Raw genomic sequence first — 72089 nt, 5'->3', positions numbered from 1 at the left:
CGCAATCTGACTTACTTCACGTTGTGTGATTATCTCTAGGCTCATCCGTGGTGCTGCATATGCCATTCTTTTATTTTTTTTCGTGGCTAATATTCCATTCTGTACATATACCACTTCTTCTTTGTCCATTCATCTGTTTATGGAGCTTTTTTTTGCTTCCATGTCTTGGCTCTTTCAATATTGCTGCAGTGCACATTTGCCTGCCTCTGTCTTTCCGATTCTGGTGGTCTTAGGTTATAGGCCCAGAAGGTGCCCTGCCGCATCATACGGTAGCTCAATTTTTACCTTTTAAAGCAGCTGCATTCAGTTTTCATTAGTGCTGTTAGCACTTTACACCCCATCAGCAGCTAGAAGGTACACAGTTCCCTAAAACCTCTTCAGCATTTATAGTTTGTAGACTTTTTGCTGATGGTCATTTGACTGGTGTGAGCTGAAACCTTTGTGGACGTTGGATTTGCATGCAGCTAATAATTCCTTATACTGAGCTTTAGGCATGTCTTTTTTTTTTCTTTTCCTTTTTTTTTTAAAGAGTGAGTACAACTTCCCTCTCATATTGACTTCTTGAAAACTTTGTCATGTGTTGAAATTTCTTGCCTATTCCCTACCCCAGGACATTTTTTGAGGGCAGGTATCATTTACAGCCCCGCAGTCCTCGTGACTATTAAGCGACCATTAGCACTGTGTTTAAAGCTGCTGTTGTGGGAAACAGCCACAAGGCGGCAGCATTATTACGTTCTCAACTCTTGTTACTAGGGCAACAGAGTCTTCCTGGACGTCGTGTTCCTCGGTTGTAAATTAGAGTGGAATGTGCTGGGACAAGCCCCCAGAAGTTTATGTCTCCTTACTTATGTTCGTTTTTTAAATTTAATTTATATTTCTTATCGGAGGAAATTTGATTAGAGTGTTGTGATTGTCTGGCTGTACAGAATCTGGTCAATGATTCATACATATGTCTGTTCATCTTCGGATCCTGTTACCATGTATGTTATTACAGAATGTTGAGTAGACCTCCCTTGGTATTTGGTAGGTGTTTTGTCATGATATATTTTATATGTATTGGTGATTATATAATTCATATAGTTTATATGTTATATGTTTATATACATTTAACATACGTTAGTATATGTATGCTAATTTCCTAATAATCCTAATTTATCCATCCTCCCACCTTTCATTTTGGTTAACCATTAGTTTGTTTTATCAGTCTGTGAGTGTGTTTTTCTGTGGAAATATGTTCATTGGGAGCAATCTTAGGATAACACGTATAAATGATATCATAGGATATTTGTCATTCCCTTTTGACTTACGTAACGTACTATGATTATTTCTAGGCTCATGTGTAGTCCTGCAAACGGCATTTTTCATTTTTTTCCCGAGGCTACTATTCCATTCGGTACGTATACCACTTCTTCTTTGTCCATTTATCTGTTGATGGACATTTTGTTTGCTTGCATGGCTTGGCTATTGTAAATATTGCTGCAGGGCATGTTTGCCTGTCTGTGCCTTTCCCATTCTGGTCTTCTTAGGGTATAGGCCCATTAGGGGATCGGCCGCATGATATGGTAGCTCAATTTTTACCTTTTAAACGCAGCTCCGTTCTGTTCTCATGATTAGCTGTTACCAGTTTATATCCAACCAACAGCATAGTGGGTATGCATTTCTCCCCCAACCCGTCAGCATGCATTGTTTGTAGACTTTTTACGGATGGCATTTTGAATATTGGGTGGTGAAATCTTTTTGTAGTTTGGATTTGCATCCAACCAATAATTCCTGATATTGAGCTTTTATCCATGTTCTTCTTTTTTTAAAACAACCGAATGAGTAACACTTACCTCTTCAAATTGTTTTCTTGAAAAATTTTCCGTGTTGTGAACTTTCTTGGCCATTACCTACCCCAGGACATGTTTTGAGGACACGTGTCATTTACGGCCCTACAATTACTGTGAATCTCAAGTGACCCTTAGCCCTGTGTTTAAAGCTGCTGTTGTGGGAAACGGCCACAAGGCGGCAGCATTTCTCCATTCCCAAGTCTGGTTACTAGGGCAGCAGAGCCTTCCTGAAAGTTGTGTTCCTAGGTTGTAAATTAGAATGGGATGTGCCAGGGAAAACCCCAATAACTTTATGTCTCATTAATTGTTGTTCGTGGTTTTAATTTTTTAAATTGGGGTAATGAGCAGAATAGTGTTTGTTCTGGGTGTGCACAATCAGGTTCAATTGAACATTATATATATCTACTCATGTACAGATCCTCTTCCCATGTAAATTACTATTATTTTTTTAAATAAATTTATTTTATTTATTTATTTATTTTTGGCTGAGTTGGATCTTCGTTGCTGCATGTGGGCTTTCTCCAGTTGCGGTGAGCGGGGGCTACTCTCCGTTGCGGTGCACCGGCTTCTCACTGCAGTGGCTTCTCTTGTTGCGGAGCACGGGCTCTAGGCGTGTGGGCTTCAGTAGTTGTGGCGCATGGGCTCAGTAGTTATGGCTCATGGGCTCCAGAGCGTAGGCTCATTAGTTGTGGTGCACGGGCTTAGTTGCTCTGCTGCATGTGGGACCTTCCCGAACCAGGGATCGAACCTGTGTCCCCTGCATTGGCAGGTGGATTCTTAACCACGGTGCCACCAGGCAAGCCCCCGTGTAAATTATTACAGAGCGTTCAGTAGACCTCCCTTGGTATATGGTCGGTCTTTTTGATACGTGTGTTTAATATGTATTTGCATACGTACGGTAACCCTAATCTTAATGTATCCATTCCTCCCACCTTTCCTTTTAGATAACCATAGTTTGTTTTCTAAGTCTGTGAGAGTCTTTCTCTGTGGAAATATGTTCATATGTGTCAGTTGTTAGGTAACAGCTAGGAGTGATATCACAGGTTATTTGTCGGCTGCTTTCCGACTTACCTCATGTTCTGTGATTATCTCTAGGCTCATCTATGGTGCTGCAAAGAGCAGTGTTTCATCCTTTTCCATGGCGAATATTGCATTGTGTACATGGACCACTTCTTCTTTGTGCATTCATCTGTGGATGGACATTTTGGTTACTTCCAAGTCTTGGCAATGCTAAATATTGATGCAGTGCAGGATTGCCAGCCTGTGTCTTTTGGATTCTGGTCTTCTCAGGGATTAGGCCCAGCAGTGGGCCTACTAGATCATATGGTAGTTCAAATTTTTCCCTTTCAACGCACCTCCATTCTGTTCTCACTACTGGCTGTTACCAGTGTACATCCCACCAGCAACTAGAGGGTACACAGTTCTCTAAAACCCCTTCAGAATTTATTGTTTGTAGACTTTTTACTGATGGCATTTTGAGTGTTGGGTGGTGATACCTTTTTGTAGGTTGGATTTGCATGCGTCTAATAATTCCCGATATTGAGCTTTCATCTACGTTTTTTTTTTTTTAAGTAAAACAGAGAAACTCACCTCTTCAAATTGTTTCCTTGAAAAATTTGCCATGTTCTGAATTCCTGTGGCCATTACCTGCACCAGGACATTTTTTGAGGGCAGGTGTCCTTTACAGCCCTGTAGTAATTGTGAATATCACATGACCATTAGTTCTGCATTTAAAGCTGCTGTTGCAGGAAACGGCCACAAGGGGGCAGCATTTCTATATTCCCAACTCTGGTTACTAGGGCAACACAGCCTTCCTGGAAGTCCTGTTTGTAGGTTGTAAAGTAGAGTGGAATGTGCCAGGACAAACCCCCAGAAACTATGTCTACTTATTTGTTGTTGATATTCTCAGTTTAATTTTCATTTTTCTCAGAGCAAATTTGATTGCAATGTTGTGTTTGTTCTAGGTGTACAGAATGTCTTTCATTGATTCATATATCTTTTCATGTTTGGATCCTGTTCCGTAGAGATTATTACAGAATGTTGTGTAGACCTCTCTTGGTATTCGGTATGTCTGATGATTATATATTTTATAAGTATTAGCATATGTCTGTTAAACCCAATATCCTCCGTTATACATTCCTCACACCTTTCCGTTTGGTTAAGCACAAGCTTGTTTTCTGAACACGTGAGTGTCCTTCTCTGTGGAAATAGGTTCATTCCTATCAATTTTTACATAAGACCTATACGTGATATCATAGGATATGTGTCTCTCGCTTTCTGACTTACTTCAAGTTGTGTGATTGTGTGTAGCCTCGTCTATGGTGCTGCAAACGGCATTGTTTCATTCTTTTCTGTGTCTAATATTGCATTGTGTACATGGACCACTTTTTCGTCCATTCATCTGATGATGGACATTTTTGTTGCTTCCATGTCTTGGCTATTGTAAATACTGCTGCAATACACGATGTTCCATCCTGTGTCTTTTTGATGCTGGCTTTCACAGGTGACAGGCCCAATAGTGGGCCTTCCGGATCATATGGGGACTCAATTTTTACCTTTCAACGCACTGCCATTCTGTTCCTATTATTGGCGGTTACCAGTTTACATCCCACTTAGACCGAGAGGTTACGCTATTCTCCACAACTTCTTCAACATCTATTGTTTGTTGACGTTTTGCTGATGGTCATTCTGACTGGTGTGAGGTGATACGTTTGTGTAGATTGGATTTGCATGCGTCTAATAATTCCTGATGTTTTGCATGTATCAATGTCCTTTTCATTTTTTTTTAAGATTCAGCTAAACTTACAACTTCAAATTTCCTTCTTGAAAAATTTGCCACGTTTGGATTTTTTTGGCCATTCCCTACCCCAGGACAGTTTTTGAGGGCATGAGTCATTTACAGCCCTGCAGTCCTTGTGAATATTAGTGACCATTAGCAGTGGATTTAAAGCTGCTGTTTGAGGAAACGGCCTTAAGGTGGCAGCATTTCTACGTTGGCAACTCTGCTTGCTAGGGAAACAGAACCTTGCTGCAAGTTGTGCTTTTAGGTTGCAGATTAGAGTGGAATGTGTCAGGACAAACCCCCATAAGTTTTAGCCTCCTTAATTCTTGTTTGTGTCTTTAAGTTTTCATTTTTATCAGAGCAAATTGGATTTTAAAATGTCTTTTGTTCTAGCTGCACAGAATCTTGTTCATGTACACATATACATATATCTATTGATCTTTGTGTCCTTTTCCATGTAGGTTATTGTAGAGTGTTGAATAGACCACTCTTGGTATTCCATAGGTCTTTGGGGATGATATATTTTATATGTATTAGTATATGTTTGTTAACCCCAATATCCTAATTTGTCCATTCCTTACACCTTTTCTTTGGCTTAACCATAAGTTTGTCTTCTCCATCTGAGATTGTCTTTCCCTATGGAAATATGTTCATTTTTATGAATTTTCAGATAACATAAGTGATATCGTAGAACATTTGTCTTTCGCAATCTGACTTACTTCACGTTGTGTGATTATCTCTAGGCTCATCCGTGGTGCTGCATATGCCATTCTTTTATTTTTTTTCGTGGCTAATATTCCATTCTGTACATATACCACTTCTTCTTTGTCCATTCATCTGTTTATGGAGCTTTTTTTTGCTTCCATGTCTTGGCTCTTTCAATATTGCTGCAGTGCACATTTGCCTGCCTCTGTCTTTCCGATTCTGGTGGTCTTAGGTTATAGGCCCAGAAGGTGCCCTGCCGCATCATACGGTAGCTCAATTTTTACCTTTTAAAGCAGCTGCATTCAGTTTTCATTAGTGCTGTTAGCACTTTACACCCCATCAGCAGCTAGAAGGTACACAGTTCCCTAAAACCTCTTCAGCATTTATAGTTTGTAGACTTTTTGCTGATGGTCATTTGACTGGTGTGAGCTGAAACCTTTGTGGACGTTGGATTTGCATGCAGCTAATAATTCCTTATACTGAGCTTTAGGCATGTCTTTTTTTTTTCTTTTCCTTTTTTTTTTAAAGAGTGAGTACAACTTCCCTCTCATATTGACTTCTTGAAAACTTTGTCATGTGTTGAAATTTCTTGCCTATTCCCTACCCCAGGACATTTTTTGAGGGCAGGTATCATTTACAGCCCCGCAGTCCTCGTGACTATTAAGCGACCATTAGCACTGTGTTTAAAGCTGCTGTTGTGGGAAACAGCCACAAGGCGGCAGCATTATTACGTTCTCAACTCTTGTTACTAGGGCAACAGAGTCTTCCTGGACGTCGTGTTCCTCGGTTGTAAATTAGAGTGGAATGTGCTGGGACAAGCCCCCAGAAGTTTATGTCTCCTTACTTATGTTCGTTTTTTAAATTTAATTTATATTTCTTATCGGAGGAAATTTGATTAGAGTGTTGTGATTGTCTGGCTGTACAGAATCTGGTCAATGATTCATACATATGTCTGTTCATCTTCGGATCCTGTTACCATGTATGTTATTACAGAATGTTGAGTAGACCTCCCTTGGTATTTGGTAGGTGTTTTGTCATGATATATTTTATATGTATTGGTGATTATATAATTCATATAGTTTATATGTTATATGTTTATATACATTTAACATACGTTAGTATATGTATGCTAATTTCCTAATAATCCTAATTTATCCATCCTCCCACCTTTCATTTTGGTTAACCATTAGTTTGTTTTATCAGTCTGTGAGTGTGTTTTTCTGTGGAAATATGTTCATTGGGAGCAATCTTAGGATAACACGTATAAATGATATCATAGGATATTTGTCATTCCCTTTTGACTTACGTAACGTACTATGATTATTTCTAGGCTCATGTGTAGTCCTGCAAACGGCATTTTTCATTTTTTTCCCGAGGCTACTATTCCATTCGGTACGTATACCACTTCTTCTTTGTCCATTTATCTGTTGATGGACATTTTGTTTGCTTGCATGGCTTGGCTATTGTAAATATTGCTGCAGGGCATGTTTGCCTGTCTGTGCCTTTCCCATTCTGGTCTTCTTAGGGTATAGGCCCATTAGGGGATCGGCCGCATGATATGGTAGCTCAATTTTTACCTTTTAAACGCAGCTCCGTTCTGTTCTCATGATTAGCTGTTACCAGTTTACATCCAACCAACAGCATAGTGGGTATGCATTTCTCCCCCAACCCGTCAGCATGCATTGTTTGTAGACTTTTTACGGATGGCATTTTGAATATTGGGTGGTGAAATCTTTTTGTAGTTTGGATTTGCATCCAACCAATAATTCCTGATATTGAGCTTTTATCCATGTTCTTCTTTTTTTAAAACAACCGAGTGAGTAACACTTACCTCTTCAAATTGTTTTCTTGAAAAATTTTCCGTGTTGTGAACTTTCTTGGCCATTACCTACCCCAGGACATGTTTTGAGGACACGTGTCATTTACGGCCCTACAATTACTGTGAATCTCAAGTGACCCTTAGCCCTGTGTTTAAAGCTGCTGTTGTGGGAAACGGCCACAAGGCGGCAGCATTTCTCCATTCCCAAGTCTGGTTACTAGGGCAGCAGAGCCTTCCTGAAAGTTGTGTTCCTAGGTTGTAAATTAGAATGGGATGTGCCAGGGAAAACCCCAATAACTTTATGTCTCATTAATTGTTGTTCGTGGTTTTAATTTTTTAAATTGGGGTAATGAGCAGAATAGTGTTTGTTCTGGGTGTGCACAATCAGGTTCAATTGAACATTATATATATCTACTCATGTACAGATCCTCTTCCCATGTAAATTACTATTATTTTTTTAAATAAATTTATTTTATTTATTTATTTATTTTTGGCTGAGTTGGATCTTCGTTGCTGCATGTGGGCTTTCTCCAGTTGCGGTGAGCGGGGGCTACTCTCCGTTGCGGTGCACCGGCTTCTCACTGCAGTGGCTTCTCTTGTTGCGGAGCACGGGCTCTAGGCGTGTGGGCTTCAGTAGTTGTGGCGCATGGGCTCAGTAGTTATGGCTCATGGGCTCCAGAGCGTAGGCTCATTAGTTGTGGTGCACGGGCTTAGTTGCTCTGCTGCATGTGGGACCTTCCCGAACCAGGGATCGAACCTGTGTCCCCTGCATTGGCAGGTGGATTCTTAACCACGGTGCCACCAGGCAAGCCCCCGTGTAAATTATTACAGAGCGTTCAGTAGACCTCCCTTGGTATATGGTCGGTCTTTTTGATACGTGTGTTTAATATGTATTTGCATACGTACGGTAACCCTAATCTTAATGTATCCATTCCTCCCACCTTTCCTTTTAGATAACCATAGTTTGTTTTCTAAGTCTGTGAGAGTCTTTCTCTGTGGAAATATGTTCATACGTGTCAGTTGTTAGGTAACAGCTAGGAGTGATATCACAGGTTATTTGTCGGCTGCTTTCCGACTTACCTCATGTTCTGTGATTATCTCTAGGCTCATCTATGGTGCTGCAAAGAGCAGTGTTTCATCCTTTTCCATGGCGAATATTGCATTGTGTACATGGACCACTTCTTCTTTGTGCATTCATCTGTGGATGGACATTTTGGTTACTTCCAAGTCTTGGCAATGCTAAATATTGATGCAGTGCAGGATTGCCAGCCTGTGTCTTTTGGATTCTGGTCTTCTCAGGGATTAGGCCCAGCAGTGGGCCTACTAGATCATATGGTAGTTCAAATTTTTCCCTTTCAACGCACCTCCATTCTGTTCTCACTACTGGCTGTTACCAGTGTACATCCCACCAGCAACTAGAGGGTACACAGTTCTCTAAAACCCCTTCAGAATTTATTGTTTGTAGACTTTTTACTGATGGCATTTTGAGTGTTGGGTGGTGATACCTTTTTGTAGGTTGGATTTGCATGCGTCTAATAATTCCCGATATTGAGCTTTCATCTACTTTTTTTTTTTTAAGTAAAACAGAGAAACTCACCTCTTCAAATTGTTTCCTTGAAAAATTTGCCATGTTCTGAATTCCTGTGGCCATTACCTGCACCAGGACATTTTTTGAGGGCAGGTGTCCTTTACAGCCCTGTAGTAATTGTGAATATCACATGACCATTAGTTCTGCATTTAAAGCTGCTGTTGCAGGAAACGGCCACAAGGGGGCAGCATTTCTATATTCCCAACTCTGGTTACTAGGGCAACACAGCCTTCCTGGAAGTCCTGTTTGTAGGTTGTAAAGTAGAGTGGAATGTGCCAGGACAAACCCCCAGAAACTATGTCTACTTATTTGTTGTTGATATTCTCAGTTTAATTTTCATTTTTCTCAGAGCAAATTTGATTGCAATGTTGTGTTTGTTCTAGGTGTACAGAATGTCTTTCATTGATTCATATATCTTTTCATGTTTGGATCCTGTTCCGTAGAGATTATTACAGAATGTTGTGTAGACCTCTCTTGGTATTCGGTATGTCTGATGATTATATATTTTATAAGTATTAGCATATGTCTGTTAAACCCAATATCCTCCGTTATACATTCCTCACACCTTTCCGTTTGGTTAAGCACAAGCTTGTTTTCTGAACACGTGAGTGTCCTTCTCTGTGGAAATAGGTTCATTCCTATCAATTTTTACATAAGACCTATACGTGATATCATAGGATATGTGTCTCTCGCTTTCTGACTTACTTCAAGTTGTGTGATTGTGTGTAGCCTCGTCTATGGTGCTGCAAACGGCATTGTTTCATTCTTTTCTGTGTCTAATATTGCATTGTGTACATGGACCACTTTTTCGTCCATTCATCTGATGATGGACATTTTTGTTGCTTCCATGTCTTGGCTATTGTAAATACTGCTGCAATACACGATGTTCCATCCTGTGTCTTTTTGATGCTGGCTTTCACAGGTGACAGGCCCAATAGTGGGCCTTCCGGATCATATGGGGACTCAATTTTTACCTTTCAACGCACTGCCATTCTGTTCCTATTATTGGCGGTTACCAGTTTACATCCCACTTAGACCGAGAGGTTACGCTATTCTCCACAACTTCTTCAACATCTATTGTTTGTTGACGTTTTGCTGATGGTCATTCTGACTGGTGTGAGGTGATACGTTTGTGTAGATTGGATTTGCATGCGTCTAATAATTCCTGATGTTTTGCGTGTATCAATGTCCTTTTCATTTTTTTTTAAGATTCAGCTAAACTTACAACTTCAAATTTCCTTCTTGAAAAATTTGCCACGTTTGGATTTTTTTGGCCATTCCCTACCCCAGGACAGTTTTTGAGGGCATGAGTCATTTACAGCCCTGCAGTCCTTGTGAATATTAGTGACCATTAGCAGTGGATTTAAAGCTGCTGTTTGAGGAAACGGCCTTAAGGTGGCAGCATTTCTACGTTGCCAACTCTGCTTGCTAGGGAAACAGAACCTTGCTGCAAGTTGTGCTTTTAGGTTGCAGATTAGAGTGGAATGTGTCAGGACAAACCCCCATAAGTTTTAGCCTCCTTAATTCTTGTTTGTGTCTTTAAGTTTTCATTTTTATCAGAGCAAATTGGATTTTAAAATGTCTTTTGTTCTAGCTGCACAGAATCTTGTTCATGTACACATATACATATATCTATTGATCTTTGTGTCCTTTTCCATGTAGGTTATTGTAGAGTGTTGAATAGACCACTCTTGGTATTCCATAGGTCTTTGGGGATGATATATTTTATATGTATTAGTATATGTTTGTTAACCCCAATATCCTAATTTGTCCATTCCTCACACCTTTTCTTTGGCTTAACCATAAGTTTGTCTTCTCCATCTGAGATTGTCTTTCCCTATGGAAATATGTTCATTTTTATGAATTTTCAGATAACATAAGTGATATCGTAGAACATTTGTCTTTCGCAATCTGACTTACTTCACGTTGTGTGATTATCTCTAGGCTCATCCGTGGTGCTGCATATGCCATTCTTTTATTTTTTTTCGTGGCTAATATTCCATTCTGTACATATACCACTTCTTCTTTGTCCATTCATCTGTTTATGGAGCTTTTTTTTGCTTCCATGTCTTGGCTCTTTCAATATTGCTGCAGTGCACATTTGCCTGCCTCTGTCTTTCCGATTCTGGTGGTCTTAGGTTATAGGCCCAGAAGGTGCCCTGCCGCATCATACGGTAGCTCAATTTTTACCTTTTAAAGCAGCTGCATTCAGTTTTCATTAGTGCTGTTAGCACTTTACACCCCATCAGCAGCTAGAAGGTACACAGTTCCCTAAAACCTCTTCAGCATTTATAGTTTGTAGACTTTTTGCTGATGGTCATTTGACTGGTGTGAGCTGAAACCTTTGTGGACGTTGGATTTGCATGCAGCTAATAATTCCTTATACTGAGCTTTAGGCATGTCTTTTTTTTTTCTTTTCCTTTTTTTTTTAAAGAGTGAGTACAACTTCCCTCTCATATTGACTTCTTGAAAACTTTGTCATGTGTTGAAATTTCTTGCCTATTCCCTACCCCAGGACATTTTTTGAGGGCAGGTATCATTTACAGCCCCGCAGTCCTCGTGACTATTAAGCGACCATTAGCACTGTGTTTAAAGCTGCTGTTGTGGGAAACAGCCACAAGGCGGCAGCATTATTACGTTCTCAACTCTTGTTACTAGGGCAACAGAGTCTTCCTGGACGTCGTGTTCCTCGGTTGTAAATTAGAGTGGAATGTGCTGGGACAAGCCCCCAGAAGTTTATGTCTCCTTACTTATGTTCGTTTTTTAAATTTAATTTATATTTCTTATCGGAGGAAATTTGATTAGAGTGTTGTGATTGTCTGGCTGTACAGAATCTGGTCAATGATTCATACATATGTCTGTTCATCTTCGGATCCTGTTACCATGTATGTTATTACAGAATGTTGAGTAGACCTCCCTTGGTATTTGGTAGGTGTTTTGTCATGATATATTTTATATGTATTGGTGATTATATAATTCATATAGTTTATATGTTATATGTTTATATACATTTAACATATGTTAGTATATGTATGCTAATTTCCTAATAATCCTAATTTATCCATCCTCCCACCTTTCATTTTGTTTAACCATTAGTTTGTTTTATCAGTCTGTGAGTGTGTTTTTCTGTGGAAATATGTTCATTGGGAGCAATCTTAGGATAACACGTATAAATGATATCATAGGATATTTGTCATTCCCTTTTGACTTACGTAACGTACTATGATTATTTCTAGGCTCATGTGTAGTCCTGCAAACGGCATTTTTCATTTTTTTCCCGAGGCTACTATTCCATTCGGTACGTATACCACTTCTTCTTTGTCCATTTATCTGTTGATGGACATTTTGTTTGCTTGCATGGCTTGGCTATTGTAAATATTGCTGCAGGGCATGTTTGCCTGTCTGTGCCTTTCCCATTCTGGTCTTCTTAGGGTATAGGCCCATTAGGGGATCGGCCGCATGATATGGTAGCTCAATTTTTACCTTTTAAACGCAGCTCCGTTCTGTTCTCATGATTAGCTGTTACCAGTTTACATCCAACCAACAGCATAGTGGGTATGCATTTCTCCCCCAACCCGTCAGCATGCATTGTTTGTAGACTTTTTACGGATGGCATTTTGAATATTGGGTGGTGAAATCTTTTTGTAGTTTGGATTTGCATCCAACCAATAATTCCTGATATTGAGCTTTTATCCATGTTCTTCTTTTTTTAAAACAACCGAGTGAGTAACACTTACCTCTTCAAATTGTTTTCTTGAAAAATTTTCCGTGTTGTGAACTTTCTTGGCCATTACCTACCCCAGGACATGTTTTGAGGACACGTGTCATTTACGGCCCTACAATTACTGTGAATCTCAAGTGACCCTTAGCCCTGTGTTTAAAGCTGCTGTTGTGGGAAACGGCCACAAGGCGGCAGCATTTCTCCATTCCCAAGTCTGGTTACTAGGGCAGCAGAGCCTTCCTGAAAGTTGTGTTCCTAGGTTGTAAATTAGAATGGGATGTGCCAGGGAAAACCCCAATAACTTTATGTCTCATTAATTGTTGTTCGTGGTTTTAATTTTTTAAATTGGGGTAATGAGCAGAATAGTGTTTGTTCTGGGTGTGCACAATCAGGTTCAATTGAACATTATATATATCTACTCATGTACAGATCCTCTTCCCATGTAAATTACTATTATTTTTTTAAATAAATTTATTTTATTTATTTATTTATTTTTGGCTGAGTTGGATCTTCGTTGCTGCATGTGGGCTTTCTCCAGTTGCGGTGAGCGGGGGCTACTCTCCGTTGCGGTGCACCGGCTTCTCACTGCAGTGGCTTCTCTTGTTGCGGAGCACGGGCTCTAGGCGTGTGGGCTTCAGTAGTTGTGGTGCATGGGCTCAGTAGTTATGGCTCATGGGCTCCAGAGCGTAGGCTCATTAGTTGTGGTGCACGGGCTTAGTTGCTCTGCTGCATGTGGGACCTTCCCGAACCAGGGATCGAACCTGTGTCCCCTGCATTGGCAGGTGGATTCTTAACCACGGTGCCACCAGGCAAGCCCCCGTGTAAATTATTACAGAGCGTTCAGTAGACCTCCCTTGGTATATGGTCGGTCTTTTTGATACGTGTGTTTAATATGTATTTGCATACGTACGGTAACCCTAATCTTAATGTATCCATTCCTCCCACCTTTCCTTTTAGATAACCATAGTTTGTTTTCTAAGTCTGTGAGAGTCTTTCTCTGTGGAAATATGTTCATACGTGTCAGTTGTTAGGTAACAGCTAGGAGTGATATCACAGGTTATTTGTCGGCTGCTTTCCGACTTACCTCATGTTCTGTGATTATCTCTAGGCTCATCTATGGTGCTGCAAAGAGCAGTGTTTCATCCTTTTCCATGGCGAATATTGCATTGTGTACATGGACCACTTCTTCTTTGTGCATTCATCTGTGGATGGACATTTTGGTTACTTCCAAGTCTTGGCAATGCTAAATATTGATGCAGTGCAGGATTGCCAGCCTGTGTCTTTTGGATTCTGGTCTTCTCAGGGATTAGGCCCAGCAGTGGGCCTACTAGATCATATGGTAGTTCAAATTTTTCCCTTTCAACGCACCTCCATTCTGTTCTCACTACTGGCTGTTACCAGTGTACATCCCACCAGCAACTAGAGGGTACACAGTTCTCTAAAACCCCTTCAGAATTTATTGTTTGTAGACTTTTTACTGATGGCATTTTGAGTGTTGGGTGGTGATACCTTTTTGTAGGTTGGATTTGCATGCGTCTAATAATTCCCGATATTGAGCTTTCATCTACGTTTTTTTTTTTTAAGTAAAACAGAGAAACTCACCTCTTCAAATTGTTTCCTTGAAAAATTTGCCATGTTCTGAATTCCTGTGGCCATTACCTGCACCAGGACATTTTTTGAGGGCAGGTGTCCTTTACAGCCCTGTAGTAATTGTGAATATCACATGACCATTAGTTCTGCATTTAAAGCTGCTGTTGCAGGAAACGGCCACAAGGGGGCAGCATTTCTATATTCCCAACTCTGGTTACTAGGGCAACACAGCCTTCCTGGAAGTCCTGTTTGTAGGTTGTAAAGTAGAGTGGAATGTGCCAGGACAAACCCCCAGAAACTATGTCTACTTATTTGTTGTTGATATTCTCAGTTTAATTTTCATTTTTCTCAGAGCAAATTTGATTGCAATGTTGTGTTTGTTCTAGGTGTACAGAATGTCTTTCATTGATTCATATATCTTTTCATGTTTGGATCCTGTTCCGTAGAGATTATTACAGAATGTTGTGTAGACCTCTCTTGGTATTCGGTATGTCTGATGATTATATATTTTATAAGTATTAGCATATGTCTGTTAAACCCAATATCCTCCGTTATACATTCCTCACACCTTTCCGTTTGGTTAAGCACAAGCTTGTTTTCTGAACACGTGAGTGTCCTTCTCTGTGGAAATAGGTTCATTCCTATCAATTTTTACATAAGACCTATACGTGATATCATAGGATATGTGTCTCTCGCTTTCTGACTTACTTCAAGTTGTGTGATTGTCTGTAGCCTCGTCTATGGTGCTGCAAACGGCATTGTTTCGTTCTTTTCTGTGTCTAATATTGCATTGTGTACATGGACCACTTTTTCGTCCATTCATCTGATGATGGACATTTTTGTTGCTTCCATGTCTTGGCTATTGTAAATACTGCTGCAATACACGATGTTCCATCCTGTGTCTTTTTGATGCTGGCTTTCACAGGTGACAGGCCCAATAGTGGGCCTTCCGGATCATATGGGGACTCAATTTTTACCTTTCAACGCACTGCCATTCTGTTCCTATTATTGGCGGTTACCAGTTTACATCCCACTTAGACCGAGAGGTTACGCTATTCTCCACAACTTCTTCAACATCTATTGTTTGTTGACGTTTTGCTGATGGTCATTCTGACTGGTGTGAGGTGATACGTTTGTGTAGATTGGATTTGCATGCGTCTAATAATTCCTGATGTTTTGCGTGTATCAATGTCCTTTTCATTTTTTTTTAAGATTCAGCTAAACTTACAACTTCAAATTTCCTTCTTGAAAAATTTGCCGCGTTTGGATTTTTTTGGCCATTCCCTACCCCAGGACAGTTTTTGAGGGCATGAGTCATTTACAGCCCTGCAGTCCTTGTGAATATTAGTGACCATTAGCAGTGGATTTAAAGCTGCTGTTTGAGGAAACGGCCTTAAGGTGGCAGCATTTCTACGTTGGCAACTCTGCTTGCTAGGGAAACAGAACCTTGCTGCAAGTTGTGCTTTTAGGTTGCAGATTAGAGTGGAATGTGTCAGGACAAACCCCCATAAGTTTTAGCCTCCTTAATTCTTGTTTGTGTCTTTAAGTTTTCATTTTTATCAGAGCAAATTGGATTTTAAAATGTCTTTTGTTCTAGCTGCACAGAATCTTGTTCATGTACACATATACATATATCTATTGATCTTTGTGTCCTTTTCCATGTAGGTTATTGTAGAGTGTTGAATAGACCACTCTTGGTATTCCATAGGTCTTTGGGGATGATATATTTTATATGTATTAGTATATGTTTGTTAACCCCAATATCCTAATTTGTCCATTCCTTACACCTTTTCTTTGGCTTAACCATAAGTTTGTCTTCTCCATCTGAGATTGTCTTTCCCTATGGAAATATGTTCATTTTTATGAATTTTCAGATAACATAAGTGATATCGTAGAACATTTGTCTTTCGCAATCTGACTTACTTCACGTTGTGTGATTATCTCTAGGCTCATCCGTGGTGCTGCATATGCCATTCTTTTATTTTTTTTCGTGGCTAATATTCCATTCTGTACATATACCACTTCTTCTTTGTCCATTCATCTGTTTATGGAGCTTTTTTTTGCTTCCATGTCTTGGCTCTTTCAATATTGCTGCAGTGCACATTTGCCTGCCTCTGTCTTTCCGATTCTGGTGGTCTTAGGTTATAGGCCCAGAAGGTGCCCTGCCGCATCATACGGTAGCTCAATTTTTACCTTTTAAAGCAGCTGCATTCAGTTTTCATTAGTGCTGTTAGCACTTTACACCCCATCAGCAGCTAGAAGGTACACAGTTCCCTAAAACCTCTTCAGCATTTATAGTTTGTAGACTTTTTGCTGATGGTCATTTGACTGGTGTGAGCTGAAACCTTTGTGGACGTTGGATTTGCATGCAGCTAATAATTCCTTATACTGAGCTTTAGGCATGTCTTTTTTTTTTCTTTTCCTTTTTTTTTTAAAGAGTGAGTACAACTTCCCTCTCATATTGACTTCTTGAAAACTTTGTCATGTGTTGAAATTTCTTGCCTATTCCCTACCCCAGGACATTTTTTGAGGGCAGGTATCATTTACAGCCCCGCAGTCCTCGTGACTATTAAGCGACCATTAGCTCTGTGTTTAAAGCTGCTGTTGTGGGAAACAGCCACAAGGCGGCAGCATTATTACGTTCTCAACTCTTGTTACTAGGGCAACAGAGTCTTCCTGGACGTCGTGTTCCTCGGTTGTAAATTAGAGTGGAATGTGCTGGGACAAGCCCCCAGAAGTTTATGTCTCCTTACTTATGTTCGTTTTTTAAATTTAATTTATATTTCTTATCGGAGGAAATTTGATTAGAGTGTTGTGATTGTCTGGCTGTACAGAATCTGGTCAATGATTCATACATATGTCTGTTCATCTTCGGATCCTGTTACCATGTATGTTATTACAGAATGTTGAGTAGACCTCCCTTGGTATTTGGTAGGTGTTTTGTCATGATATATTTTATATGTATTGGTGATTATATAATTCATATAGTTTATATGTTATATGTTTATATACATTTAACATACGTTAGTATATGTATGCTAATTTCCTAATAATCCTAATTTATCCATCCTCCCACCTTTCATTTTGGTTAACCATTAGTTTGTTTTATCAGTCTGTGAGTGTGTTTTTCTGTGGAAATATGTTCATTGGGAGCAATCTTAGGATAACACGTATAAATGATATCATAGGATATTTGTCATTCCCTTTTGACTTACGTAACGTACTATGATTATTTCTAGGCTCATGTGTAGTCCTGCAAACGGCATTTTTCATTTTTTTCCCGAGGCTACTATTCCATTCGGTACGTATACCACTTCTTCTTTGTCCATTTATCTGTTGATGGACATTTTGTTTGCTTGCATGGCTTGGCTATTGTAAATATTGCTGCAGGGCATGTTTGCCTGTCTGTGCCTTTCCCATTCTGGTCTTCTTAGGGTATAGGCCCATTAGGGGATCGGCCGCATGATATGGTAGCTCAATTTTTACCTTTTAAACGCAGCTCCGTTCTGTTCTCATGATTAGCTGTTACCAGTTTACATCCAACCAACAGCATAGTGGGTATGCATTTCTCCCCCAACCCGTCAGCATGCATTGTTTGTAGACTTTTTACGGATGGCATTTTGAATATTGGGTGGTGAAATCTTTTTGTAGTTTGGATTTGCATCCAACCAATAATTCCTGATATTGAGCTTTTATCCATGTTCTTCTTTTTTTAAAACAACCGAGTGAGTAACACTTACCTCTTCAAATTGTTTTCTTGAAAAATTTTCCGTGTTGTGAACTTTCTTGGCCATTACCTACCCCAGGACATGTTTTGAGGACACGTGTCATTTACGGCCCTACAATTACTGTGAATCTCAAGTGACCCTTAGCCCTGTGTTTAAAGCTGCTGTTGTGGGAAACGGCCACAAGGCGGCAGCATTTCTCCATTCCCAAGTCTGGTTACTAGGGCAGCAGAGCCTTCCTGAAAGTTGTGTTCCTAGGTTGTAAATTAGAATGGGATGTGCCAGGGAAAACCCCAATAACTTTATGTCTCATTAATTGTTGTTCGTGGTTTTAATTTTTTAAATTGGGGTAATGAGCAGAATAGTGTTTGTTCTGGGTGTGCACAATCAGGTTCAATTGAACATTATATATATCTACTCATGTACAGATCCTCTTCCCATGTAAATTACTATTATTTTTTTAAATAAATTTATTTTATTTATTTACTTATTTTTGGCTGAGTTGGATCTTCGTTGCTGCATGTGGGCTTTCTCCAGTTGCGGTGAGCGGGGGCTACTCTCCGTTGCGGTGCACCGGCTTCTCACTGCAGTGGCTTCTCTTGTTGCGGAGCACGGGCTCTAGGCGTGTGGGCTTCAGTAGTTGTGGCGCATGGGCTCAGTAGTTATGGCTCATGGGCTCCAGAGCGTAGGCTCATTAGTTGTGGTGCACGGGCTTAGTTGCTCTGCTGCATGTGGGACCTTCCCGAACCAGGGATCGAACCTGTGTCCCCTGCATTGGCAGGTGGATTCTTAACCACGGTGCCACCAGGCAAGCCCCCGTGTAAATTATTACAGAGCGTTCAGTAGACCTCCCTTGGTATATGGTCGGTCTTTTTGATACGTGTGTTTAATATGTATTTGCATACGTACGGTAACCCTAATCTTAATGTATCCATTCCTCCCACCTTTCCTTTTAGATAACCATAGTTTGTTTTCTAAGTCTGTGAGAGTCTTTCTCTGTGGAAATATGTTCATACGTGTCAGTTGTTAGGTAACAGCTAGGAGTGATATCACAGGTTATTTGTCGGCTGCTTTCCGACTTACCTCATGTTCTGTGATTATCTCTAGGCTCATCTATGGTGCTGCAAAGAGCAGTGTTTCATCCTTTTCCATGGCGAATATTGCATTGTGTACATGGACCACTTCTTCTTTGTGCATTCATCTGTGGATGGACATTTTGGTTACTTCCAAGTCTTGGCAATGCTAAATATTGATGCAGTGCAGGATTGCCAGCCTGTGTCTTTTGGATTCTGGTCTTCTCAGGGATTAGGCCCAGCAGTGGGCCTACTAGATCATATGGTAGTTCAAATTTTTCCCTTTCAACGCACCTCCATTCTGTTCTCACTACTGGCTGTTACCAGTGTACATCCCACCAGCAACTAGAGGGTACACAGTTCTCTAAAACCCCTTCAGAATTTATTGTTTGTAGACTTTTTACTGATGGCATTTTGAGTGTTGGGTGGTGATACCTTTTTGTAGGTTGGATTTGCATGCGTCTAATAATTCCCGATATTGAGCTTTCATCTACGTTTTTTTTTTTTAAGTAAAACAGAGAAACTCACCTCTTCAAATTGTTTCCTTGAAAAATTTGCCATGTTCTGAATTCCTGTGGCCATTACCTGCACCAGGACATTTTTTGAGGGCAGGTGTCCTTTACAGCCCTGTAGTAATTGTGAATATCACATGACCATTAGTTCTGCATTTAAAGCTGCTGTTGCAGGAAACGGCCACAAGGGGGCAGCATTTCTATATTCCCAACTCTGGTTACTAGGGCAACACAGCCTTCCTGGAAGTCCTGTTTGTAGGTTGTAAAGTAGAGTGGAATGTGCCAGGACAAACCCCCAGAAACTATGTCTACTTATTTGTTGTTGATATTCTCAGTTTAATTTTCATTTTTCTCAGAGCAAATTTGATTGCAATGTTGTGTTTGTTCTAGGTGTACAGAATGTCTTTCATTGATTCATATATCTTTTCATGTTTGGATCCTGTTCCGTAGAGATTATTACAGAATGTTGTGTAGACCTCTCTTGGTATTCGGTATGTCTGATTATTATATATTTTATAAGTATTAGCATATGTCTGTTAAACCCAATATCCTCCGTTATACATTCCTCACACCTTTCCGTTTGGTTAAGCACAAGCTTGTTTTCTGAACACGTGAGTGTCCTTCTCTGTGGAAATAGGTTCATTCCTATCAATTTTTACATAAGACCTATATGTGATATCATAGGATATGTGTCTCTCGCTTTCTGACTTACTTCAAGTTGTGTGATTGTCTGTAGCCTCGTCTATGGTGCTGCAAACGGCATTGTTTCGTTCTTTTCTGTGTCTAATATTGCATTGTGTACATGGACCACTTTTTCGTCCATTCATCTGATGATGGACATTTTTGTTGCTTCCATGTCTTGGCTATTGTAAATACTGCTGCAATACACGATGTTCCATCCTGTGTCTTTTTGATGCTGGCTTTCACAGGTGACAGGCCCAATAGTGGGCCTTCCGGATCATATGGGGACTCAATTTTTACCTTTCAACGCACTGCCATTCTGTTCCTATTATTGGCGGTTACCAGTTTACATCCCACTTAGACCGAGAGGTTACGCTATTCTCCACAACTTCTTCAACATCTATTGTTTGTTGACGTTTTGCTGATGGTCATTCTGACTGGTGTGAGGTGATACGTTTGTGTAGATTGGATTTGCATGCGTCTAATAATTCCTGATGTTTTGCGTGTATCAATGTCCTTTTCATTTTTTTTTAAGATTCAGCTAAACTTACAACTTCAAATTTCCTTCTTGAAAAATTTGCCGCGTTTGGATTTTTTTGGCCATTCCCTACCCCAGGACAGTTTTTGAGGGCATGAGTCATTTACAGCCCTGCAGTCCTTGTGAATATTAGTGACCATTAGCAGTGGATTTAAAGCTGCTGTTTGAGGAAACGGCCTTAAGGTGGCAGCATTTCTACGTTGCCAACTCTGCTTGCTAGGGAAACAGAACCTTGCTGCAAGTTGTGCTTTTAGGTTGCAGATTAGAGTGGAATGTGTCAGGACAAACCCCCATAAGTTTTAGCCTCCTTAATTCTTGTTTGTGTCTTTAAGTTTTCATTTTTATCAGAGCAAATTGGATTTTAAAATGTCTTTTGTTCTAGCTGCACAGAATCTTGTTCATGTACACATATACATATATCTATTGATCTTTGTGTCCTTTTCCATGTAGGTTATTGTAGAGTGTTGAATAGACCACTCTTGGTATTCCATAGGTCTTTGGGGATGATATATTTTATATGTATTAGTATATGTTTGTTAACCCCAATATCCTAATTTGTCCATTCCTCACACCTTTTCTTTGGCTTAACCATAAGTTTGTCTTCTCCATCTGAGATTGTCTTTCCCTATGGAAATATGTTCATTTTTATGAATTTTCAGATAACATAAGTGATATCGTAGAACATTTGTCTTTCGCAATCTGACTTACTTCACGTTGTGTGATTATCTCTAGGCTCATCCGTGGTGCTGCATATGCCATTCTTTTATTTTTTTTCGTGGCTAATATTCCATTCTGTACATATACCACTTCTTCTTTGTCCATTCATCTGTTTATGGAGCTTTTTTTTGCTTCCATGTCTTGGCTCTTTCAATATTGCTGCAGTGCACATTTGCCTGCCTCTGTCTTTCCGATTCTGGTGGTCTTAGGTTATAGGCCCAGAAGGTGCCCTGCCGCATCATACGGTAGCTCAATTTTTACCTTTTAAAGCAGCTGCATTCAGTTTTCATTAGTGCTGTTAGCACTTTACACCCCATCAGCAGCTAGAAGGTACACAGTTCCCTAAAACCTCTTCAGCATTTATAGTTTGTAGACTTTTTGCTGATGGTCATTTGACTGGTGTGAGCTGAAACCTTTGTGGACGTTGGATTTGCATGCAGCTAATAATTCCTTATACTGAGCTTTAGGCATGTCTTTTTTTTTTCTTTTCCTTTTTTTTTTAAAGAGTGAGTACAACTTCCCTCTCATATTGACTTCTTGAAAACTTTGTCATGTGTTGAAATTTCTTGCCTATTCCCTACCCCAGGACATTTTTTGAGGGCAGGTATCATTTACAGCCCCGCAGTCCTCGTGACTATTAAGCGACCATTAGCACTGTGTTTAAAGCTGCTGTTGTGGGAAACAGCCACAAGGCGGCAGCATTATTACGTTCTCAACTCTTGTTACTAGGGCAACAGAGTCTTCCTGGACGTCGTGTTCCTCGGTTGTAAATTAGAGTGGAATGTGCTGGGACAAGCCCCCAGAAGTTTATGTCTCCTTACTTATGTTCGTTTTTTAAATTTAATTTATATTTCTTATCGGAGGAAATTTGATTAGAGTGTTGTGATTGTCTGGCTGTACAGAATCTGGTCAATGATTCATACATATGTCTGTTCATCTTCGGATCCTGTTACCATGTATGTTATTACAGAATGTTGAGTAGACCTCCCTTGGTATTTGGTAGGTGTTTTGTCATGATATATTTTATATGTATTGGTGATTATATAATTCATATAGTTTATATGTTATATGTTTATATACATTTAACATATGTTAGTATATGTATGCTAATTTCCTAATAATCCTAATTTATCCATCCTCCCACCTTTCATTTTGGTTAACCATTAGTTTGTTTTATCAGTCTGTGAGTGTGTTTTTCTGTGGAAATATGTTCATTGGGAGCAATCTTAGGATAACACGTATAAATGATATCATAGGATATTTGTCATTCCCTTTTGACTTACGTAACGTACTATGATTATTTCTAGGCTCATGTGTAGTCCTGCAAACGGCATTTTTCATTTTTTTCCCGAGGCTACTATTCCATTCGGTACGTATACCACTTCTTCTTTGTCCATTTATCTGTTGATGGACATTTTGTTTGCTTGCATGGCTTGGCTATTGTAAATATTGCTGCAGGGCATGTTTGCCTGTCTGTGCCTTTCCCATTCTGGTCTTCTTAGGGTATAGGCCCATTAGGGGATCGGCCGCATGATATGGTAGCTCAATTTTTACCTTTTAAACGCAGCTCCGTTCTGTTCTCATGATTAGCTGTTACCAGTTTACATCCAACCAACAGCATAGTGGGTATGCATTTCTCCCCCAACCCGTCAGCATGCATTGTTTGTAGACTTTTTACGGATGGCATTTTGAATATTGGGTGGTGAAATCTTTTTGTAGTTTGGATTTGCATCCAACCAATAATTCCTGATATTGAGCTTTTATCCATGTTCTTCTTTTTTTAAAACAACCGAGTGAGTAACACTTACCTCTTCAAATTGTTTTCTTGAAAAATTTTCCGTGTTGTGAACTTTCTTGGCCATTACCTACCCCAGGACATGTTTTGAGGACACGTGTCATTTACGGCCCTACAATTACTGTGAATCTCAAGTGACCCTTAGCCCTGTGTTTAAAGCTGCTGTTGTGGGAAACGGCCACAAGGCGGCAGCATTTCTCCATTCCCAAGTCTGGTTACTAGGGCAGCAGAGCCTTCCTGAAAGTTGTGTTCCTAGGTTGTAAATTAGAATGGGATGTGCCAGGGAAAACCCCAATAACTTTATGTCTCATTAATTGTTGTTCGTGGTTTTAATTTTTTAAATTGGGGTAATGAGCAGAATAGTGTTTGTTCTGGGTGTGCACAATCAGGTTCAATTGAACATTATATATATCTACTCATGTACAGATCCTCTTCCCATGTAAATTACTATTATTTTTTTAAATAAATTTATTTTATTTATTTATTTATTTTTGGCTGAGTTGGATCTTCGTTGCTGCATGTGGGCTTTCTCCAGTTGCGGTGAGCGGGGGCTACTCTCCGTTGCGGTGCACCGGCTTCTCACTGCAGTGGCTTCTCTTGTTGCGGAGCACGGGCTCTAGGCGTGTGGGCTTCAGTAGTTGTGGCGCATGGGCTCAGTAGTTATGGCTCATGGGCTCCAGAGCGTAGGCTCATTAGTTGTGGTGCACGGGCTTAGTTGCTCTGCTGCATGTGGGACCTTCCCGAACCAGGGATCGAACCTGTGTCCCCTGCATTGGCAGGTGGATTCTTAACCACGGTGCCACCAGGCAAGCCCCCGTGTAAATTATTACAGAGCGTTCAGTAGACCTCCCTTGGTATATGGTCGGTCTTTTTGATACGTGTGTTTAATATGTATTTGCATACGTACGGTAACCCTAATCTTAATGTATCCATTCCTCCCACCTTTCCTTTTAGATAACCATAGTTTGTTTTCTAAGTCTGTGAGAGTCTTTCTCTGTGGAAATATGTTCATACGTGTCAGTTGTTAGGTAACAGCTAGGAGTGATATCACAGGTTATTTGTCGGCTGCTTTCCGACTTACCTCATGTTCTGTGATTATCTCTAGGCTCATCTATGGTGCTGCAAAGAGCAGTGTTTCATCCTTTTCCATGGCGAATATTGCATTGTGTACATGGACCACTTCTTCTTTGTGCATTCATCTGTGGATGGACATTTTGGTTACTTCCAAGTCTTGGCAATGCTAAATATTGATGCAGTGCAGGATTGCCAGCCTGTGTCTTTTGGATTCTGGTCTTCTCAGGGATTAGGCCCAGCAGTGGGCCTACTAGATCATATGGTAGTTCAAATTTTTCCCTTTCAACGCACCTCCATTCTGTTCTCACTACTGGCTGTTACCAGTGTACATCCCACCAGCAACTAGAGGGTACACAGTTCTCTAAAACCCCTTCAGAATTTATTGTTTGTAGACTTTTTACTGATGGCATTTTGAGTGTTGGGTGGTGATACCTTTTTGTAGGTTGGATTTGCATGCGTCTAATAATTCCCGATATTGAGCTTTCATCTACGTTTTTTTTTTTTAAGTAAAACAGAGAAACTCACCTCTTCAAACTGTTTCCTTGAAAAATTTGCCATGTTCTCAATTCCTGTGGCCATTACCTGCACCAGGACATTTTTTGAGGGCAGGTGTCCTTTACAGCCCTGTAGTAATTGTGAATATCACATGACCATTAGTTCTGCATTTAAAGCTGCTGTTGCAGGAAACGGCCACAAGGGGGCAGCATTTCTATATTCCCAACTCTGGTTACTAGGGCAACACAGCCTTCCTGGAAGTCCTGTTTGTAGGTTGTAAAGTAGAGTGGAATGTGCCAGGACAAACCCCCAGAAACTATGTCTACTTATTTGTTGTTGATATTCTCAGTTTAATTTTCATTTTTCTCAGAGCAAATTTGATTGCAATGTTGTGTTTGTTCTAGGTGTACAGAATGTCTTTCATTGATTCATATATCTTTTCATGTTTGGATCCTGTTCCGTAGAGATTATTACAGAATGTTGTGTAGACCTCTCTTGGTATTCGGTATGTCTGATGATTATATATTTTATAAGTATTAGCATATGTCTGTTAAACCCAATATCCTCCGTTATACATTCCTCACACCTTTCCGTTTGGTTAAGCACAAGCTTGTTTTCTGAACACGTGAGTGTCCTTCTCTGTGGAAATAGGTTCATTCCTATCAATTTTTACATAAGACCTATACGTGATATCATAGGATATGTGTCTCTCGCTTTCTGACTTACTTCAAGTTGTGTGATTGTCTGTAGCCTCGTCTATGGTGCTGCAAACGGCATTGTTTCATTCTTTTCTGTGTCTAATATTGCATTGTGTACATGGACCACTTTTTCGTCCATTCATCTGATGATGGACATTTTTGTTGCTTCCATGTCTTGGCTATTGTAAATACTGCTGCAATACACGATGTTCCATCCTGTGTCTTTTTGATGCTGGCTTTCACAGGTGACAGGCCCAATAGTGGGCCTTCCGGATCATATGGGGACTCAATTTTTACCTTTCAACGCACTGCCATTCTGTTCCTATTATTGGCGGTTACCAGTTTACATCCCACTTAGACCGAGAGGTTACGCTATTCTCCACAACTTCTTCAACATCTATTGTTTGTTGACGTTTTGCTGATGGTCATTCTGACTGGTGTGAGGTGATACGTTTGTGTAGATTGGATTTGCATGCGTCTAATAATTCCTGATGTTTTGCGTGTATCAATGTCCTTTTCATTTTTTTTTAAGATTCAGCTAAACTTACAACTTCAAATTTCCTTCTTGAAAAATTTGCCGCGTTTGGATTTTTTTGGCCATTCCCTACCCCAGGACAGTTTTTGAGGGCATGATTCATTTACAGCCCTGCAGTCCTTGTGAATATTAGTGACCATTAGCAGTGGATTTAAAGCTGCTGTTTGAGGAAACGGCCTTAAGGTGGCAGCATTTCTACGTTGGCAACTCTGCTTGCTAGGGAAACAGAACCTTGCTGCAAGTTGTGCTTTTAGGTTGCAGATTAGAGTGGAATGTGTCAGGACAAACCCCCATAAGTTTTAGCCTCCTTAATTCTTGTTTGTGTCTTTAAGTTTTCATTTTTATCAGAGCAAATTGGATTTTAAAATGTCTTTTGTTCTAGCTGCACAGAATCTTGTTCATGTACACATATACATATATCTATTGATCTTTGTGTCCTTTTCCATGTAGGTTATTGTAGAGTGTTGAATAGACCACTCTTGGTATTCCATAGGTCTTTGGGGATGATATATTTTATATGTATTAGTATATGTTTGTTAACCCCAATATCCTAATTTGTCCATTCCTCACACCTTTTCTTTGGCTTAACCATAAGTTTGTCTTCTCCATCTGAGATTGTCTTTCCCTATGGAAATATGTTCATTTTTATGAATTTTCAGATAACATAAGTGATATCGTAGAACATTTGTCTTTCGCAATCTGACTTACTTCACGTTGTGTGATTATCTCTAGGCTCATCCGTGGTGCTGCATATGCCATTCTTTTATTTTTTTTCGTGGCTAATATTCCATTCTGTACATATACCACTTCTTCTTTGTCCATTCATCTGTTTATGGAGCTTTTTTTTGCTTCCATGTCTTGGCTCTTTCAATATTGCTGCAGTGCACATTTGCCTGCCTCTGTCTTTCCGATTCTGGTGGTCTTAGGTTATAGGCCCAGAAGGTGCCCTGCCGCATCATACGGTAGCTCAATTTTTACCTTTTAAAGCAGCTGCATTCAGTTTTCATTAGTGCTGTTAGCACTTTACACCCCATCAGCAGCTAGAAGGTACACAGTTCCCTAAAACCTCTTCAGCATTTATAGTTTGTAGACTTTTTGCTGATGGTCATTTGACTGGTGTGAGCTGAAACCTTTGTGGACGTTGGATTTGCATGCAGCTAATAATTCCTTATACTGAGCTTTAGGCATGTCTTTTTTTTTTCTTTTCCTTTTTTTTTAAAGAGTGAGTACAACTTCCCTCTCATATTGACTTCTTGAAAACTTTGTCATGTGTTGAAATTTCTTGCCTATTCCCTACCCCAGGACATTTTTTGAGGGCAGGTATCATTTACAGCCCCGCAGTCCTCGTGACTATTAAGCGACCATTAGCACTGTGTTTAAAGCTGCTGTTGTGGGAAACAGCCACAAGGCGGCAGCATTATTACGTTCTCAACTCTTGTTACTAGGGCAACAGGGTCTTCCTGGACGTCGTGTTCCTCGGTTGTAAATTAGAGTGGAATGTGCTGGGACAAGCCCCCAGAAGTTTATGTCTCCTTACTTATGTTCGTTTTTTAAATTTAATTTATATTTCTTATCGGAGGAAATTTGATTAGAGTGTTGTGATTGTCTGGCTGTACAGAATCTGGTCAATGATTCATACATATGTCTGTTCATCTTCGGATCCTGTTACCATGTATGTTATTACAGAATGTTGAGTAGACCTCCCTTGGTATTTGGTAGGTGTTTTGTCATGATATATTTTATATGTATTGGTGATTATATAATTCATATAGTTTATATGTTATATGTTTATATACATTTAACATATGTTAGTATATGTATGCTACCCCCATAATCCTAATTTATCCATCCTCCCACCTTTCATTTTGGTTAACCATTAGTTTGTTTTATCAGTCTGTGAGTGTGTTTTTCTGTGGAAATATGTTCATTGGGAGCAATCTTAGGATAACACGTATAAATGATATCATAGGATATTTGTCATTCCCTTTTGACTTACGTAACGTACTATGATTATTTCTAGGCTCATGTGTAGTCCTGCAAACGGCATTTTTCATTTTTTTCCCGAGGCTACTATTCCATTCGGTACGTATACCACTTCTTCTTTGTCCATTTATCTGTTGATGGACATTTTGTTTGCTTGCATGGCTTGGCTATTGTAAATATTGCTGCAGGGCATGTTTGCCTGTCTGTGCCTTTCCCATTCTGGTCTTCTTAGGGTATAGGCCCATTAGGGGATCGGCCGCATGATATGGTAGCTCAATTTTTACCTTTTAAACGCAGCTCCGTTCTGTTCTCATGATTAGCTGTTACCAGTTTACATCCAACCAACAGCATAGTGGGTATGCATTTCTCCCCCAACCCGTCAGCATGCATTGTTTGTAGACTTTTTACGGATGGCATTTTGAATATTGGGTGGTGAAATCTTTTTGTAGTTTGGATTTGCATCCAACCAATAATTCCTGATATTGAGCTTTTATCCATGTTCTTCTTTTTTTAAAACAACCGAGTGAGTAACACTTACCTCTTCAAATTGTTTTCTTGAAAAATTTTCCGTGTTGTGAACTTTCTTGGCCATTACCTACCCCAGGACATGTTTTGAGGACACGTGTCATTTACGGCCCTACAATTACTGTGAATCTCAAGTGACCCTTAGCCCTGTGTTTAAAGCTGCTGTTGTGGGAAACGGCCACAAGGCGGCAGCATTTCTCCATTCCCAAGTCTGGTTACTAGGGCAGCAGAGCCTTCCTGAAAGTTGTGTTCCTAGGTTGTAAATTAGAATGGGATGTGCCAGGGAAAACCCCAATAACTTTATGTCTCATTAATTGTTGTTCGTGGTTTTAATTTTTTAAATTGGGGTAATGAGCAGAATAGTGTTTGTTCTGGGTGTGCACAATCAGGTTCAATTGAACATTATATATATCTACTCATGTACAGATCCTCTTCCCATGTAAATTACTATTATTTTTTTAAATAAATTTATTTTATTTATTTATTTATTTTTGGCTGAGTTGGATCTTCGTTGCTGCATGTGGGCTTTCTCCAGTTGCGGTGAGCGGGGGCTACTCTCCGTTGCGGTGCACCGGCTTCTCACTGCAGTGGCTTCTCTTGTTGCAGAGCACGGGCTCTAGGCATGTGGGCTTCAGTAGTTGTGGCGCATGGGCTCAGTAGTTATGGCTCATGGGCTCCAGAGCGTAGGCTCATTAGTTGTGGTGCACGGGCTTAGTTGCTCTGCTGCATGTGGGACCTTCCCGAACCAGGGATCGAACCTGTGTCCCCTGCATTGGCAGGTGGATTCTTAACCACGGTGCCACCAGGCAAGCCCCCGTGTAAATTATTACAGAGCGTTCAGTAGACCTCCCTTGGTATATGGTCGGTCTTTTTGATACGTGTGTTTAATATGTATTTGTATACGTTCGGTAACCCTAATCTTAATGTATCCATTCCTCCCACCTTTCCTTTTAGATAACCATAGTTTGTTTTCTAAGTCTGTGAGAGTCTTTCTCTGTGGAAATATGTTCATACGTGTCAGTTGTTAGGTAACAGCTAGGAGTGATATCACAGGTTATTTGTCGGCTGCTTTCCGACTTACCTCATGTTCTGTGATTATCTCTAGGCTCATCTATGGTGCTGCAAAGAGCAGTGTTTCATCCTTTTCCATGGCGAATATTGCATTGTGTACATGGACCACTTCTTCTTTGTGCATTCATCTGTGGATGGACATTTTGGTTACTTCCAAGTCTTGGCAATGCTAAATATTGATGCAGTGCAGGATTGCCAGCCTGTGTCTTTTGGATTCTGGTCTTCTCAGGGATTAGGCCCAGCAGTGGGCCTACTAGATCATATGGTAGTTCAAATTTTTCCCTTTCAACGCACCTCCATTCTGTTCTCACTACTGGCTGTTACCAGTGTACATCCCACCAGCAACTAGAGGGTACACAGTTCTCTAAAACCCCTTCAGAATTTATTGTTTGTAGACTTTTTACTGATGGCATTTTGAGTGTTGGGTGGTGATACCTTTTTGTAGGTTGGATTTGCATGCGTCTAATAATTCCCGATATTGAGCTTTCATCTACGTTTTTTTTTTTTTTTAAGTAAAACAGAGAAACTCACCTCTTCAAATTGTTTCCTTGAAAAATTTGCCATGTTCTGAATTCCTGTGGCCATTACCTGCACCAGGACATTTTTTGAGGGCAGGTGTCCTTTACAGCCCTGTAGTAATTGTGAATATCACATGACCATTAGTTCTGCATTTAAAGCTGCTGTTGCAGGAAACGGCCACAAGGGGGCAGCATTTCTATATTCCCAACTCTGGTTACTAGGGCAACACAGCCTTCCTGGAAGTCCTGTTTGTAGGTTGTAAAGTAGAGTGGAATGTGCCAGGACAAACCCCCAGAAACTATGTCTACTTATTTGTTGTTGATATTCTCAGTTTAATTTTCATTTTTCTCAGAGCAAATTTGATTGCAATGTTGTGTTTGTTCTAGGTGTACAGAATGTCTTTCATTGATTCATATATCTTTTCATGTTTGGATCCTGTTCCGTAGAGATTATTACAGAATGTTGTGTAGACCTCTCTTGGTATTCGGTATGTCTGATGATTATATATTTTATAAGTATTAGCATATGTCTGTTAAACCCAATATCCTCCGTTATACATTCCTCACACCTTTCCGTTTGGTTAAGCACAAGCTTGTTTTCTGAACACGTGAGTGTCCTTCTCTGTGGAAATAGGTTCATTCCTATCAATTTTTACATAAGACCTATACGTGATATCATAGGATATGTGTCTCTCGCTTTCTGACTTACTTCAAGTTGTGTGATTGTCTGTAGCCTCGTCTATGGTGCTGCAAACGGCATTGTTTCGTTCTTTTCTGTGTCTAATATTGCATTGTGTACATGGACCACTTTTTCGTCCATTCATCTGATGATGGACATTTTTGTTGCTTCCATGTCTTGGCTATTGTAAATACTGCTGCAATACACGATGTTCCATCCTGTGTCTTTTTGATGCTGGCTTTCACAGGTGACAGGCCCAATAGTGGGCCTTCCGGATCATATGGGGACTCAATTTTTACCTTTCAACGCACTGCCATTCTGTTCCTATTATTGGCGGTTACCAGTTTACATCCCACTTAGACCGAGAGGTTACGCTATTCTCCACAACTTCTTCAACATCTATTGTTTGTTGACGTTTTGCTGATGGTCATTCTGACTGGTGTGAGGTGATACGTTTGTGTAGATTGGATTTGCATGCGTCTAATAATTCCTGATGTTTTGCGTGTATCAATGTCCTTTTCATTTTTTTTTAAGATTCAGCTAAACTTACAACTTCAAATTTCCTTCTTGAAAAATTTGCCACGTTTGGATTTTTTTGGCCATTCCCTACCCCAGGACAGTTTTTGAGGGCATGAGTCATTTACAGCCCTGCAGTCCTTGTGAATATTAGTGACCATTAGCAGTGGATTTAAAGCTGCTGTTTGAGGAAACGGCCTTAAGGTGGCAGCATTTCTACGTTGCCAACTCTGCTTGCTAGGGAAACAGAACCTTGCTGCAAGTTGTGCTTTTAGGTTGCAGATTAGAGTGGAATGTGTCAGGACAAACCCCCATAAGTTTTAGCCTCCTTAATTCTTGTTTGTGTCTTTAAGTTTTCATTTTTATCAGAGCAAATTGGATTTTAAAATGTCTTTTGTTCTAGCTGCACAGAATCTTGTTCATGTACACATATACATATATCTATTGATCTTTGTGTCCTTTTCCATGTAGGTTATTGTAGAGTGTTGAATAGACCACTCTTGGTATTCCATAGGTCTTTGGGGATGATATATTTTATATGTATTAGTATATGTTTGTTAACCCCAATATCCTAATTTGTCCATTCCTCACAACTTTTCTTTGGCTTAACCATAAGTTTGTCTTCTCCATCTGAGATTGTCTTTCCCTATGGAAATATGTTCATTTTTATGAATTTTCAGATAACATAAGTGATATCGTAGAACATTTGTCTTTCGCAATCTGACTTACTTCACGTTGTGTGATTATCTCTAGGCTCATCCGTGGTGCTGCATATGCCATTCTTTTATTTTTTTTCGTGGCTAATATTCCATTCTGTACATATACCACTTCTTCTTTGTCCATTCATCTGTTTATGGAGCTTTTTTTTGCTTCCATGTCTTGGCTCTTTCAATATTGCTGCAGTGCACATTTGCCTGCCTCTGTCTTTCCGATTCTGGTGGTCTTAGGTTATAGGCCCAGAAGGTGCCCTGCCGCATCATACGGTAGCTCAATTTTTACCTTTTAAAGCAGCTGCATTCAGTTTTCATTAGTGCTGTTAGCACTTTACACCCCATCAGCAGCTAGAAGGTACACAGTTCCCTAAAACCTCTTCAGCATTTATAGTTTGTAGACTTTTTGCTGATGGTCATTTGACTGGTGTGAGCTGAAACCTTTGTGGACGTTGGATTTGCATGCAGCTAATAATTCCTTATACTGAGCTTTAGGCATGTCTTTTTTTTTTCTTTTCCTTTTTTTTTAAAGAGTGAGTACAACTTCCCTCTCATATTGACTTCTTGAAAACTTTGTCATGTGTTGAAATTTCTTGCCTATTCCCTACCCCAGGACATTTTTTGAGGGCAGGTATCATTTACAGCCCCGCAGTCCTCGTGACTATTAAGCGACCATTAGCACTGTGTTTAAAGCTGCTGTTGTGGGAAACAGCCACAAGGCGGCAGCATTATTACGTTCTCAACTCTTGTTACTAGGGCAACAGAGTCTTCCTGGACGTCGTGTTCCTCGGTTGTAAATTAGAGTGGAATGTGCTGGGACAAGCCCCCAGAAGTTTATGTCTCCTTACTTATGTTCGTTTTTTAAATTTAATTTATATTTCTTATCGGAGGAAATTTGATTAGAGTGTTGTGATTGTCTGGCTGTACAGAATCTGGTCAATGATTCATACATATGTCTGTTCATCTTCGGATCCTGTTACCATGTATGTTATTACAGAATGTTGAGTAGACCTCCCTTGGTATTTGGTAGGTGTTTTGTCATGATATATTTTATATGTATTGGTGATTATATAATTCATATAGTTTATATGTTATATGTTTATATACATTTAACATATGTTAGTATATGTATGCTAATTTCCTAATAATCCTAATTTATCCATCCTCCCACCTTTCATTTTGGTTAACCATTAGTTTGTTTTATCAGTCTGTGAGTGTGTTTTTCTGTGGAAATATGTTCATTGGGAGCAATCTTAGGATAACACGTATAAATGATATCATAGGATATTTGTCATTCCCTTTTGACTTACGTAACGTACTATGATTATTTCTAGGCTCATGTGTAGTCCTGCAAACGGCATTTTTCATTTTTTTCCCGAGGCTACTATTCCATTCGGTACGTATACCACTTCTTCTTTGTCCATTTATCTGTTGATGGACATTTTGTTTGCTTGCATGGCTTGGCTATTGTAAATATTGCTGCAGGGCATGTTTGCCTGTCTGTGCCTTTCCCATTCTGGTCTTCTTAGGGTATAGGCCCATTAGGGGATCGGCCGCATGATATGGTAGCTCAATTTTTACCTTTTAAACGCAGCTCCGTTCTGTTCTCATGATTAGCTGTTACCAGTTTACATCCAACCAACAGCATAGTGGGTATGCATTTCTCCCCCAACCCGTCAGCATGCATTGTTTGTAGACTTTTTACGGATGGCATTTTGAATATTGGGTGGTGAAATCTTTTTGTAGTTTGGATTTGCATCCAACCAATAATTCCTGATATTGAGCTTTTATCCATGTTCTTCTTTTTTTAAAACAACCGAGTGAGTAACACTTACCTCTTCAAATTGTTTTCTTGAAAAATTTTCCGTGTTGTGAACTTTCTTGGCCATTACCTACCCCAGGACATGTTTTGAGGACACGTGTCATTTACGGCCCTACAATTACTGTGAATCTCAAGTGACCCTTAGCCCTGTGTTTAAAGCTGCTGTTGTGGGAAACGGCCACAAGGCGGCAGCATTTCTCCATTCCCAAGTCTGGTTACTAGGGCAGCAGAGCCTTCCTGAAAGTTGTGTTCCTAGGTTGTAAATTAGAATGGGATGTGCCAGGGAAAACCCCAATAACTTTATGTCTCATTAATTGTTGTTCGTGGTTTTAATTTTTTAAATTGGGGTAATGAGCAGAATAGTGTTTGTTCTGGGTGTGCACAATCAGGTTCAATTGAACATTATATATATCTACTCATGTACAGATCCTCTTCCCATGTAAATTACTATTATTTTTTTAAATAAATTTATTTTATTTATTTATTTATTTTTGGCTGAGTTGGATCTTCGTTGCTGCATGTGGGCTTTCTCCAGTTGCGGTGAGCGGGGGCTACTCTCCGTTGCGGTGCACCGGCTTCTCACTGCAGTGGCTTCTCTTGTTGCGGAGCACGGGCTCTAGGCGTGTGGGCTTCAGTAGTTGTGGCGCATGGGCTCAGTAGTTATGGCTCATGGGCTCCAGAGCGTAGGCTCATTAGTTGTGGTGCACGGGCTTAGTTGCTCTGCTGCATGTGGGACCTTCCCGAACCAGGGATCGAACCTGTGTCCCCTGCATTGGCAGGTGGATTCTTAACCACGGTGCCACCAGGCAAGCCCCCGTGTAAATTATTACAGAGCGTTCAGTAGACCTCCCTTGGTATATGGTCGGTCTTTTTGATACGTGTGTTTAATATGTATTTGTATACGTACGGTAACCCTAATCTTAATGTATCCATTCCTCCCACCTTTCCTTTTAGATAACCATAGTTTGTTTTCTAAGTCTGTGAGAGTCTTTCTCTGTGGAAATATGTTCATACGTGTCAGTTGTTAGGTAACAGCTAGGAGTGATATCACAGGTTATTTGTCGGCTGCTTTCCGACTTACCTCATGTTCTGTGATTATCTCTAGGCTCATCTATGGTGCTGCAAAGAGCAGTGTTTCATCCTTTTCCATGGCGAATATTGCATTGTGTACATGGACCACTTCTTCTTTGTGCATTCATCTGTGGATGGACATTTTGGTTACTTCCAAGTCTTGGCAATGCTAAATATTGATGCAGTGCAGGATTGCCAGCCTGTGTCTTTTGGATTCTGGTCTTCTCAGGGATTAGGCCCAGCAGTGGGCCTACTAGATCATATGGTAGTTCAAATTTTTCCCTTTCAACGCACCTCCATTCTGTTCTCACTACTGGCTGTTACCAGTGTACATCCCACCAGCAACTAGAGGGTACACAGTTCTCTAAAACCCCTTCAGAATTTATTGTTTGTAGACTTTTTACTGATGGCATTTTGAGTGTTGGGTGGTGATACCTTTTTGTAGGTTGGATTTGCATGCGTCTAATAATTCCCGATATTGAGCTTTCATCTACGTTTTTTTTTTAAGTAAAACAGAGAAACTCACCTCTTCAAATTGTTTCCTTGAAAAATTTGCCATGTTCTGAATTCCTGTGGCCATTACCTGCACCAGGACATTTTTTGAGGGCAGGTGTCCTTTACAGCCCTGTAGTAATTGTGAATATCACATGACCATTAGTTCTGCATTTAAAGCTGCTGTTGCAGGAAACGGCCACAAGGGGGCAGCATTTCTATATTCCCAACTCTGGTTACTAGGGCAACACAGCCTTCCTGGAAGTCCTGTTTGTAGGTTGTAAAGTAGAGTGGAATGTGCCAGGACAAACCCCCAGAAACTATGTCTACTTATTTGTTGTTGATATTCTCAGTTTAATTTTCATTTTTCTCAGAGCAAATTTGATTGCAATGTTGTGTTTGTTCTAGGTGTACAGAATGTCTTTCATTGATTCATATATCTTTTCATGTTTGGATCCTGTTCCGTAGAGATTATTACAGAATGTTGTGTAGACCTCTCTTGGTATTCGGTATGTCTGATGATTATATATTTTATAAGTATTAGCATATGTCTGTTAAACCCAATATCCTCCGTTATACACTCCTCACACCTTTCCGTTTGGTTAAGCACAAGCTTGTTTTCTGAACACGTGAGTGTCCTTCTCTGTGGAAATAGGTTCATTCCTATCAATTTTTACATAAGACCTATACGTGATATCATAGGATATGTGTCTCTCGCTTTCTGACTTACTTCAAGTTGTGTGATTGTGTGTAGCCTCGTCTATGGTGCTGCAAACGGCATTGTTTCATTCTTTTCTGTGTCTAATATTGCATTGTGTACATGGACCACTTTTTCGTCCATTCATCTGATGATGGACATTTTTGTTGCTTCCATGTCTTGGCTATTGTAAATACTGCTGCAATACACGATGTTCCATCCTGTGTCTTTTTGATGCTGGCTTTCACAGGTGACAGGCCCAATAGTGGGCCTTCCGGATCATATGGGGACTCAATTTTTACCTTTCAACGCACTGCCATTCTGTTCCTATTATTGGCGGTTACCAGTTTACATCCCACTTAGACCGAGAGGTTACGCTATTCTCCACAACTTCTTCAACATCTATTGTTTGTTGACGTTTTGCTGATGGTCATTCTGACTGGTGTGAGGTGATACGTTTGTGTAGATTGGATTTGCATGCGTCTAATAATTCCTGATGTTTTGCGTGTATCAATGTCCTTTTCATTTTTTTTTAAGATTCAGCTAAACTTACAACTTCAAATTTCCTTCTTGAAAAATTTGCCGCGTTTGGATTTTTTTGGCCATTCCCTACCCCAGGACAGTTTTTGAGGGCATGAGTCATTTACAGCCCTGCAGTCCTTGTGAATATTAGTGACCATTAGCAGTGGATTTAAAGCTGCTGTTTGAGGAAACGGCCTTAAGGTGGCAGCATTTCTACGTTGGCAACTCTGCTTGCTAGGGAAACAGAACCTTGCTGCAAGTTGTGCTTTTAGGTTGCAGATTAGAGTGGAATGTGTCAGGACAAACCCCCATAAGTTTTAGCCTCCTTAATTCTTGTTTGTGTCTTTAAGTTTTCATTTTTATCAGAGCAAATTGGATTTTAAAATGTCTTTTGTTCTAGCTGCACAGAATCTTGTTCATGTACACATATACATATATCTATTGATCTTTGTGTCCTTTTCCATGTAGGTTATTGTAGAGTGTTGAATAGACCACTCTTGGTATTCCATAGGTCTTTGGGGATGATATATTTTATATGTATTAGTATATGTTTGTTAACCCCAATATCCTAATTTGTCCATTCCTCACACCTTTTCTTTGGCTTAACCATAAGTTTGTCTTCTCCATCTGAGATTGTCTTTCCCTATGGAAATATGTTCATTTTTATGAATTTTCAGATAACATAAGTGATATCGTAGAACATTTGTCTTTCGCAATCTGACTTACTTCACGTTGTGTGATTATCTCTAGGCTCATCCGTGGTGCTGCATATGCCATTCTTTTATTTTTTTTCGTGGCTAATATTCCATTCTGTACATATACCACTTCTTCTTTGTCCATTCATCTGTTTATGGAGCTTTTTTTTGCTTCCATGTCTTGGCTCTTTCAATATTGCTGCAGTGCACATTTGCCTGCCTCTGTCTTTCCGATTCTGGTGGTCTTAGGTTATAGGCCCAGAAGGTGCCCTGCCGCATCATACGGTAGCTCAATTTTTACCTTTTAAAGCAGCTGCATTCAGTTTTCATTAGTGCTGTTAGCACTTTACACCCCATCAGCAGCTAGAAGGTACACAGTTCCCTAAAACCTCTTCAGCATTTATAGTTTGTAGACTTTTTGCTGATGGTCATTTGACTGGTGTGAGCTGAAACCTTTGTGGACGTTGGATTTGCATGCAGCTAATAATTCCTTATACTGAGCTTTAGGCATGTCTTTTTTTTTTCTTTTCCTTTTTTTTTTAAAGAGTGAGTACAACTTCCCTCTCATATTAACTTCTTGAAAACTTTGTCATGTGTTGAAATTTCTTGCCTATTCCCTACCCCAGGACATTTTTTGAGGGCAGGTATCATTTACAGCCCCGCAGTCCTCGTGACTATTAAGCGACCATTAGCACTGTGTTTAAAGCTGCTGTTGTGGGAAACAGCCACAAGGCGGCAGCATTATTACGTTCTCAACTCTTGTTACTAGGGCAACAGAGTCTTCCTGGACGTCGTGTTCCTCGGTTGTAAATTAGAGTGGAATGTGCTGGGACAAGCCCCCAGAAGTTTATGTCTCCTTACTTATGTTCGTTTTTTAAATTTAATTTATATTTCTTATCGGAGGAAATTTGATTAGAGTGTTGTGATTGTCTGGCTGTACAGAATCTGGTCAATGATTCATACATATGTCTGTTCATCTTCGGATCCTGTTACCATGTACGTTATTACAGAATGTTGAGTAGACCTCCCTTGGTATTTGGTAGGTGTTTTGTCATGATATATTTTATATGTATTGGTGATTATATAATTCATATAGTTTATATGTTATATGTTTATATACATTTAACATACGTTAGTATATGTATGCTACCCCCATAATCCTAATTTATCCATCCTCCCACCTTTCATTTTGGTTAACCATTAGTTTGTTTTATCAGTCTGTGAGTGTGTTTTTCTGTGGAAATATGTTCATTGGGAGCAATCTTAGGATAACACGTATAAATGATATCATAGGATATTTGTCATTCCCTTTTGACTTACGTAACGTACTATGATTATTTCTAGGCTCATGTGTAGTCCTGCAAACGGCATTTTTCATTTTTTTCCCGAGGCTACTATTCCATTCGGTACGTATACCACTTCTTCTTTGTCCATTTATCTGTTGATGGACATTTTGTTTGCTTGCATGGCTTGGCTATTGTAAATATTGCTGCAGGGCATGTTTGCCTGTCTGTGCCTTTCCCATTCTGGTCTTCTTAGGGTATAGGCCCATTAGGGGATCGGCCGCATGATATGGTAGCTCAATTTTTACCTTTTAAACGCAGCTCCGTTCTGTTCTCATGATTAGCTGTTACCAGTTTACATCCAACCAACAGCATAGTGGGTATGCATTTCTCCCCCAACCCGTCAGCATGCATTGTTTGTAGACTTTTTACGGATGGCATTTTGAATATTGGGTGGTGAAATCTTTTTGTAGTTTGGATTTGCATCCAACCAATAATTCCTGATATTGAGCTTTTATCCATGTTCTTCTTTTTTTAAAACAACCGAGTGAGTAACACTTACCTCTTCAAATTGTTTTCTTGAAAAATTTTCCGTGTTGTGAACTTTCTTGGCCATTACCTACCCCAGGACATGTTTTGAGGACACGTGTCATTTACGGCCCTACAATTACTGTGAATCTCAAGTGACCCTTAGCCCTGTGTTTAAAGCTGCTGTTGTGGGAAACGGCCACAAGGCGGCAGCATTTCTCCATTCCCAAGTCTGGTTACTAGGGCAGCAGAGCCTTCCTGAAAGTTGTGTTCCTAGGTTGTAAATTAGAATGGGATGTGCCAGGGAAAACCCCAATAACTTTATGTCTCATTAATTGTTGTTCGTGGTTTTAATTTTTTAAATTGGGGTAATGAGCAGAATAGTGTTTGTTCTGGGTGTGCACAATCAGGTTCAATTGAACATTATATATATCTACTCATGTACAGATCCTCTTCCCATGTAAATTACTATTATTTTTTTAAATAAATTTATTTTATTTATTTATTTATTTTTGGCTGAGTTGGATCTTCGTTGCTGCATGTGGGCTTTCTCCAGTTGCGGTGAGCGGGGGCTACTCTCCGTTGCGGTGCACCGGCTTCTCACTGCAGTGGCTTCTCTTGTTGCGGAGCACGGGCTCTAGGCGTGTGGGCTTCAGTAGTTGTGGCGCATGGGCTCAGTAGTTATGGCTCATGGGCTCCAGAGCGTAGGCTCATTAGTTGTGGTGCACGGGCTTAGTTGCTCTGCTGCATGTGGGACCTTCCCGAACCAGGGATCGAACCTGTGTCCCCTGCATTGGCAGGTGGATTCTTAACCACGGTGCCACCAGGCAAGCCCCCGTGTAAATTATTACAGAGCGTTCAGTAGACCTCCCTTGGTATATGGTCGGTCTTTTTGATACGTGTGTTTAATATGTATTTGTATACGTACGGTAACCCTAATCTTAATGTATCCATTCCTCCCACCTTTCCTTTTAGATAACCATAGTTTGTTTTCTAAGTCTGTGAGAGTCTTTCTCTGTGGAAATATGTTCATACGTGTCAGTTGTTAGGTAACAGCTAGGAGTGATATCACAGGTTATTTGTCGGCTGCTTTCCGACTTACCTCATGTTCTGTGATTATCTCTAGGCTCATCTATGGTGCTGCAAAGAGCAGTGTTTCATCCTTTTCCATGGCGAATATTGCATTGTGTACATGGACCACTTCTTCTTTGTGCATTCATCTGTGGATGGACATTTTGGTTACTTCCAAGTCTTGGCAATGCTAAATATTGATGCAGTGCAGGATTGCCAGCCTGTGTCTTTTGGATTCTGGTCTTCTCAGGGATTAGGCCCAGCAGTGGGCCTACTAGATCATATGGTAGTTCAAATTTTTCCCTTTCAACGCACCTCCATTCTGTTCTCACTACTGGCTGTTACCAGTGTACATCCCACCAGCAACTAGAGGGTACACAGTTCTCTAAAACCCCTTCAGAATTTATTGTTTGTAGACTTTTTACTGATGGCATTTTGAGTGTTGGGTGGTGATACCTTTTTGTAGGTTGGATTTGCATGCGTCTAATAATTCCCGATATTGAGCTTTCATCTACTTTTTTTTTTTTAAGTAAAACAGAGAAACTCACCTCTTCAAATTGTTTCCTTGAAAAATTTGCCATGTTCTGAATTCCTGTGGCCATTACCTGCACCAGGACATTTTTTGAGGGCAGGTGTCCTTTACAGCCCTGTAGTAATTGTGAATATCACATGACCATTAGTTCTGCATTTAAAGCTGCTGTTGCAGGAAACGGCCACAAGGGGGCAGCATTTCTATATTCCCAACTCTGGTTACTAGGGCAACACAGCCTTCCTGGAAGTCCTGTTTGTAGGTTGTAAAGTAGAGTGGAATGTGCCAGGACAAACCCCCAGAAACTATGTCTACTTATTTGTTGTTGATATTCTCAGTTTAATTTTCATTTTTCTCAGAGCAAATTTGATTGCAATGTTGTGTTTGTTCTAGGTGTACAGAATGTCTTTCATTGATTCATATATCTTTTCATGTTTGGATCCTGTTCCGTAGAGATTATTACAGAATGTTGTGTAGACCTCTCTTGGTATTCGGTATGTCTGATGATTATATATTTTATAAGTATTAGCATATGTCTGTTAAACCCAATATCCTCCGTTATACATTCCTCACACCTTTCCGTTTGGTTAAGCACAAGCTTGTTTTCTGAACACGTGAGTGTCCTTCTCTGTGGAAATAGGTTCATTCCTATCAATTTTTACATAAGACCTATACGTGATATCATAGGATATGTGTCTCTCGCTTTCTGACTTACTTCAAGTTGTGTGATTGTCTGTAGCCTCGTCTATGGTGCTGCAAACGGCATTGTTTCGTTCTTTTCTGTGTCTAATATTGCATTGTGTACATGGACCACTTTTTCGTCCATTCATCTGATGATGGACATTTTTGTTGCTTCCATGTCTTGGCTATTGTAAATACTGCTGCAATACACGATGTTCCATCCTGTGTCTTTTTGATGCTGGCTTTCACAGGTGACAGGCCCAATAGTGGGCCTTCCGGATCATATGGGGACTCAATTTTTACCTTTCAACGCACTGCCATTCTGTTCCTATTATTGGCGGTTACCAGTTTACATCCCACTTAGACCGAGAGGTTACGCTATTCTCCACAACTTCTTCAACATCTATTGTTTGTTGACGTTTTGCTGATGGTCATTCTGACTGGTGTGAGGTGATACGTTTGTGTAGATTGGATTTGCATGCGTCTAATAATTCCTGATGTTTTGCGTGTATCAATGTCCTTTTCATTTTTTTTTAAGATTCAGCTAAACTTACAACTTCAAATTTCCTTCTTGAAAAATTTGCCGCGTTTGGATTTTTTTGGCCATTCCCTACCCCAGGACAGTTTTTGAGGGCATGAGTCATTTACAGCCCTGCAGTCCTTGTGAATATTAGTGACCATTAGCAGTGGATTTAAAGCTGCTGTTTGAGGAAACGGCCTTAAGGTGGCAGCATTTCTACGTTGCCAACTCTGCTTGCTAGGGAAACAGAACCTTGCTGCAAGTTGTGCTTTTAGGTTGCAGATTAGAGTGGAATGTGTCAGGACAAACCCCCATAAGTTTTAGCCTCCTTAATTCTTGTTTGTGTCTTTAAGTTTTCATTTTTATCAGAGCAAATTGGATTTTAAAATGTCTTTTGTTCTAGCTGCACAGAATCTTGTTCATGTACACATATACATATATCTATTGATCTTTGTGTCCTTTTCCATGTAGGTTATTGTAGAGTGTTGAATAGACCACTCTTGATATTCCATAGGTCTTTGGGGATGATATATTTTATATGTATTAGTATATTTTTGTTAACCCCAATATCCTAATTTGTCCATTCCTCACACCTTTTCTTTAGCTTAACCATAAGTTTGTCTTCTCCATCTGAGATTGTCTTTCCCTATGGAAATATGTTCATTTTTATGAATTTTCAGATAACATAAGTGATATCGTAGAACATTTGTCTTTCGCAATCTGACTTACTTCACATTGTGTGATTATCTCTAGGCTCATCCGTGGTGCTGCATATGCCATTCTTTTATTTTTTTTCGTGGCTAATATTCCATTCTGTACATATACCACTTCTTCTTTGTCCATTCATCTGTTTATGGAGCTTTTTTTTGCTTCCATGTCTTGGCTCTTTCAATATTGCTGCAGTGCACATTTGCCTGCCTCTGTCTTTCCGATTCTGGTGGTCTTAGGTTATAGGCCCAGAAGGTGCCCTGCCGCATCATACGGTAGCTCAATTTTTACCTTTTAAAGCAGCTGCTTTCAGTTTTCATTAGTGCTGTTAGCACTTTACACCCCATCAGCAGGTAGAAGGTACACAGTTCCCTAAAACCTCTTCAGCATTTATAGTTTGTAGACTTTTTGCTGATGGTCATTTGACTGGTGTGAGCTGAAACCTTTGTGGACGTTGGATTTGCATGCAGCTAATAATTCCTTATACTGAGCTTTAGGCATGTCTTTTTTTTTTCTTTTCCTTTTTTTTTTAAAGAGTGAGTACAACTTCCCTCTCATATTGACTTCTTGAAAACTTTGTCATGTGTTGAAATTTCTTGCCTATTCCCTACCCCAGGACATTTTTTGAGGGCAGGTATCATTTACAGCCCCGCAGTCCTCGTGACTATTAAGCGACCATTAGCACTGTGTTTAAAGCTGCTGTTGTGGGAAACAGCCACAAGGCGGCAGCATTATTACGTTCTCAACTCTTGTTACTAGGGCAACAGAGTCTTCCTGGACGTCGTGTTCCTCGGTTGTAAATTAGAGTGGAATGTGCTGGGACAAGCCCCCAGAAGTTTATGTCTCCTTACTTATGTTCGTTTTTTAAATTTAATTTATATTTCTTATCGGAGGAAATTTGATTAGAGTGTTGTGATTGTCTGGCTGTACAGAATCTGGTCAATGATTCATACATATGTCTGTTCATCTTCGGATCCTGTTACCATGTATGTTATTACAGAATGTTGAGTAGACCTCCCTTGGTATTTGGTAGGTGTTTTGTCATGATATATTTTATATGTATTGGTGATTATATAATTCATATAGTTTATATGTTATATGTTTATATACATTTAACATATGTTAGTATATGTATGCTAATTTCCTAATAATCCTAATTTATCCATCCTCCCACCTTTCATTTTGGTTAACCATTAGTTTGTTTTATCAGTCTGTGAGTGTGTTTTTCTGTGGAAATATGTTCATTGGGAGCAATCTTAGGATAACACGTATAAATGATATCATAGGATATTTGTCATTCCCTTTTGACTTACGTAACGTACTATGATTATTTCTAGGCTCATGTGTAGTCCTGCAAACGGCATTGTTCATTTTTTTCCCGAGGCTACTATTCCATTCGGTACGTATACCACTTCTTCTTTGTCCATTTATCTGTTGATGGACATTTTGTTTGCTTGCATGGCTTGGCTATTGTAAATATTGCTGCAGGGCATGTTTGCCTGTCTGTGCCTTTCCCATTCTGGTCTTCTTAGGGTATAGGCCCATTAGGGGATCGGCCGCATGATATGGTAGCTCAATTTTTACCTTTTAAACGCAGCTCCGTTCTGTTCTCATGATTAGCTGTTACCAGTTTACATCCAACCAACAGCATAGTGGGTATGCATTTCTCCCCCAACCCGTCAGCATGCATTGTTTGTAGACTTTTTACGGATGGCATTTTGAATATTGGGTGGTGAAATCTTTTTGTAGTTTGGATTTGCATCCAACCAATAATTCCTGATATTGAGCTTTTATCCATGTTCTTCTTTTTTTAAAACAACCGAGTGAGTAACACTTACCTCTTCAAATTGTTTTCTTGAAAAATTTTCCGTGTTGTGAACTTTCTTGGCCATTACCTACCCCAGGACATGTTTTGAGGACACGTGTCATTTACGGCCCTACAATTACTGTGAATCTCAAGTGACCCTTAGCCCTGTGTTTAAAGCTGCTGTTGTGGGAAACGGCCACAAGGCGGCAGCATTTCTCCATTCCCAAGTCTGGTTACTAGGGCAGCAGAGCCTTCCTGAAAGTTGTGTTCCTAGGTTGTAAATTAGAATGGGATGTGCCAGGGAAAACCCCAATAACTTTATGTCTCATTAATTGTTGTTCGTGGTTTTAATTTTTTAAATTGGGGTAATGAGCAGAATAGTGTTTGTTCTGGGTGTGCACAATCAGGTTCAATTGAACATTATATATATCTACTCATGTACAGATCCTCTTCCCATGTAAATTACTATTATTTTTTTAAATAAATTTATTTTATTTATTTATTTATTTTTGGCTGAGTTGGATCTTCGTTGCTGCATGTGGGCTTTCTCCAGTTGTGGTGAGCGGGGGCTACTCTCCGTTGCGGTGCACCGGCTTCTCACTGCAGTGGCTTCTCTTGTTGCGGAGCACGGGCTCTAGGCGTGTGGGCTTCAGTAGTTGTGGCGCATGGGCTCAGTAGTTATGGCTCATGGGCTCCAGAGCGTAGGCTCATTAGTTGTGGTGCACGGGCTTAGTTGCTCTGCTGCATGTGGGACCTTCCCGAACCAGGGATCGAACCTGTGTCCCCTGCATTGGCAGGTGGATTCTTAACCACGGTGCCACCAGGCAAGCCCCCGTGTAAATTATTACAGAGCGTTCAGTAGACCTCCCTTGGTATATGGTCGGTCTTTTTGATACGTGTGTTTAATATGTATTTGCATACGTACGGTAACCCTAATCTTAATGTATCCATTCCTCCCACCTTTCCTTTTAGATAACCATAGTTTGTTTTCTAAGTCTGTGAGAGTCTTTCTCTGTGGAAATATGTTCATACGTGTCAGTTGTTAGGTAACAGCTAGGAGTGATATCACAGGTTATTTGTCGGCTGCTTTCCGACTTACCTCATGTTCTGTGATTATCTCTAGGCTCATCTATGGTGCTGCAAAGAGCAGTGTTTCATCCTTTTCCATGGCGAATATTGCATTGTGTACATGGACCACTTCTTCTTTGTGCATTCATCTGTGGATGGACATTTTGGTTACTTCCAAGTCTTGGCAATGCTAAATATTGATGCAGTGCAGGATTGCCAGCCTGTGTCTTTTGGATTCTGGTCTTCTCAGGGATTAGGCCCAGCAGTGGGCCTACTAGATCATATGGTAGTTCAAATTTTTCCCTTTCAACGCACCTCCATTCTGTTCTCACTACTGGCTGTTACCAGTGTACATCCCACCAGCAACTAGAGGGTACACAGTTCTCTAAAACCCCTTCAGAATTTATTGTTTGTAGACTTTTTACTGATGGCATTTTGAGTGTTGGGTGGTGATACCTTTCTGTAGGTTGGATTTGCATGCGTCTAATAATTCCCGATATTGAGCTTTCATCTACGTTTTTTTTTTTTAAGTAAAACAGAGAAACTCACCTCTTCAAATTGTTTCCTTGAAAAATTTGCCATGTTCTGAATTCCTGTGGCCATTACCTGCACCAGGACATTTTTTGAGGGCAGGTGTCCTTTACAGCCCTGTAGTAATTGTGAATATCACATGACCATTAGTTCTGCATTTAAAGCTGCTGTTGCAGGAAACGGCCACAAGGGGGCAGCATTTCTATATTCCCAACTCTGGTTACTAGGGCAACACAGCCTTCCTGGAAGTCCTGTTTGTAGGTTGTAAAGTAGAGTGGAATGTGCCAGGACAAACCCCCAGAAACTATGTCTACTTATTTGTTGTTGATATTCTCAGTTTAATTTTCATTTTTCTCAGAGCAAATTTGATTGCAATGTTGTGTTTGTTCTAGGTGTACAGAATGTCTTTCATTGATTCATATATCTTTTCATGTTTGGATCCTGTTCCGTAGAGATTATTACAGAATGTTGTGTAGACCTCTCTTGGTATTCGGTATGTCTGATGATTATATATTTTATAAGTATTAGCATATGTCTGTTAAACCCAATATCCTCCGTTATACATTCCTCACACCTTTCCGTTTGGTTAAGCACAAGCTTGTTTTCTGAACACGTGAGTGTCCTTCTCTGTGGAAATAGGTTCATTCCTATCAATTTTTACATAAGACCTATACGTGATATCATAGGATATGTGTCTCTCGCTTTCTGACTTACTTCAAGTTGTGTGATTGTCTGTAGCCTCGTCTATGGTGCTGCAAACGGCATTGTTTCGTTCTTTTCTGTGTCTAATATTGCATTGTGTACATGGACCACTTTTTCGTCCATTCATCTGATGATGGACATTTTTGTTGCTTCCATGTCTTGGCTATTGTAAATACTGCTGCAATACACGATGTTCCATCCTGTGTCTTTTTGATGCTGGCTTTCACAGGTGACAGGCCCAATAGTGGGCCTTCCGGATCATATGGGGACTCAATTTTTACCTTTCAACGCACTGCCATTCTGTTCCTATTATTGGCGGTTACCAGTTTACATCCCACTTAGACCGAGAGGTTACGCTATTCTCCACAACTTCTTCAACATCTATTGTTTGTTGACGTTTTGCTGATGGTCATTCTGACTGGTGTGAGGTGATACGTTTGTGTAGATTGGATTTGCATGCGTCTAATAATTCCTGATGTTTTGCGTGTATCAATGTCCTTTTCATTTTTTTTTAAGATTCAGCTAAACTTACAACTTCAAATTTCCTTCTTGAAAAATTTGCCGCGTTTGGATTTTTTTGGCCATTCCCTACCCCAGGACAGTTTTTGAGGGCATGAGTCATTTACAGCCCTGCAGTCCTTGTGAATATTAGTGACCATTAGCAGTGGATTTAAAGCTGCTGTTTGAGGAAACGGCCTTAAGGTGGCAGCATTTCTACGTTGGCAACTCTGCTTGCTAGGGAAACAGAACCTTGCTGCAAGTTGTGCTTTTAGGTTGCAGATTAGAGTGGAATGTGTCAGGACAAACCCCCATAAGTTTTAGCCTCCTTAATTCTTGTTTGTGTCTTTAAGTTTTCATTTTTATCAGAGCAAATTGGATTTTAAAATGTCTTTTGTTCTAGCTGCACAGAATCTTGTTCATGTACACATATACATATATCTATTGATCTTTGTGTCCTTTTCCATGTAGGTTATTGTAGAGTGTTGAATAGACCACTCTTGGTATTCCATAGGTCTTTGGGGATGATATATTTTATATGTATTAGTATATGTTTGTTAACCCCAATATCCTAATTTGTCCATTCCTCACACCTTTTCTTTAGCTTAACCATAAGTTTGTCTTCTCCATCTGAGATTGTCTTTCCCTATGGAAATATGTTCATTTTTATGAATTTTCAGATAACATAAGTGATATCGTAGAACATTTGTCTTTCGCAATCTGACTTACTTCACGTTGTGTGATTATCTCTAGGCTCATCCGTGGTGCTGCATATGCCATTCTTTTATTTTTTTTCGTGGCTAATATTCCATTCTGTACATATACCACTTCTTCTTTGTCCATTCATCTGTTTATGGAGCTTTTTTTTGCTTCCATGTCTTGGCTCTTTCAATATTGCTGCAGTGCACATTTGCCTGCCTCTGTCTTTCCGATTCTGGTGGTCTTAGGTTATAGGCCCAGAAGGTGCCCTGCCGCATCATACGGTAGCTCAATTTTTACCTTTTAAAGCAGCTGCTTTCAGTTTTCATTAGTGCTGTTAGCACTTTACACCCCATCAGCAGCTAGAAGGTACACAGTTCCCTAAAACCTCTTCAGCATTTATAGTTTGTAGACTTTTTGCTGATGGTCATTTGACTGGTGTGAGCTGAAACCTTTGTGGACGTTGGATTTGCATGCAGCTAATAATTCCTTATACTGAGCTTTAGGCATGTCTTTTTTTTTTCTTTTCCTTTTTTTTTTAAAGAGTGAGTACAACTTCCCTCTCATATTGACTTCTTGAAAACTTTGTCATGTGTTGAAATTTCTTGCCTATTCCCTACCCCAGGACATTTTTTGAGGGCAGGTATCATTTACAGCCCCGCAGTCCTCGTGACTATTAAGCGACCATTAGCACTGTGTTTAAAGCTGCTGTTGTGGGAAACAGCCACAAGGCGGCAGCATTATTACGTTCTCAACTCTTGTTACTAGGGCAACAGAGTCTTCCTGGACGTCGGGTTCCTCGGTTGTAAATTAGAGTGGAATGTGCTGGGACAAGCCCCCAGAAGTTTATGTCTCCTTACTTATGTTCGTTTTTTAAATTTAATTTATATTTCTTATCGGAGGAAATTTGATTAGAGTGTTGTGATTGTCTGGCTGTACAGAATCTGGTCAATGATTCATACATATGTCTGTTCATCTTCGGATCCTGTTACCATGTATGTTATTACAGAATGTTGAGTAGACCTCCCTTGGTATTTGGTAGGTGTTTTGTCATGATATATTTTATATGTATTGGTGATTATATAATTCATATAGTTTATATGTTATATGTTTATATACATTTAACATATGTTAGTATATGTATGCTAATTTCCTAATAATCCTAATTTATCCATCCTCCCACCTTTCATTTTGGTTAACCATTAGTTTGTTTTATCAGTCTGTGAGTGTGTTTTTCTGTGGAAATATGTTCATTGGGAGCAATCTTAGGATAACACGTATAAATGATATCATAGGATATTTGTCATTCCCTTTTGACTTACGTAACGTACTATGATTATTTCTAGGCTCATGTGTAGTCCTGCAAACGGCATTGTTCATTTTTTTCCCGAGGCTACTATTCCATTCGGTACGTATACCACTTCTTCTTTGTCCATTTATCTGTTGATGGACATTTTGTTTGCTTGCATGGCTTGGCTATTGTAAATATTGCTGCAGGGCATGTTTGCCTGTCTGTGCCTTTCCCATTCTGGTCTTCTTAGGGTATAGGCCCATTAGGGGATCGGCCGCATGATATGGTAGCTCAATTTTTACCTTTTAAACGCAGCTCCGTTCTGTTCTCATGATTAGCTGTTACCAGTTTACATCCAACCAACAGCATAGTGGGTATGCATTTCTCCCCCAACCCGTCAGCATGCATTGTTTGTAGACTTTTTACGGATGGCATTTTGAATATTGGGTGGTGAAATCTTTTTGTAGTTTGGATTTGCATCCAACCAATAATTCCTGATATTGAGCTTTTATCCATGTTCTTCTTTTTTTAAAACAACCGAGTGAGTAACACTTACCTCTTCAAATTGTTTTCTTGAAAAATTTTCCGTGTTGTGAACTTTCTTGGCCATTACCTACCCCAGGACATGTTTTGAGGACACGTGTCATTTACGGCCCTACAATTACTGTGAATCTCAAGTGACCCTTAGCCCTGTGTTTAAAGCTGCTGTTGTGGGAAACGGCCACAAGGCGGCAGCATTTCTCCATTCCCAAGTCTGGTTACTAGGGCAGCAGAGCCTTCCTGAAAGTTGTGTTCCTAGGTTGTAAATTAGAATGGGATGTGCCAGGGAAAACCCCAATAACTTTATGTCTCATTAATTGTTGTTCGTGGTTTTAATTTTTTAAATTGGGGTAATGAGCAGAATAGTGTTTGTTCTGGGTGTGCACAATCAGGTTCAATTGAACATTATATATATCTACTCATGTACAGATCCTCTTCCCATGTAAATTACTATTATTTTTTTAAATAAATTTATTTTATTTATTTACTTATTTTTGGCTGAGTTGGATCTTCGTTGCTGCATGTGGGCTTTCTCCAGTTGCGGTGAGCGGGGGCTACTCTCCGTTGCGGTGCACCGGCTTCTCACTGCAGTGGCTTCTCTTGTTGCGGAGCACGGGCTCTAGGCGTGTGGGCTTCAGTAGTTGTGGCGCATGGGCTCAGTAGTTATGGCTCATGGGCTCCAGAGCGTAGGCTCATTAGTTGTGGTGCACGGGCTTAGTTGCTCTGCTGCATGTGGGACCTTCCCGAACCAGGGATCGAACCTGTGTCCCCTGCATTGGCAGGTGGATTCTTAACCACGGTGCCACCAGGCAAGCCCCCGTGTAAATTATTACAGAGCGTTCAGTAGACCTCCCTTGGTATATGGTCGGTCTTTTTGATACGTGTGTTTAATATGTATTTGCATACGTACGGTAACCCTAATCTTAATGTATCCATTCCTCCCACCTTTCCTTTTAGATAACCATAGTTTGTTTTCTAAGTCTGTGAGAGTCTTTCTCTGTGGAAATATGTTCATACGTGTCAGTTGTTAGGTAACAGCTAGGAGTGATATCACAGGTTATTTGTCGGCTGCTTTCCGACTTACCTCATGTTCTGTGATTATCTCTAGGCTCATCTATGGTGCTGCAAAGAGCAGTGTTTCATCCTTTTCCATGGCGAATATTGCATTGTGTACATGGACCACTTCTTCTTTGTGCATTCATCTGTGGATGGACATTTTGGTTACTTCCAAGTCTTGGCAATGCTAAATATTGATGCAGTGCAGGATTGCCAGCCTGTGTCTTTTGGATTCTGGTCTTCTCAGGGATTAGGCCCAGCAGTGGGCCTACTAGATCATATGGTAGTTCAAATTTTTCCCTTTCAACGCACCTCCATTCTGTTCTCACTACTGGCTGTTACCAGTGTACATCCCACCAGCAACTAGAGGGTACACAGTTCTCTAAAACCCCTTCAGAATTTATTGTTTGTAGACTTTTTACTGATGGCATTTTGAGTGTTGGGTGGTGATACCTTTTTGTAGGTTGGATTTGCATGCGTCTAATAATTCCCGATATTGAGCTTTCATCTACGTTTTTTTTTTTTAAGTAAAACAGAGAAACTCACCTCTTCAAATTGTTTCCTTGAAAAATTTGCCATGTTCTGAATTCCTGTGGCCATTACCTGCACCAGGACATTTTTTGAGGGCAGGTGTCCTTTACAGCCCTGTAGTAATTGTGAATATCACATGACCATTAGTTCTGCATTTAAAGCTGCTGTTGCAGGAAACGGCCACAAGGGGGCAGCATTTCTATATTCCCAACTCTGGTTACTAGGGCAACACAGCCTTCCTGGAAGTCCTGTTTGTAGGTTGTAAAGTAGAGTGGAATGTGCCAGGACAAACCCCCAGAAACTATGTCTACTTATTTGTTGTTGATATTCTCAGTTTAATTTTCATTTTTCTCAGAGCAAATTTGATTGCAATGTTGTGTTTGTTCTAGGTGTACAGAATGTCTTTCATTGATTCATATATCTTTTCATGTTTGGATCCTGTTCCGTAGAGATTATTACAGAATGTTGTGTAGACCTCTCTTGGTATTCGGTATGTCTGATGATTATATATTTTATAAGTATTAGCATATGTCTGTTAAACCCAATATCCTCCGTTATACATTCCTCACACCTTTCCGTTTGGTTAAGCACAAGCTTGTTTTCTGAACACGTGAGTGTCCTTCTCTGTGGAAATAGGTTCATTCCTATCAATTTTTACATAAGACCTATACGTGATATCATAGGATATGTGTCTCTCGCTTTCTGACTTACTTCAAGTTGTGTGATTGTGTGTAGCCTCGTCTATGGTGCTGCAAACGGCATTGTTTCATTCTTTTCTGTGTCTAATATTGCATTGTGTACATGGACCACTTTTTCGTCCATTCATCTGATGATGGACATTTTTGTTGCTTCCATGTCTTGGCTATTGTAAATACTGCTGCAATACACGATGTTCCATCCTGTGTCTTTTTGATGCTGGCTTTCACAGGTGACAGGCCCAATAGTGGGCCTTCCGGATCATATGGGGACTCAATTTTTACCTTTCAACGCACTGCCATTCTGTTCCTATTATTGGCGGTTACCAGTTTACATCCCACTTAGACCGAGAGGTTACGCTATTCTCCACAACTTCTTCAACATCTATTGTTTGTTGACGTTTTGCTGATGGTCATTCTGACTGGTGTGAGGTGATACGTTTGTGTAGATTGGATTTGCATGCGTCTAATAATTCCTGATGTTTTGCGTGTATCAATGTCCTTTTCATTTTTTTTTAAGATTCAGCTAAACTTACAACTTCAAATTTCCTTCTTGAAAAATTTGCCGCGTTTGGATTTTTTTGGCCATTCCCTACCCCAGGACAGTTTTTGAGGGCATGAGTCATTTACAGCCCTGCAGTCCTTGTGAATATTAGTGACCATTAGCAGTGGATTTAAAGCTGCTGTTTGAGGAAACGGCCTTAAGGTGGCAGCATTTCTACGTTGGCAACTCTGCTTGCTAGGGAAACAGAACCTTGCTGCAAGTTGTGCTTTTAGGTTGCAGATTAGAGTGGAATGTGTCAGGACAAACCCCCATAAGTTTTAGCCTCCTTAATTCTTGTTTGTGTCTTTAAGTTTTCATTTTTATCAGAGCAAATTGGATTTTAAAATGTCTTTTGTTCTAGCTGCACAGAATCTTGTTCATGTACACATATACATATATCTATTGATCTTTGTGTCCTTTTCCATGTAGGTTATTGTAGAGTGTTGAATAGACCACTCTTGGTATTCCATAGGTCTTTGGGGATGATATATTTTATATGTATTAGTATATGTTTGTTAACCCCAATATCCTAATTTGTCCATTCCTCACACCTTTTCTTTGGCTTAACCATAAGTTTGTCTTCTCCATCTGAGATTGTCTTTCCCTATGGAAATATGTTCATTTTTATGAATTTTCAGATAACATAAGTGATATCGTAGAACATTTGTCTTTCGCAATCTGACTTACTTCACGTTGTGTGATTATCTCTAGGCTCATCCGTGGTGCTGCATATGCCATTCTTTTATTTTTTTTCGTGGCTAATATTCCATTCTGTACATATACCACTTCTTCTTTGTCCATTCATCTGTTTATGGAGCTTTTTTTTGCTTCCATGTCTTGGCTCTTTCAATATTGCTGCAGTGCACATTTGCCTGCCTCTGTCTTTCCGATTCTGGTGGTCTTAGGTTATAGGCCCAGAAGGTGCCCTGCCGCATCATACGGTAGCTCAATTTTTACCTTTTAAAGCAGCTGCATTCAGTTTTCATTAGTGCTGTTAGCACTTTACACCCCATCAGCAGCTAGAAGGTACACAGTTCCCTAAAACCTCTTCAGCATTTATAGCTTGTAGACTTTTTGCTGATGGTCATTTGACTGGTGTGAGCTGAAACCTTTGTGGACGTTGGATTTGCATGCAGCTAATAATTCCTTATACTGAGCTTTAGGCGTGTCTTTTTTTTTTCTTTTCCTTTTTTTTTTAAAGAGTGAGTACAACTTCCCTCTCATATTGACTTCTTGAAAACTTTGTCATGTGTTGAAATTTCTTGCCTATTCCCTACCCCAGGACATTTTTTGAGGGCAGGTATCATTTACAGCCCCGCAGTCCTCGTGACTATTAAGCGACCATTAGCACTGTGTTTAAAGCTGCTGTTGTGGGAAACAGCCACAAGGCGGCAGCATTATTACGTTCTCAACTCTTGTTACTAGGGCAACAGAGTCTTCCTGGACGTCGTGTTCCTCGGTTGTAAATTAGAGTGGAATGTGCTGGGACAAGCCCCCAGAAGTTTATGTCTCCTTACTTATGTTCGTTTTTTAAATTTAATTTATATTTCTTATCGGAGGAAATTTGATTAGAGTGTTGTGATTGTCTGGCTGTACAGAATCTGGTCAATGATTCATACATATGTCTGTTCATCTTCGGATCCTGTTACCATGTATGTTATTACAGAATGTTGAGTAGACCTCCCTTGGTATTTGGTAGGTGTTTTGTCATGATATATTTTATATGTATTGGTGATTATATAATTCATATAGTTTATATGTTATATGTTTATATACATTTAACATATGTTAGTATATGTATGCTAATTTCCTAATAATCCTAATTTATCCATCCTCCCACCTTTCATTTTGGTTAACCATTAGTTTGTTTTATCAGTCTGTGAGTGTGTTTTTCTGTGGAAATATGTTCATTGGGAGCAATCTTAGGATAACACGTATAAATGATATCATAGGATATTTGTCATTCCCTTTTGACTTACGTAACGTACTATGATTATTTCTAGGCTCATGTGTAGTCCTGCAAACGGCATTGTTCATTTTTTTCCCGAGGCTACTATTCCATTCGGTACGTATACCACTTCTTCTTTGTCCATTTATCTGTTGATGGACATTTTGTTTGCTTGCATGGCTTGGCTATTGTAAATATTGCTGCAGGGCATGTTTGCCTGTCTGTGCCTTTCCCATTCTGGTCTTCTTAGGGTATAGGCCCATTAGGGGATCGGCCGCATGATATGGTAGCTCAATTTTTACCTTTTAAACGCAGCTCCGTTCTGTTCTCATGATTAGCTGTTACCAGTTTACATCCAACCAACAGCATAGTGGGTATGCATTTCTCCCCCAACCCGTCAGCATGCATTGTTTGTAGACTTTTTACGGATGGCATTTTGAATATTGGGTGGTGAAATCTTTTTGTAGTTTGGATTTGCATCCAACCAATAATTCCTGATATTGAGCTTTTATCCATGTTCTTCTTTTTTTAAAACAACCGAGTGAGTAACACTTACCTCTTCAAATTGTTTTCTTGAAAAATTTTCCGTGTTGTGAACTTTCTTGGCCATTACCTACCCCAGGACATGTTTTGAGGACACGTGTCATTTACGGCCCTACAATTACTGTGAATCTCAAGTGACCCTTAGCCCTGTGTTTAAAGCTGCTGTTGTGGGAAACGGCCACAAGGCGGCAGCATTTCTCCATTCCCAAGTCTGGTTACTAGGGCAGCAGAGCCTTCCTGAAAGTTGTGTTCCTAGGTTGTAAATTAGAATGGGATGTGCCAGGGAAAACCCCAATAACTTTATGTCTCATTAATTGTTGTTCGTGGTTTTAATTTTTTAAATTGGGGTAATGAGCAGAATAGTGTTTGTTCTGGGTGTGCACAATCAGGTTCAATTGAACATTATATATATCTACTCATGTACAGATCCTCTTCCCATGTAAATTACTATTATTTTTTTAAATAAATTTATTTTATTTATTTACTTATTTTTGGCTGAGTTGGATCTTCGTTGCTGCATGTGGGCTTTCTCCAGTTGCGGTGAGCGGGGGCTACTCTCCGTTGCGGTGCACCGGCTTCTCACTGCAGTGGCTTCTCTTGTTGCGGAGCACGGGCTCTAGGCGTGTGGGCTTCAGTAGTTGTGGCGCATGGGCTCAGTAGTTATGGCTCATGGGCTCCAGAGCGTAGGCTCATTAGTTGTGGTGCACGGGCTTAGTTGCTCTGCTGCATGTGGGACCTTCCCGAACCAGGGATCGAACCTGTGTCCCCTGCATTGGCAGGTGGATTCTTAACCACAGTGCCACCAGGCAAGCCCCCGTGTAAATTATTACAGAGCGTTCAGTAGACCTCCCTTGGTATATGGTCGGTCTTTTTGATACGTGTGTTTAATATGTATTTGCATACGTACGGTAACCCTAATCTTAATGTATCCATTCCTCCCACCTTTCCTTTTAGATAACCATAGTTTGTTTTCTAAGTCTGTGAGAGTCTTTCTCTGTGGAAATATGTTCATACGTGTCAGTTGTTAGGTAACAGCTAGGAGTGATATCACAGGTTATTTGTCGGCTGCTTTCCGACTTACCTCATGTTCTGTGATTATCTCTAGGCTCATCTATGGTGCTGCAAAGAGCAGTGTTTCATCCTTTTCCATGGCGAATATTGCATTGTGTACATGGACCACTTCTTCTTTGTGCATTCATCTGTGGATGGACATTTTGGTTACTTCCAAGTCTTGGCAATGCTAAATATTGATGCAGTGCAGGATTGCCAGCCTGTGTCTTTTGGATTCTGGTCTTCTCAGGGATTAGGCCCAGCAGTGGGCCTACTAGATCATATGGTAGTTCAAATTTTTCCCTTTCAACGCACCTCCATTCTGTTCTCACTACTGGCTGTTACCAGTGTACATCCCACCAGCAACTAGAGGGTACACAGTTCTCTAAAACCCCTTCAGAATTTATTGTTTGTAGACTTTTTACTGATGGCATTTTGAGTGTTGGGTGGTGATACCTTTTTGTAGGTTGGATTTGCATGCGTCTAATAATTCCCGATATTGAGCTTTCATCTACGTTTTTTTTTTTAAGTAAAACAGAGAAACTCACCTCTTCAAATTGTTTCCTTGAAAAATTTGCCATGTTCTGAATTCCTGTGGCCATTACCTGCACCAGGACATTTTTTGAGGGCAGGTGTCCTTTACAGCCCTGTAGTAATTGTGAATATCACATGACCATTAGTTCTGCATTTAAAGCTGCTGTTGCAGGAAACGGCCACAAGGGGGCAGCATTTCTATATTCCCAACTCTGGTTACTAGGGCAACACAGCCTTCCTGGAAGTCCTGTTTGTAGGTTGTAAAGTAGAGTGGAATGTGCCAGGACAAACCCCCAGAAACTATGTCTACTTATTTGTTGTTGATATTCTCAGTTTAATTTTCATTTTTCTCAGAGCAAATTTGATTGCAATGTTGTGTTTGTTCTAGGTGTACAGAATGTCTTTCATTGATTCATATATCTTTTCATGTTTGGATCCTGTTCCGTAGAGATTATTACAGAATGTTGTGTAGACCTCTCTTGGTATTCGGTATGTCTGATGATTATATATTTTATAAGTATTAGCATATGTCTGTTAAACCCAATATCCTCCGTTATACATTCCTCACACCTTTCCGTTTGGTTAAGCACAAGCTTGTTTTCTGAACACGTGAGTGTCCTTCTCTGTGGAAATAGGTTCATTCCTATCAATTTTTACATAAGACCTATACGTGATATCATAGGATATGTGTCTCTCGCTTTCTGACTTACTTCAAGTTGTGTGATTGTGTGTAGCCTCGTCTATGGTGCTGCAAACGGCATTGTTTCATTCTTTTCTGTGTCTAATATTGCATTGTGTACATGGACCACTTTTTCGTCCATTCATCTGATGATGGACATTTTTGTTGCTTCCATGTCTTGGCTATTGTAAATACTGCTGCAATACACGATGTTCCATCCTGTGTCTTTTTGATGCTGGCTTTCACAGGTGACAGGCCCAATAGTGGGCCTTCCGGATCATATGGGGACTCAATTTTTACCTTTCAACGCACTGCCATTCTGTTCCTATTATTGGCGGTTACCAGTTTACATCCCACTTAGACCGAGAGGTTACGCTATTCTCCACAACTTCTTCAACATCTATTGTTTGTTGACGTTTTGCTGATGGTCATTCTGACTGGTGTGAGGTGATACGTTTGTGTAGATTGGATTTGCATGCGTCTAATAATTCCTGATGTTTTGCGTGTATCAATGTCCTTTTCATTTTTTTTTAAGATTCAGCTAAACTTACAACTTCAAATTTCCTTCTTGAAAAATTTGCCGCGTTTGGATTTTTTTGGCCATTCCCTACCCCAGGACAGTTTTTGAGGGCATGAGTCATTTACAGCCCTGCAGTCCTTGTGAATATTAGTGACCATTAGCAGTGGATTTAAAGCTGCTGTTTGAGGAAACGGCCTTAAGGTGGCAGCATTTCTACGTTGGCAACTCTGCTTGCTAGGGAAACAGAACCTTGCTGCAAGTTGTGCTTTTAGGTTGCAGATTAGAGTGGAATGTGTCAGGACAAACCCCCATAAGTTTTAGCCTCCTTAATTCTTGTTTGTGTCTTTAAGTTTTCATTTTTATCAGAGCAAATTGGATTTTAAAATGTCTTTTGTTCTAGCTGCACAGAATCTTGTTCATGTACACATATACATATATCTATTGATCTTTGTGTCCTTTTCCATGTAGGTTATTGTAGAGTGTTGAATAGACCACTCTTGGTATTCCATAGGTCTTTGGGGATGATATATTTTATATGTATTAGTATATGTTTGTTAACCCCAATATCCTAATTTGTCCATTCCTCACACCTTTTCTTTGGCTTAACCATAAGTTTGTCTTCTCCATCTGAGATTGTCTTTCCCTATGGAAATATGTTCATTTTTATGAATTTTCAGATAACATAAGTGATATCGTAGAACATTTGTCTTTCGCAATCTGACTTACTTCACGTTGTGTGATTATCTCTAGGCTCATCCGTGGTGCTGCATATGCCATTCTTTTATTTTTTTTCGTGGCTAATATTCCATTCTGTACATATACCACTTCTTCTTTGTCCATTCATCTGTTTATGGAGCTTTTTTTTGCTTCCATGTCTTGGCTCTTTCAATATTGCTGCAGTGCACATTTGCCTGCCTCTGTCTTTCCGATTCTGGTGGTCTTAGGTTATAGGCCCAGAAGGTGCCCTGCCGCATCATACGGTAGCTCAATTTTTACCTTTTAAAGCAGCTGCATTCAGTTTTCATTAGTGCTGTTAGCACTTTACACCCCATCAGCAGCTAGAAGGTACACAGTTCCCTAAAACCTCTTCAGCATTTATAGCTTGTAGACTTTTTGCTGATGGTCATTTGACTGGTGTGAGCTGAAACCTTTGTGGACGTTGGATTTGCATGCAGCTAATAATTCCTTATACTGAGCTTTAGGCGTGTCTTTTTTTTTTCTTTTCCTTTTTTTTTTAAAGAGTGAGTACAACTTCCCTCTCATATTGACTTCTTGAAAACTTTGTCATGTGTTGAAATTTCTTGCCTATTCCCTACCCCAGGACATTTTTTGAGGGCAGGTATCATTTACAGCCCCGCAGTCCTCGTGACTATTAAGCGACCATTAGCACTGTGTTTAAAGCTGCTGTTGTGGGAAACAGCCACAAGGCGGCAGCATTATTACGTTCTCAACTCTTGTTACTAGGGCAACAGAGTCTTCCTGGACGTCGTGTTCCTCGGTTGTAAATTAGAGTGGAATGTGCTGGGACAAGCCCCCAGAAGTTTATGTCTCCTTACTTATGTTCGTTTTTTAAATTTAATTTATATTTCTTATCGGAGGAAATTTGATTAGAGTGTTGTGATTGTCTGGCTGTACAGAATCTGGTCAATGATTCATACATATGTCTGTTCATCTTCGGATCCTGTTACCATGTATGTTATTACAGAATGTTGAGTAGACCTCCCTTGGTATTTGGTAGGTGTTTTGTCATGATATATTTTATATGTATTGGTGATTATATAATTCATATAGTTTATATGTTATATGTTTATATACATTTAACATATGTTAGTATATGTATGCTAATTTCCTAATAATCCTAATTTATCCATCCTCCCACCTTTCATTTTGGTTAACCATTAGTTTGTTTTATCAGTCTGTGAGTGTGTTTTTCTGTGGAAATATGTTCATTGGGAGCAATCTTAGGATAACACGTATAAATGATATCATAGGATATTTGTCATTCCCTTTTGACTTACGTAACGTACTATGATTATTTCTAGGCTCATGTGTAGTCCTGCAAACGGCATTGTTCATTTTTTTCCCGAGGCTACTATTCCATTCGGTACGTATACCACTTCTTCTTTGTCCATTTATCTGTTGATGGACATTTTGTTTGCTTGCATGGCTTGGCTATTGTAAATATTGCTGCAGGGCATGTTTGCCTGTCTGTGCCTTTCCCATTCTGGTCTTCTTAGGGTATAGGCCCATTAGGGGATCGGCCGCATGATATGGTAGCTCAATTTTTACCTTTTAAACGCAGCTCCGTTCTGTTCTCATGATTAGCTGTTACCAGTTTACATCCAACCAACAGCATAGTGGGTATGCATTTCTCCCCCAACCCGTCAGCATGCATTGTTTGTAGACTTTTTACGGATGGCATTTTGAATATTGGGTGGTGAAATCTTTTTGTAGTTTGGATTTGCATCCAACCAATAATTCCTGATATTGAGCTTTTATCCATGTTCTTCTTTTTTTAAAACAACCGAGTGAGTAACACTTACCTCTTCAAATTGTTTTCTTGAAAAATTTTCCGTGTTGTGAACTTTCTTGGCCATTACCTACCCCAGGACATGTTTTGAGGACACGTGTCATTTACGGCCCTACAATTACTGTGAATCTCAAGTGACCCTTAGCCCTGTGTTTAAAGCTGCTGTTGTGGGAAACGGCCACAAGGCGGCAGCATTTCTCCATTCCCAAGTCTGGTTACTAGGGCAGCAGAGCCTTCCTGAAAGTTGTGTTCCTAGGTTGTAAATTAGAATGGGATGTGCCAGGGAAAACCCCAATAACTTTATGTCTCATTAATTGTTGTTCGTGGTTTTAATTTTTTAAATTGGGGTAATGAGCAGAATAGTGTTTGTTCTGGGTGTGCACAATCAGGTTCAATTGAACATTATATATATCTACTCATGTACAGATCCTCTTCCCATGTAAATTACTATTATTTTTTTAAATAAATTTATTTTATTTATTTACTTATTTTTGGCTGAGTTGGATCTTCGTTGCTGCATGTGGGCTTTCTCCAGTTGCGGTGAGCGGGGGCTACTCTCCGTTGCGGTGCACCGGCTTCTCACTGCAGTGGCTTCTCTTGTTGCGGAGCACGGGCTCTAGGCGTGTGGGCTTCAGTAGTTGTGGCGCATGGGCTCAGTAGTTATGGCTCATGGGCTCCAGAGCGTAGGCTCATTAGTTGTGGTGCACGGGCTTAGTTGCTCTGCTGCATGTGGGACCTTCCCGAACCAGGGATCGAACCTGTGTCCCCTGCATTGGCAGGTGGATTCTTAACCACGGTGCCACCAGGCAAGCCCCCGTGTAAATTATTACAGAGTGTTCAGTAGACCTCCCTTGGTATATGGTCGGTCTTTTTGATACGTGTGTTTAATATGTATTTGCATACGTACGGTAACCCTAATCTTAATGTATCCATTCCTCCCACCTTTCCTTTTAGATAACCATAGTTTGTTTTCTAAGTCTGTGAGAGTCTTTCTCTGTGGAAATATGTTCATACGTGTCAGTTGTTAGGTAACAGCTAGGAGTGATATCACAGGTTATTTGTCGGCTGCTTTCCGACTTACCTCATGTTCTGTGATTATCTCTAGGCTCATCTATGGTGCTGCAAAGAGCAGTGTTTCATCCTTTTCCATGGCGAATATTGCATTGTGTACATGGACCACTTCTTCTTTGTGCATTCATCTGTGGATGGACATTTTGGTTACTTCCAAGTCTTGGCAATGCTAAATATTGATGCAGTGCAGGATTGCCAGCCTGTGTCTTTTGGATTCTGGTCTTCTCAGGGATTAGGCCCAGCAGTGGGCCTACTAGATCATATGGTAGTTCAAATTTTTCCCTTTCAACGCACCTCCATTCTGTTCTCACTACTGGCTGTTACCAGTGTACATCCCACCAGCAACTAGAGGGTACACAGTTCTCTAAAACCCCTTCAGAATTTATTGTTTGTAGACTTTTTACTGATGGCATTTTGAGTGTTGGGTGGTGATACCTTTTTGTAGGTTGGATTTGCATGCGTCTAATAATTCCCGATATTGAGCTTTCATCTACGTTTTTTTTTTTAAGTAAAACAGAGAAACTCACCTCTTCAAATTGTTTCCTTGAAAAATTTGCCATGTTCTGAATTCCTGTGGCCATTACCTGCACCAGGACATTTTTTGAGGGCAGGTGTCCTTTACAGCCCTGTAGTAATTGTGAATATCACATGACCATTAGTTCTGCATTTAAAGCTGCTGTTGCAGGAAACGGCCACAAGGGGGCAGCATTTCTATATTCCCAACTCTGGTTACTAGGGCAACACAGCCTTCCTGGAAGTCCTGTTTGTAGGTTGTAAAGTAGAGTGGAATGTGCCAGGACAAACCCCCAGAAACTATGTCTACTTATTTGTTGTTGATATTCTCAGTTTAATTTTCATTTTTCTCAGAGCAAATTTGATTGCAATGTTGTGTTTGTTCTAGGTGTACAGAATGTCTTTCATTGATTCATATATCTTTTCATGTTTGGATCCTGTTCCGTAGAGATTATTACAGAATGTTGTGTAGACCTCTCTTGGTATTCGGTATGTCTGATGATTATATATTTTATAAGTATTAGCATATGTCTGTTAAACCCAATATCCTCCGTTATACATTCCTCACACCTTTCCGTTTGGTTAAGCACAAGCTTGTTTTCTGAACACGTGAGTGTCCTTCTCTGTGGAAATAGGTTCATTCCTATCAATTTTTACATAAGACCTATACGTGATATCATAGGATATGTGTCTCTCGCTTTCTGACTTACTTCAAGTTGTGTGATTGTCTGTAGCCTCGTCTATGGTGCTGCAAACGGCATTGTTTCATTCTTTTCTGTGTCTAATATTGCATTGTGTACATGGACCACTTTTTCGTCCATTCATCTGATGATGGACATTTTTGTTGCTTCCATGTCTTGGCTATTGTAAATACTGCTGCAATACACGATGTTCCATCCTGTGTCTTTTTGATGCTGGCTTTCACAGGTGACAGGCCCAATAGTGGGCCTTCCGGATCATATGGGGACTCAATTTTTACCTTTCAACGCACTGCCATTCTGTTCCTATTATTGGCGGTTACCAGTTTACATCCCACTTAGACCGAGAGGTTACGCTATTCTCCACAACTTCTTCAACATCTATTGTTTGTTGACGTTTTGCTGATGGTCATTCTGACTGGTGTGAGGTGATACGTTTGTGTAGATTGGATTTGCATGCGTCTAATAATTCCTGATGTTTTGCGTGTATCAATGTCCTTTTCATTTTTTTTTAAGATTCAGCTAAACTTACAACTTCAAATTTCCTTCTTGAAAAATTTGCCGCGTTTGGATTTTTTTGGCCATTCCCTACCCCAGGACAGTTTTTGAGGGCATGAGTCATTTACAGCCCTGCAGTCCTTGTGAATATTAGTGACCATTAGCAGTGGATTTAAAGCTGCTGTTTGAGGAAACGGCCTTAAGGTGGCAGCATTTCTACGTTGGCAACTCTGCTTGCTAGGGAAACAGAACCTTGCTGCAAGTTGTGCTTTTAGGTTGCAGATTAGAGTGGAATGTGTCAGGACAAACCCCCATAAGTTTTAGCCTCCTTAATTCTTGTTTGTGTCTTTAAGTTTTCATTTTTATCAGAGCAAATTGGATTTTAAAATGTCTTTTGTTCTAGCTGCACAGAATCTTGTTCATGTACACATATACATATATCTATTGATCTTTGTGTCCTTTTCCATGTAGGTTATTGTAGAGTGTTGAATAGACCACTCTTGGTATTCCATAGGTCTTTGGGGATGATATATTTTATATGTATTAGTATATGTTTGTTAACCCCAATATCCTAATTTGTCCATTCCTCACACCTTTTCTTTGGCTTAACCATAAGTTTGTCTTCTCCATCTGAGATTGTCTTTCCCTATGGAAATATGTTCATTTTTATGAATTTTCAGATAACATAAGTGATATCGTAGAACATTTGTCTTTCGCAATCTGACTTACTTCACGTTGTGTGATTATCTCTAGGCTCATCCGTGGTGCTGCATATGCCATTCTTTTATTTTTTTTCGTGGCTAATATTCCATTCTGTACATATACCACTTCTTCTTTGTCCATTCATCTGTTTATGGAGCTTTTTTTTGCTTCCATGTCTTGGCTCTTTCAATATTGCTGCAGTGCACATTTGCCTGCCTCTGTCTTTCCGATTCTGGTGGTCTTAGGTTATAGGCCCAGAAGGTGCCCTGCCGCATCATACGGTAGCTCAATTTTTACCTTTTAAAGCAGCTGCATTCAGTTTTCATTAGTGCTGTTAGCACTTTACACCCCATCAGCAGCTAGAAGGTACACAGTTCCCTAAAACCTCTTCAGCATTTATAGCTTGTAGACTTTTTGCTGATGGTCATTTGACTGGTGTGAGCTGAAACCTTTGTGGACGTTGGATTTGCATGCAGCTAATAATTCCTTATACTGAGCTTTAGGCATGTCTTTTTTTTTTCTTTTCCTTTTTTTTTTAAAGAGTGAGTACAACTTCCCTCTCATATTGACTTCTTGAAAACTTTGTCATGTGTTGAAATTTCTTGCCTATTCCCTACCCCAGGACATTTTTTGAGGGCAGGTATCATTTACAGCCCCGCAGTCCTCGTGACTATTAAGCGACCATTAGCACTGTGTTTAAAGCTGCTGTTGTGGGAAACAGCCACAAGGCGGCAGCATTATTACGTTCTCAACTCTTGTTACTAGGGCAACAGAGTCTTCCTGGACGTCGTGTTCCTCGGTTGTAAATTAGAGTGGAATGTGCTGGGACAAGCCCCCAGAAGTTTATGTCTCCTTACTTATGTTCGTTTTTTAAATTTAATTTATATTTCTTATCGGAGGAAATTTGATTAGAGTGTTGTGATTGTCTGGCTGTACAGAATCTGGTCAATGATTCATACATATGTCTGTTCATCTTCGGATCCTGTTACCATGTATGTTATTACAGAATGTTGAGTAGACCTCCCTTGGTATTTGGTAGGTGTTTTGTCATGATATATTTTATATGTATTGGTGATTATATAATTCATATAGTTTATATGTTATATGTTTATATACATTTAACATATGTTAGTATATGTATGCTAATTTCCTAATAATCCTAATTTATCCATCCTCCCACCTTTCATTTTGGTTAACCATTAGTTTGTTTTATCAGTCTGTGAGTGTGTTTTTCTGTGGAAATATGTTCATTGGGAGCAATCTTAGGATAACACGTATAAATGATATCATAGGATATTTGTCATTCCCTTTTGACTTACGTAACGTACTATGATTATTTCTAGGCTCATGTGTAGTCCTGCAAACGGCATTTTTCATTTTTTTCCCGAGGCTACTATTCCATTCGGTACGTATACCACTTCTTCTTTGTCCATTTATCTGTTGATGGACATTTTGTTTGCTTGCATGGCTTGGCTATTGTAAATATTGCTGCAGGGCATGTTTGCCTGTCTGTGCCTTTCCCATTCTGGTCTTCTTAGGGTATAGGCCCATTAGGGGATCGGCCGCATGATATGGTAGCTCAATTTTTACCTTTTAAACGCAGCTCCGTTCTGTTCTCATGATTAGCTGTTACCAGTTTACATCCAACCAACAGCATAGTGGGTATGCATTTCTCCCCCAACCCGTCAGCATGCATTGTTTGTAGACTTTTTACGGATGGCATTTTGAATATTGGGTGGTGAAATCTTTTTGTAGTTTGGATTTGCATCCAACCAATAATTCCTGATATTGAGCTTTTATCCATGTTCTTCTTTTTTTAAAACAACCGAGTGAGTAACACTTACCTCTTCAAATTGTTTTCTTGAAAAATTTTCCGTGTTGTGAACTTTCTTGGCCATTACCTACCCCAGGACATGTTTTGAGGACACGTGTCATTTACGGCCCTACAATTACTGTGAATCTCAAGTGACCCTTAGCCCTGTGTTTAAAGCTGCTGTTGTGGGAAACGGCCACAAGGCGGCAGCATTTCTCCATTCCCAAGTCTGGTTACTAGGGCAGCAGAGCCTTCCTGAAAGTTGTGTTCCTAGGTTGTAAATTAGAATGGGATGTGCCAGGGAAAACCCCAATAACTTTATGTCTCATTAATTGTTGTTCGTGGTTTTAATTTTTTAAATTGGGGTAATGAGCAGAATAGTGTTTGTTCTGGGTGTGCACAATCAGGTTCAATTGAACATTATATATATCTACTCATGTACAGATCCTCTTCCCATGTAAATTACTATTATTTTTTTAAATAAATTTATTTTATTTATTTACTTATTTTTGGCTGAGTTGGATCTTCGTTGCTGCATGTGGGCTTTCTCCAGTTGCGGTGAGCGGGGGCTACTCTCCGTTGCGGTGCACCGGCTTCTCACTGCAGTGGCTTCTCTTGTTGCGGAGCACGGGCTCTAGGCGTGTGGGCTTCAGTAGTTGTGGCGCATGGGCTCAGTAGTTATGGCTCATGGGCTCCAGAGCGTAGGCTCATTAGTTGTGGTGCACGGGCTTAGTTGCTCTGCTGCATGTGGGACCTTCCCGAACCAGGGATCGAACCTGTGTCCCCTGCATTGGCAGGTGGATTCTTAACCACGGTGCCACCAGGCAAGCCCCCGTGTAAATTATTACAGAGCGTTCAGTAGACCTCCCTTGGTATATGGTCGGTCTTTTTGATACGTGTGTTTAATATGTATTTGCATACGTACGGTAACCCTAATCTTAATGTATCCATTCCTCCCACCTTTCCTTTTAGATAACCATAGTTTGTTTTCTAAGTCTGTGAGAGTCTTTCTCTGTGGAAATATGTTCATACGTGTCAGTTGTTAGGTAACAGCTAGGAGTGATATCACAGGTTATTTGTCGGCTGCTTTCCGACTTACCTCATGTTCTGTGATTATCTCTAGGCTCATCTATGGTGCTGCAAAGAGCAGTGTTTCATCCTTTTCCATGGCGAATATTGCATTGTGTACATGGACCACTTCTTCTTTGTGCATTCATCTGTGGATGGACATTTTGGTTACTTCCAAGTCTTGGCAATGCTAAATATTGATGCAGTGCAGGATTGCCAGCCTGTGTCTTTTGGATTCTGGTCTTCTCAGGGATTAGGCCCAGCAGTGGGCCTACTAGATCATATGGTAGTTCAAATTTTTCCCTTTCAACGCACCTCCATTCTGTTCTCACTACTGGCTGTTACCAGTGTACATCCCACCAGCAACTAGAGGGTACACAGTTCTCTAAAACCCCTTCAGAATTTATTGTTTGTAGACTTTTTACTGATGGCATTTTGAGTGTTGGGTGGTGATACCTTTTTGTAGGTTGGATTTGCATGCGTCTAATAATTCCCGATATTGAGCTTTCATCTACGTTTTTTTTTTTAAGTAAAACAGAGAAACTCACCTCTTCAAATTGTTTCCTTGAAAAATTTGCCATGTTCTGAATTCCTGTGGCCATTACCTGCACCAGGACATTTTTTGAGGGCAGGTGTCCTTTACAGCCCTGTAGTAATTGTGAATATCACATGACCATTAGTTCTGCATTTAAAGCTGCTGTTGCAGGAAACGGCCACAAGGGGGCAGCATTTCTATATTCCCAACTCTGGTTACTAGGGCAACACAGCCTTCCTGGAAGTCCTGTTTGTAGGTTGTAAAGTAGAGTGGAATGTGCCAGGACAAACCCCCAGAAACTATGTCTACTTATTTGTTGTTGATATTCTCAGTTTAATTTTCATTTTTCTCAGAGCAAATTTGATTGCAATGTTGTGTTTGTTCTAGGTGTACAGAATGTCTTTCATTGATTCATATATCTTTTCATGTTTGGATCCTGTTCCGTAGAGATTATTACAGAATGTTGTGTAGACCTCTCTTGGTATTCGGTATGTCTGATGATTATATATTTTATAAGTATTAGCATATGTCTGTTAAACCCAATATCCTCCGTTATACATTCCTCACACCTTTCCGTTTGGTTAAGCACAAGCTTGTTTTCTGAACACGTGAGTGTCCTTCTCTGTGGAAATAGGTTCATTCCTATCAATTTTTACATAAGACCTATACGTGATATCATAGGATATGTGTCTCTCGCTTTCTGACTTACTTCAAGTTGTGTGATTGTCTGTAGCCTCGTCTATGGTGCTGCAAACGGCATTGTTTCATTCTTTTCTGTGTCTAATATTGCATTGTGTACATGGACCACTTTTTCGTCCATTCATCTGATGATGGACATTTTTGTTGCTTCCATGTCTTGGCTATTGTAAATACTGCTGCAATACACGATGTTCCATCCTGTGTCTTTTTGATGCTGGCTTTCACAGGTGACAGGCCCAATAGTGGGCCTTCCGGATCATATGGGGACTCAATTTTTACCTTTCAACGCACTGCCATTCTGTTCCTATTATTGGCGGTTACCAGTTTACATCCCACTTAGACCGAGAGGTTACGCTATTCTCCACAACTTCTTCAACATCTATTGTTTGTTGACGTTTTGCTGATGGTCATTCTGACTGGTGTGAGGTGATACGTTTGTGTAGATTGGATTTGCATGCGTCTAATAATTCCTGATGTTTTGCGTGTATCAATGTCCTTTTCATTTTTTTTTAAGATTCAGCTAAACTTACAACTTCAAATTTCCTTCTTGAAAAATTTGCCGCGTTTGGATTTTTTTGGCCATTCCCTACCCCAGGACAGTTTTTGAGGGCATGAGTCATTTACAGCCCTGCAGTCCTTGTGAATATTAGTGACCATTAGCAGTGGATTTAAAGCTGCTGTTTGAGGAAACGGCCTTAAGGTGGCAGCATTTCTACATTGGCAACTCTGCTTGCTAGGGAAACAGAACCTTGCTGCAAGTTGTGCTTTTAGGTTGCAGATTAGAGTGGAATGTGTCAGGACAAACCCCCATAAGTTTTAGCCTCCTTAATTCTTGTTTGTGTCTTTAAGTTTTCATTTTTATCAGAGCAAATTGGATTTTAAAATGTCTTTTGTTCTAGCTGCACAGAATCTTGTTCATGTACACATATACATATATCTATTGATCTTTGTGTCCTTTTCCATGTAGGTTATTGTAGAGTGTTGAATAGACCACTCTTGGTATTCCATAGGTCTTTGGGGATGATATATTTTATATGTATTAGTATATGTTTGTTAACCCCAATATCCTAATTTGTCCATTCCTCACACCTTTTCTTTGGCTTAACCATAAGTTTGTCTTCTCCATCTGAGATTGTCTTTCCCTATGGAAATATGTTCATTTTTATGAATTTTCAGATAACATAAGTGATATCGTAGAACATTTGTCTTTCGCAATCTGACTTACTTCACGTTGTGTGATTATCTCTAGGCTCATCCGTGGTGCTGCATATGCCATTCTTTTATTTTTTTTCGTGGCTAATATTCCATTCTGTACATATACCACTTCTTCTTTGTCCATTCATCTGTTTATGGAGCTTTTTTTTGCTTCCATGTCTTGGCTCTTTCAATATTGCTGCAGTGCACATTTGCCTGCCTCTGTCTTTCCGATTCTGGTGGTCTTAGGTTATAGGCCCAGAAGGTGCCCTGCCGCATCATACGGTAGCTCAATTTTTACCTTTTAAAGCAGCTGCATTCAGTTTTCATTAGTGCTGTTAGCACTTTACACCCCATCAGCAGCTAGAAGGTACACAGTTCCCTAAAACCTCTTCAGCATTTATAGTTTGTAGACTTTTTGCTGATGGTCATTTGACTGGTGTGAGCTGAAACCTTTGTGGACGTTGGATTTGCATGCAGCTAATAATTCCTTATACTGAGCTTTAGGCATGTCTTTTTTTTTTCTTTTCCTTTTTTTTTTAAAGAGTGAGTACAACTTCCCTCTCATATTGACTTCTTGAAAACTTTGTCATGTGTTGAAATTTCTTGCCTATTCCCTACCCCAGGACATTTTTTGAGGGCAGGTATCATTTACAGCCCCGCAGTCCTCGTGACTATTAAGCGACCATTAGCACTGTGTTTAAAGCTGCTGTTGTGGGAAACAGCCACAAGGCGGCAGCATTATTACGTTCTCAACTCTTGTTACTAGGGCAACAGAGTCTTCCTGGACGTCGTGTTCCTCGGTTGTAAATTAGAGTGGAATGTGCTGGGACAAGCCCCCAGAAGTTTATGTCTCCTTACTTATGTTCGTTTTTTAAATTTAATTTATATTTCTTATCGGAGGAAATTTGATTAGAGTGTTGTGATTGTCTGGCTGTACAGAATCTGGTCAATGATTCATACATATGTCTGTTCATCTTCGGATCCTGTTACCATGTATGTTATTACAGAATGTTGAGTAGACCTCCCTTGGTATTTGGTAGGTGTTTTGTCATGATATATTTTATATGTATTGGTGATTATATAATTCATATAGTTTATATGTTATATGTTTATATACATTTAACATATGTTAGTATATGTATGCTAATTTCCTAATAATCCTAATTTATCCATCCTCCCACCTTTCATTTTGGTTAACCATTAGTTTGTTTTATCAGTCTGTGAGTGTGTTTTTCTGTGGAAATATGTTCATTGGGAGCAATCTTAGGATAACACGTATAAATGATATCATAGGATATTTGTCATTCCCTTTTGACTTACGTAACGTACTATGATTATTTCTAGGCTCATGTGTAGTCCTGCAAACGGCATTGTTCATTTTTTTCCCGAGGCTACTATTCCATTCGGTACGTATACCACTTCTTCTTTGTCCATTTATCTGTTGATGGACATTTTGTTTGCTTGCATGGCTTGGCTATTGTAAATATTGCTGCAGGGCATGTTTGCCTGTCTGTGCCTTTCCCATTCTGGTCTTCTTAGGGTATAGGCCCATTAGGGGATCGGCCGCATGATATGGTAGCTCAATTTTTACCTTTTAAACGCAGCTCCGTTCTGTTCTCATGATTAGCTGTTACCAGTTTACATCCAACCAACAGCATAGTGGGTATGCATTTCTCCCCCAACCCGTCAGCATGCATTGTTTGTAGACTTTTTACGGATGGCATTTTGAATATTGGGTGGTGAAATCTTTTTGTAGTTTGGATTTGCATCCAACCAATAATTCCTGATATTGAGCTTTTATCCATGTTCTTCTTTTTTTAAAACAACCGAGTGAGTAACACTTACCTCTTCAAATTGTTTTCTTGAAAAATTTTCCGTGTTGTGAACTTTCTTGGCCATTACCTACCCCAGGACATGTTTTGAGGACACGTGTCATTTACGGCCCTACAATTACTGTGAATCTCAAGTGACCCTTAGCCCTGTGTTTAAAGCTGCTGTTGTGGGAAACGGCCACAAGGCGGCAGCATTTCTCCATTCCCAAGTCTGGTTACTAGGGCAGCAGAGCCTTCCTGAAAGTTGTGTTCCTAGGTTGTAAATTAGAATGGGATGTGCCAGGGAAAACCCCAATAACTTTATGTCTCATTAATTGTTGTTCGTGGTTTTAATTTTTTAAATTGGGGTAATGAGCAGAATAGTGTTTGTTCTGGGTGTGCACAATCAGGTTCAATTGAACATTATATATATCTACTCATGTACAGATCCTCTTCCCATGTAAATTACTATTATTTTTTTAAATAAATTTATTTTATTTATTTATTTATTTTTGGCTGAGTTGGATCTTCGTTGCTGCATGTGGGCTTTCTCCAGTTGCGGTGAGCGGGGGCTACTCTCCGTTGCGGTGCACCGGCTTCTCACTGCAGTGGCTTCTCTTGTTGCGGAGCACGGGCTCTAGGCGTGTGGGCTTCAGTAGTTGTGGTGCATGGGCTCAGTAGTTATGGCTCATGGGCTCCAGAGCGTAGGCTCATTAGTTGTGGTGCACGGGCTTAGTTGCTCTGCTGCATGTGGGACCTTCCCGAACCAGGGATCGAACCTGTGTCCCCTGCATTGGCAGGTGGATTCTTAACCACGGTGCCACCAGGCAAGCCCCCGTGTAAATTATTACAGAGCGTTCAGTAGACCTCCCTTGGTATATGGTCGGTCTTTTTGATACGTGTGTTTAATATGTATTTGCATACGTACGGTAACCCTAATCTTAATGTATCCATTCCTCCCACCTTTCCTTTTAGATAACCATAGTTTGTTTTCTAAGTCTGTGAGAGTCTTTCTCTGTGGAAATATGTTCATACGTGTCAGTTGTTAGGTAACAGCTAGGAGTGATATCACAGGTTATTTGTCGGCTGCTTTCCGACTTACCTCATGTTCTGTGATTATCTCTAGGCTCATCTATGGTGCTGCAAAGAGCAGTGTTTCATCCTTTTCCATGGCGAATATTGCATTGTGTACATGGACCACTTCTTCTTTGTGCATTCAT

Source organism: Eubalaena glacialis, chromosome 7 (assembly GCF_028564815.1).
Source record: "Eubalaena glacialis isolate mEubGla1 chromosome 7, mEubGla1.1.hap2.+ XY, whole genome shotgun sequence".
Taxonomy (NCBI): Eukaryota; Metazoa; Chordata; class Mammalia; order Artiodactyla; family Balaenidae; genus Eubalaena; species Eubalaena glacialis.
This window is presented reverse-complemented; position numbering follows the sequence as displayed.